Below are 72,089 nucleotides of genomic sequence, written 5' to 3' on the forward strand. Positions count from 1 at the left end.
CTTGTGCTTCCATAGAACTGTGAGTGCATGGAATCGAAATGTTTCTTCCACTTCTAATGGGGACGGTGACATACGTAACGTCCAGGGCCTGACTGCTTGGGATTAAATCTTACACTTGCTCAATCATCTTGCGAATGTCACCCGAATGCGTGCCTCAGTTTCCTAATAAAATGGGGCTGAAGATAAGGACTATGTCATAGGTTGTTGTAAAGATTAAATTGGTTAATACATGTGATATATTTAGAAGCGCTTACATGCCTGGCCCACACTCAATAAATGTCACCTGTACCTTCATGTGAAATGTATTTCACATAATCTTTTTTTTTCAGGATAATTGGAACAAATAAAAGAAGTTCTTCCAATATCTCTTCTTGTGTAATGGTAATAAACTTTAGTTTATGGCAAATTTATGATTATCTTGGCACTAGCCTCTTTTCTAATTGGGCACACATACATAAATCGTGACTTTAGCTGCTTGACTGTTGTGTAACTTAGGGAGTATGTATATTGCCAGTCTGTGCCACTTGGCAGCTTAAAAAATTTAATTTAATTTAATTTAAAAAGGGAGAAATGCAGTACATGTGAGATTAGTACTATGTAAATATGCTTAAATCTATCCCCATATGTTTTGTTCAAAATGTTTTACACTGTTCAGTTGAAAAAAGAAAACAGATCTGATCATGTATCACCTCCCTTTTCTATAGGTCCCAGAATAGGGGAGAAAAATGGAAATTACTCAACAGCCACTCAAAAGAAATAAAATGAACCAAGGTAATGAAATAATAACTGGTAAACACATATAAAGGACAAAAATCATATAAAAATCAAGGTTATTAGTAATCAAAGAATATCAAATCAGAATCCAAGATCTTTTGACTATCAAATAACAGATTTTAAAAGATAAAAGATTAAAAAGATAATCTTGCTATCAAATAGCAAGATTTAAAAAGAAAAAACGTTGTGTTGGCAAGATTTCACGAAATACACCCTCCTACACAGGACTGCTGGCAGGGCAATTCAGTTCAAGATCTCAGGAAAAAAAAAAAAAAAATTGGAAATAGGTACCAAGAGCCCTTTAAAATTTCATACCCTGTGGACTTAAGGTCTCTTTCCCAGAAACAGTATGAGGAAATAATCAAATGTCTTGACAAAGATTTAATACAGATTTTCATTCTGTTATTACTTACAATAATGAAACATTGGAAATAACCTAATGTCCAGCTAAATTGATTTATGTTACCATTACACAATGAATTATGTAAGTATGTAAACAGTGCTTTTGAAGCATATATGGCAACATAAAATATTTGTTTTATACTGATTATAGAAAAGGTGATATACAAATAATAAGTACAACAATGCCAATTACATAATGTGTGTGCACATTTGGGTGTGTGTGCTGTGTGTGAAAGGAAACACATTCAAATGTTTGTGATGGATAACGCATAGGTATTAGGGTAAAAAAGCTGATTTTTGATTGTTGTTGTTGTTAGAGCTTTTCTTCCAGGTTTATATATATATATATATATATTTTTTTTTTTTTTTAACCAGGGCATATGTTATGGTTTTCTAATCAGAAAGATAATTCAATTAAAGTTAATGAAATTTTCATGTTGGCCTTAAAAGCTCTCTGCAATTCAACACAATCCACCTTACTGTAAAACTAAATTTCAGCCATAACATGGAAATGATTCAAATTACAGGATAGGGAGACAAGTGACCAGAGTGCTTTTTAAGTTCTGCTCTGACTTTGGAGAAAATCACTTAGCCACTATGAGTCTTGGTTTTCTCAACTGTTAAGAATGTGAACAATTTCTGCATATTCCACAAAAGTTATTGTGATTCCTAAGTGAAATAGCATATTATACTTAATTTAACTGTTTAATCAATACCTTTTAGGTAAATAAGGTGTTTTAATATGTTAGAAGGATATAGAAATATGAGCACTTACTACAAGTGTTAATTAAAATAATAATAAATAGATACTAAAAAGTAAGCAAAAAGATGATACAACTAGGTGGTTCATACTTAGGTCACCAAAACTAAATCTATGATTTTTACCTTCCCACCCTTTTCTGTCCATTCTATAATAAATGACTACTTCTGGTAAACTCAGCAGAACAAAAAGTTACAATTACTTTCAAGAAATTTGAAAAGACCTAATGTATTTTTCAGTAGATAAGGGAAATTCTAGGTATCAAATTTTCTCTGTATGTATGGAGTGAGTAGAATTCAAATTTTTGTTTCAATTTGATCCATGCTTCTTTTCCTGAAGAGCCAAAACCAAATATTTACTTCTTAACATACTTGAATTGGGCCATTTGATAATTATTCTCAGTAAGAATATATTGCATTTATTTAGCACCTTTCTATGTGTCAAAATATTTTCATTTAAAATATCTTTACTGATTCTCACAACCACCCGGGGAGGTGCCATTAGCAGTTTTCCTTTAATTCAGTGGTATCCCCAGTAGTCTACTAGAACCAGCTTATCTAGCTAGAGCCAACAGCGAATTTTTTTTTTTCGGAATTTTGCAAGCTCGCTTTTTAAGCACAGACAATATTAAAAACTAAATTATATAAGTTGTATGTATAACTTAGAAATAAATAAATTATATTAAGATGGTTATAAATACTCAAAAATCATCACTTCCTAATTATTTTGTTGCATTTTACCATTGTCTCTGCTCTTGAGTTTACGTACGCCTACTGAATGTCTGTAGTGGAAATGCGACGTCATAGTGTGCTGCCAGCTCTGCATTCGGTGGCAGCACTTTCGTAGCTTGAAATCAACCATGATGAGAGTGTTCATACCACTAAAATTGGCAAATGCTACAAATCATGGCTTGATTGCTGTGTCGATTAACTAGACCGAAGACAATGGTGGAGAACACGTTAATAATGAAGATTAATCTTAAATGTGTGCCACGTCTACAGCCATTATGCTCTGAATAGCACAAAAAAGGGAGGACATATTCTTCCAGTACTTGAAAGCTCTTATCCCATTCAGGGAAGAAGTCGCCCGTCATTGATAAATGAATGACATTCCAACATACGTCTTCGTTGTTTCATTTTTGTCTTACTCGTTGACATAAATGAAAATATCAATGAACATTACGTGTCAGAACTACACTCATTCATCAAGTGCGACCATAGGTTGGCTATTCTGTGAGAGGTGGCAAAAATCAAAGAAAGCATTCTGTGGGAATCAACTGGCTATATGGAGTTCATAGAAAAGAGTATATGTAATTATTATTTGTAAATTACATACGATGCATTCCTTATATCAGCAAAATTTATGATGAAGTCGTATACATAGAGATAAAATATTTTGGAAAAGAGCTAGTTGCTAAACGTTTGTCATCACACCACTATCATTTAATGACAATAACCAGATAGAAAAATAAATGCAAAAACAATGCATGTTGAGTGATGACCTCTATCAATTAGTGATCTTATTTTTATTTAAAGCTTTATCATATGGAAAGCATCCTAAGACACACCTTTCTCAGACCTCCACCTAAGTGGCATATGTATCATGTGTGTCTATCACTTTCCCTAATGATCATGAGTCCCAGCAGTTTGCCCCAGGTGTCAGAGAGAGTGCCAGGCGCAAACCTTTTGTCCTCCTCAGATTTCTTCCTCTGCCTCTCAGACCTAGGCCACCACAGTCATCTGTCACCCAGATGGGCACCATTTCTCCAATTTAGAGCCCCAGCCTGAATGGCCTTTGTGTGCCACATGCCAAGCTTGTACATACTCCTGGACGTGCGTGACATAGCACACTGTGTACCGTACACTGGTTCCCTAAGCAACCACAGAGGGGCTCGATCACCCAACTCAGAGCTGAGTATTATCAGTGAGCCTTGACCTTAAGAGACAGGAGAGGAGATAGAGCCTGGCAGACAAATGTTCATTCCTTTCACCTTTCCATGAACTACTACAAGGTTCCTCCTTGCAGCTTTTCAGAGAAGTCCAAAGGAGGAGCTGATTCACCCACTGAGCAAAATATTCTCTCTCAGCGGTGACTAACTAGCAGCAGCCAGTATGGTAACAGATCCCATTACATGGCTTCACTTTCCTCCATGCTTCACTTTCTTTGTTCTCTTCCCGGCTTGTATGCTTTACATGGTAAGCCTCCACACTTGAAACCTTATCCACCATTTTCTACAGAATCCAGACTAAGACAAAAACTTCAGCTAACTAGTAACAGTATTTTCAGGAATCCAAACATATTAGTCTCCTGTGGCTACTTCAATAAAGTATGATACACTAGTGTCTTAAAACAACAGAAATTAATTCCGTAACAGCTCTGAAGACCAGAAATCCAAAATTGATGAGTTAGCAGGTTTGTATTCTTCCTGGACATCCTAGCGGAGCATCTCTTCCTTGCGTCTTCCAGCTTTTGGTGGCTTCAGGCGTTCCTTGGTTTATAGCCACATCACTCTAATCTTTGCCTCTGTGGTCACATTTCCTCCTTCCCTTCAAAAATCCCTGTGCCTCTTTCTTATAAAGATGCATATGATGGTGCTGAGAGCCCACTGGCACAATCCAGGACAAGCACTTCCTCTCAAAACAATCCCATGCCTTGCCAATACAGTAATGATACATATTCACAAAGCCACGATGAGGACCTGTACGTATCTCTCTGAAGGACATTGTTCACCTCATTACACCACGGGAAAAAGTAATGTTGCTCATAGTCACAAATCAATTATCTATTAAGAAGCGGAAGTGTTTTTTTTTTTATTTTTAGAGTAGATACTTCTGTAAATTTTGCAGAGCCTGATGGTCCTGTGACAGCATAACTACATATACATTTATTCAAACAAAACGCAAAAATCAAGCACAAGAGAGTGGAGATTAAACAATGCAAAAGTTTTTATCTCGTTGTTCTTCCCCTAGAACAGGAGGGTCATATCACCTGCTCCCAAATGCAGGGAAGACAAGGGCTGTCTTTGAAATGCAGAGTAAGTGTTTTGAAGTGATACTGGTTTGGAGGGAAAGAACTCCTAATTATTAAAGAAAAACCTTTTTTTTTTTTTTTAATAACTGCTTAGGTTTTGGCCTTCTGCTTTATCGTGTTTTTTCTTTACACAAAAGGTTTTAGCTTCATTTCTGCCTTTTAAAGAAAATGAGGAAAGCTAGTGTGAAGGGTTACTGGAGGGGACAGGAAAGGAAAAGGAGGAGGCAAGCTCTGTAAAGTGAACAGCTGGGGTGTGCCCTATCCGAAGGTGGCTGCTAATATTACATTGTATAGATCCCAGCGTGAATTCCCGCCATGATCATGTACTCTGTTCTTCCATCTACAGCCTGTACAAAAGGAATAGTTATCATTTGCATATTTGAATTCCACATGCATTTTTTTTTCTTCATTTGTTAGTATCTTCAATTTTTCTTCTTCAATTTGCTTTATAAGAATAGGCTCCCTTCTCTGGGCTGGGAAAAAAAAATCCTGGCACAAAATAATATGATGTGTTTATATTTGAGTTTCTAAATATAATTCATACCATACTCATCTATCATTGTCTCATTTATCATTTATTCTTTGTACTGTAGTTACAATTACGACATCCAGGAGAAAGGCAGGTTTTCTGACTCCTAAACGCCCCTGGGTCTTTCCTTGCTCACTGAGCAGTTATAAATGAAATACATTTAACTCACTGGGTTGTAGGTTTCTGCAATGCAATTTTCAGCTTACAGGTAAAGCTAGTTATCATTAGAAGCTGATAAACTGTATGAGCAAAACCATTTAGGAAAGAAATGCTTCTACATAGGCAATCTTTATATTAATTAATAATTCAATAAATAGATTTTATGGATTGAGTTTCTTAAATTACTTAAGATCACTGTGATTATAGATATCTTAGCCTTTCTTAATTCCTAGAACTCAAGCATCCACAAGTTTGACTTTATAAAACTTTGCCTTTGTCTGCCTTTGTCTCTTCTTTCATTATTGGTAGGTAAAAGTGTTATTGGGCATTTACTGGGAATGAGTCTCAGTGCCCTGGACTAATCTCACACAGGCCCTTATGATCAGACTTCTGGAAACTTCCTTGTGAATTTTTGGAGCACATGCTTTCCAGGGGAGTGTAATACGCTGCATGACAATTTTACAGACCCTTACATCTTTGATAAGGGGTGATATTTTGATTATTACAATAGTTCTACATTCAAAGAGAGTTCTGGGTAACTTTGGTGGTACACCTTGATATATATATATAGGTATATATACTGTATGATATGTATATATATATGTGTGTGTGTGTGTATATGTATATACACACATATCTATATACACAGTGCACAATATATACATATAACAGTATGATATACAGTATGATGTATAAATGGTCAACAGGTACATGAAAAAGTGCTCAACATTACTCATTATCAGAGAAATACAAATCAAAACTAAACTATAATGCATTAGGATAGCTATGATAAAACACAAGAGATAATGAGTGTTGGCAAAGATGTGGAGAAAAGGGAACCTTTATACACTATCAATGGGAATGTAAATTGTTATAGCCACTGTGAAAAACAGCATAGAGCTTCCTCAAAAAAAATTTTAAAAAGAACTACCATAGGATCCAGAAATCCCACTTCTAAGAACATATTCAAAGGAATGAAGTCAGTATTTCAAAGAGATATTTATGCCACCATGTTCATTACTGCAGTATTATTCACAACAGCCAGTATGTAGAAACAACCTGTGTTTGTCAATGGATGAATAGATAAAAAATATGTGACACATATATATGTCATATAATTGATATATAATGTGATGATATAAATATAAATATAAAATATAAAATAATAAATATATTTTACAAGTAAATATAAAAAGGAAGGAAATCCAGAAATCCTGTCATTTGCAACAACATGGATGAATCTGGAGGACATTATGCTGAGTGAAATAAACCAGACACAAAAGGACAGATACTGAGTGATCTCACTTACATGTGGAATCTAAAAAAAATTGAACTCTTAGGAACCAGAGAATAGAATGGTAGTTTCTAGGAGTAAAACCAAGGTGGGGGGCAGTGGATGGGGAGATATAGATTAAAGGGTACAAACTTTCAGTTATAAGATAAATAAGTTCTGGAGATTTAATGTAGACCATGTGATTATAGTTAATAATATTGTGTTTTATACTTGAAATTTGCTGAGAGAGTAAATCTCAAGTGTTCTCACCAGAAAACAATGGTAATTATGTAAGGTAATGGATGTAATTTGTTAATTTGATTATGAAAATCATTTCACCAAGTATATGCATATTAAGTCATCACATTGTAGACTTTTAAAAATCACACTGTACAACCTAAATATGTATGATTTTTGTCATTCATATCTCAATAAGGTTGGAAAAAATATGTGGGGAGATATAAAAATGCCAGGAATCAGATCCATTAGTGGCTGGGCATGGGGTGGGTATAGACTACAAATTATTTTAAGAAAACTTTGGGGCAAATAGATATGTTTATTGTCTTAATTGTGGTTCCACAGGTGTATATATATATAGGTATATGTCAAAACCTGTCACCTCATATACTCTTTCTATATATACACAGTTTTTTTCATACTTATACCACATAAAGCTGTAACAAAAGAAAATGAGACAATTTACAATGAAACAGTTATCCCTGAGGAAATATGTTCTTCCCACGCACAACTGGAAAAACTCTATTCCTAAAGTATATCGCCACCACATTCTAATATCATGGAAACCTGGCAGTGGCAATATAGGGCTATTTAATCATAACACATGGTTTTCAAGATGTGAAGCAATCACTGTCACATGGGAATTTCTACTGCATATTGCTGAGTTCAGTAGTCAGTTCTCCATTCTTACCTTCCATGAGCTCTTGGCAGCACTCGGCAAGTGGATCACTCCCTCTTCCTGGAAAACTGACTTCACGTGGCTTCCATGTTTCCCTCTCCTTCACTGGCCACTTCGCCTTAGCCTCTTTTGCTTTTGTCAAACAAATATCTAAATGGTGCAGTGCCCTCATCCTTGGCCCTCCTCTCTCGTCTAAATCCACATCTTTGATTGTCTCATCCAGTATTATTACTCAAAATATCATCCAGATATTAATAACGTGCAATGTACATGTCCAGCCTGAATCTCAGTCTTGAATCCCAAGGGCATATATCCAAACAAGTGTGCCACATCTCTATTTTTGTTTCATAGAGATTTTATTTTATTTTTTTGTTTCATAGAGATTTTAAATTTAACACGCCCCAAAATAGAATCCCTGCTGTCTCTCACCTTTCCAAACTGCTCCATTCACAGTTTTCCTCATGTTAATGAGGGGTAACTTCATTCTGCCAGTTCTCATGCAAAAGACCTTACTTTATTCCACATCTACTCTGTCAGGAAATCCTGTTGGCTCTACTGTCAAAGAAATTTTTTATCCAACAACTTCTCACCACCTCTCTTGCTAGCACCACCATCATCTGTCATCCGGATTGTTACAATAGCCTCCTAACTAGCTTTTCTTCTTTCACTACTATTCCTCCAATCCATTATTAATGCATTCGGAGTAAAAATGGACATGGGCTGTCTTACTTCTCTGACCTGCTCTCTTATTCTTCCAAAACCTCCATTCCAGTCATGCTGCCTAACTAACTACTTTTCACACACATCAGGAACACGTACGTCAGATTTGCTCTTCCCCCAGATACCTGCGTGGTTTGCTTCCTTACCATCTTCTTGAACCAAATCTTCTCAGGCCTTTCCTGAAGTATTTTTAAAATTGGAGCAGGATTGCCTGGGTAGCTCAGTTGCTAAGCAATTGCCTTTGACTAGGTCAGGATCCCAGGGCCCTGGGATCTAGCCTCGCATCAGACTCTCTGCTCCGAGGGAAGCCAGTTTCTCCCTCTCCTACTCCCCCTGTTTGTGTTCCCTCTCTCGCTGTGTCTCTGTGAAATAAATAAATAAAATCTTAAAAAAAAAAAACTGGAGCCAGACTCCAGACCCTCACAATTCCTAAATGTTCTCCCTTCCACCCCATTTTAATTCTTTCCAAATCACTTATCACCTTCTAACACATTTTTCAAATGACTTATTTTATTTATTATTTCTCTCTCCCACTAAAATGTAAACTTATTGCAGGAATTTTTTTTAAAAGATTTTATTTATTTATTTGACACAGAGAGAGAGATCACAAGTAGTCAGAGAGGCAGGCAGAGAAAGCAGGGAAAGCAGGCTCCCCGCTGAGCAGAGAGCCTGATGCGGGGCTTGATTCCAGGACCCTGAGATCATGACCTGAGCCGAAAGGCAGAGGCTTTAACCCACTGAGCCACCCAGGCACCCCAGGAATATTTTTTTTCTTTTCTGTTTTGTTCACTGCTGTGTCCTTAGCACCTTGAAGAGTAGTTCATTGTAGGGAAGGAAGGAAGGAAAGAAGGAAGGAAGGAAGGAAGGAAGGAAGGAAGGAAGGAAGGAAGGAAGGAAAAGAGAGAGAGAGGGAGGGAGGGAGAAAGAGGAGGAGGGAGGGAAAGAGGGAAAAAGGAAGGAAGGAAGAATGAGAAAGAAATTAAGTGATGATATTGCCAAAAATATAGGATGATACTGCATTTTTAATTCTTATTATAGTACCATAAATGGACAGATTTATGTTTTAATTCTCATACCACTGCAAAATTACTTAAATGTTACATTTCAAGATTTAAGGATGTCACTTGTGTGGTTGTTAGGTGTTAAATTCTGAATAAAGGTGAGGCAAAGTACCACTGCTGAACTCAACACTTAACAAAAAATATAGAACTTTCTACTGGAGGCACCATTGGCATTCAAACCTTTAGGACCCAAGTGAGCTTTCCTACAATAAAATGATATGGTTCTTCCTTATCTGGCCAGATGCTGATAACTTTTTTCTCTCATTGTGAACCTGGCATACAATGTAAAATGTGGCTGGAATGATTTTTTTTTTTCCATGAGTACATAGCAGACATGAGTATAAGAGGACAGAAAGCAGACAGACAAATAACAGTCAAGGGAGGTATCTTTGATTCACAGACTTTGTTTTTTTTTTACCTCAGAAACTATATTTATAGGCGCACTTTCAATTCTATAAAATAAAAGAGTCTTTACAAACAAAAGCGTATGTCAACACTCCACAAATTTTCATATTTCCATCATCCTAGCTCTCGGTGTATCTTCTCTTGTACCATTTGTTTGGCTCATTTTGGAAGTCAAAGAGCCAACAAATTCAGGGAGGCGGGGCTAGATTCTTTTTTGGAATTTTAATAAACATTCATAGTTTTCTTAGTCCACCTAAGAGACTTGATGACAATATTTATATTAGCTGGGGTTGTAGCAGATTGGATAAAATCAGCAATCTTCCTCTTCTCTTCTAGGGCAAACTTGATCAACACTTCTTCTGATGTAAACAGGTTGGCTTCAAAATGTTCTCTTTGTACCTGACAGGCTCCTGTTCAAAGAGTAAACTCTTATTTATCTGGCTTTTTAAAAAGGTCTTTTCCTCCCCATGCCAATTTATCCAACTTTAATCTCAAATATTTTTAATCAGAGTGGTTTGCCTTAAACTAACATATCTATTCTACTTGAATATATTCAGATAGTTTGCATTTTCTTCTCTCTCTCTCTCTTTTAACAATTTCATGTTTTTACTAGGACTAGAGCCTTTTTTCCCTCTGAGTATAAACTGAGTGAGTGTCTCTAAGGATAATTAAGGGAATTATGCCTAAAAAAGGGACCATGCGTGACTTTTTGCCTACATGGATCCAATAATTTTATTTGAGGCCTCCAGCTTATTTCCTTTACATGTGTTTCTTTTAAAGAAGGTCGTTTTTGAGCTAATGGAGGAGTGTAAACATCATACATCTGCAAAGTTGGTAGTAGTAAAGCACTGTATTACCAATATAATTCCCGGATTACATTAAATTCATCTTTTTTTAAAGCTTACTGGTATAGTTTACATTAAACAAATGTTCATGGTGTCCACTGAGCATCCAAAGAATAAAATGTTAGTCTTCCTTTTCCCATGGATCCCTGGTTATTAGACTGGGCCTCAGACCCAGTCTCAGGTTTCTTAATGCTAGTCAGTTGCCCTGTGATATTCTTTGCTCTCTTCTCCATATTGACTCCTTTTCAGGATCCCTACTTCATTGGCCGATGTGCTGGGTTCCTACCTACTTACTTTTCACCAAGTCCTCCAGAGACATAACCTGTTCCTGTGGCCCTGGTTCTCTGCTAGGGTTTTGCCACATATGGATAAAATTTTTTAGGATAGTTACTGGGTCACTTGTCTTCCAAATATAGGCTGATGTCAGGATGTTGTTCAGTCCTAGCGACTGCCACAGGTTAAACACCATTTCCAGGATTAGCCTAGAGAATATTAGATTCTTCATATACTATGTTTAATGCACATGCTGCCATCCTTCCAGAATTGTCTTTGATAGCTGAGTCACTTTCCCAGTTTTCTTCTTGCCTTGGTGAGGCGAACTTTGGCCTCCACTTTTCTCTTTTTGTTGGTAGGGTATAGCATTCCAGATGTGCCATGCCATAGAATAATAGCCATCTTCCCAGTTCTCCCCAGGGATGTACCAAATTTGAGCCTCTTCCTGCAACCATCGTTTGGCTGGCTTCTCTTCCCTTTTTCACCCAGTATTGGTGGTTTTCAAGCTTCTGTCTTTGCCCTCTTCTCTTTTCATTCTCCTTTGGTGATTGTATCTACTCCCTTGATTTTAATGACATGTCTTAAATGCCAAGTCTTCATCTTGAGTCTGGATCTCTCTCACGTGCTTTAGATGTATTTATCCAATTGGTTACAGAGCTCTCTGCCTGAATCTCCACCCTACCAATGTGGTTCCCCAAATTCAGTGCAGTATCACCTTTCTGAGCCTTGTACATGCTGATTTCTCTGCTACAGATGCTGCCTTCCATTGTTTCAAAACATGATCCAGAGGCCATCTTTTTTGTGAAAACTTTCTCGAAGCTAATCATTACACCTTTTACGTTCAGGGTGAAGAAGGACTGGTGTCATGGAGGAAAAGTTTTAGCTTCACTGGATGGGCAAGAATTCTTACCTAACAAATAGACATTGAGTGTGGGCAGCCTTGTGAAACTATGTTTTGCTGAGACAGTGAGAGTTTTGTTCATATTTCACCATTGCTTTTGGTAATAATAATTACAGCCTCCTGATAAAGTAGGTAAGTTATAAGAATTTATCAAATTGACTTATAGGAAACTGAAGGGCTAAGAACCCAATCAAATGCTAATATTTTTTAAATGCAATTAATTTTTATACTGTAACTTACTGGAATTATAAAGGTGTCTGCTATCATTTTTGAAAATACACATATTAAAAGGAAGAACAAAAACTTATTTTAAATATATACTATAAAAACAGCATTAGCAAAACAGTGATGTATTAAAAAAAATTCAGACACTTTTTTAAAGTGTAAAAAGATCCAACCATATTCTTTATAATATTTAGGACAGCAGCAGAATTAATTTGGCCAGCTGGCCCCACTTTAGCGAAATTATATTTCATATTCAGCTCTAGTAGCAATGAACATTGTTTTCTCAGCTGGTGAGACACAACATATCATTTTACTACCAATAGAAACCTAGAATTCAATAAAAATCATGGCCAAAAGTAATGGCACAATGACATGACAAAGAGACATGGGTCTAGGTTTCATATCTTCTTTGGAAATGACAGCAAATGGCAGCAGGGCACATAATCAGAATGCGGTTTTTGTGATTTCATGGTAATGACTAAGGTCAATGATAAATGTACTGATAACAAACATGCATGAAATCACTTATCCTAGCTGGCAGTGTGGTACAGTAGAACAAGCCAGACCCTAAGAATGAAGAATCACAGAAGCCAAAATTAACTTTGCTACCAAATATATTCTTGGACAAGTCACTTGCTTAGTCCTCAGTTTTCTGTCTGTAAAAATGTCTGGTCCAGAACTCTAGGTCATTTCTAGTTCTGAACCTCTTTTATTTTAAGACACGTCGACGTTGAGCCATGGCGCAAAGCTTCGGGAAAGTGGAAGGCCAACTTAAGGTGGCTTTGTAAATTCATGTCTGTCTCCTCTTGCATTTTCTCCAGCCTTCTGAGAGATTCAGAATACAAGGACATCAGAGACTAAGATGAAGGGAAAAGTCAGGGGAAGGGACTTAACATGTTCTTTAAAATATTTGGAGCTGTAAGGCTGAATCACATTTGGTTGGGCACATTGTGTGGAAAGTTGTCACCACCGCCACACTAAGGAAAAGATGAGAAGGCTCTAGTCACTCTGCCATTTTCCCATCTTCCCCCTCAGGGACACAGTATTTACGACCATAGGCCTGAGACTAGGCAAAAGCTACCTTTCCGTGCAACCATGCAGACTAGCGATTAAGCCACTGTGACTCAACTCGAGATCGTCCCTTGCAGACTCCCATGATGCTGGGATTTGGGACTCTGAAAGCTACATTTTCCTTTTGCCTATAGTTTCCCTAGGGTTCCACGAATAGGGGGCACTGAACAGAGAATGGAAGGCTGGAAGAGAAGTACAAGGATTTCTTCTTCCCTGCTATCTTGCGATTCCTATCAGTATTCCCTCAGCAATATACTTTATTCCAGAAGCAGCAGTTGTTTCAACCTCTAGGTGCTTTTGATGATCTCAGAGCTGATCCTGTATTGCTGCTTCCCAGGTACTGCCAGCAGCTAGGCACATGCCCTCCTCAGAAGTCTGAGCTCCAGTTCTTCAAAGCTGCCCGCTCTGGCAAGTCTGTCCTTTTCCCTTTGTTCCTTCATCCCCAGGGGTGATACTTTCCGCAGCTGCCCTTGTATTTCCTCAGTGTTTCATCCTATTCCTTTATTCCTTCCACACCTGTGCAGCCACCTCCCTGTATTAAATCCCCACTCTTGAAATACCTACTGTGGTTTCAGTTTTCAAGATCTGGCTCTTGCTGACACAACACGTGTGATTTCTCTTCACTTGTCAGCTGTTTTTCACCACAAACAGCGCTTTCCATAGAGAAGAATGAATGGGTATCCCTACAACTAATTCCAGAAGATTCCTAAAGGATGATGATCAGACTCCCTTTCATTTGCACCCACGCCATCCATTATTCGAAACTATTAACTTTCATGACTAACAGATTCAGATTTCTTCAAATGTCATCTTCCAAAACCTAATATAGTCACCATAGTTAAGCAGGGCACAAAGAAAGGACTAAGTTGTTTCCTTCTCTTTATAAAAAAATAAAGCATCCATCAACAGGAACCACCAGAAAAGGATTATATTCTCCATTGAGTTATTTCATAATCAATACTATTTTAACTTACCCAAGGCAGAAAAGCATCGAGTTAAAATTACCATAATGGACAGTAAGGGAAAAAGTTACTGTTATTGTTAAGAAATCATTATTAAGCAAAATAAATAATGAAAGCAAACCAAGTCTTACCAAATCCTTTTAGAGAATGACTTTCCTTTGCCTGGACAGTATGTTATTAGCATCTGAAAGAAAACCAGGATTTTGCTCTAAGCAGCAGATTCAAAGTTAATGTGCAAAGGATACTGCCTCTTTGTAATTCATTCAATAATAGAATACGTTATTGAATAAAGAGAGCCATTTAAACTTTACATATTGAGCAATTGTTCATCTGCAAAAATGTCAGAATGCCAAAAAAGCAAAGGAGCAAGTTACAAAGGATTTCCAATTTCTTAGATAAGATCTTAAAGCAATATATGATATCATTCATAAATATATATGTATACACAGGTGTGTGTGTGTGTATGTGTGTGTGTGTGTGTATTATTAGCAATGGCAAAGTCATGCTGTTCCCAATTCAATAGTGAAAACTAAATCTGGAAGGCATCTCCGTTTGTATTTTCAGGAATTCAGTATGACTGTTTGAAAGTAGATTAAGGTCAAGTAGCAGCCGTGATATTTTATTTCAAACCGTTGTCTATGATAACAAAAAGCATTAGGAGGGGAAAAAAATCTTATTATTTTAAACCATGTTGATAATTTACATTAATGAAAGTAAGAGTAAATGTCTGTGGTGCACTCAAGGGTTTGAATTAGGGGTATTGGGGTGGCTCAGTTGGTTAAGCATCTGCCTTCAGCTCAGATCATGATCCCAGGACCCTGGAATCAAGCCACATGGGGCTCCCTGCTCAGCGGGGAGTCTGCTTCTCCCCCCACTCGCCCCCCCCACCAACCCCATGCACATGTTTGTTCTCTCTCTCTCTCTCTTCCACACACACCCATGCTTTCTCTCTTTCAAATAAATAAATAAAATCTTTTAAAAAAGAGTTTGAATGAATATTGTATATTTTGTCTACTGCAATTGATCCATGATTCAAAGAAATTGCAGACTACGCATGAGACTTCCAGCCCTCCATGAATCCAGGGCCCAAAGTGGCCCAGAGCCTTGAATTTGGAGCCTTTGGTAGTGCAAGACTCCACTGCTGTACACTCTGCCTTTCCATGCCCCCAGCCCATTGCACATATGCTGGTGTCCAACCCATGATTGAAGGGTCCCCTCACAACACTCAACTCTGAAATGTGACTGTGATAAACCTACCTCTTCCTCCCCTATAAATGCCTTGCCAGATTTTAAAACCTCTGCTAACTGGAAAATCAGAAGTTGCTCCTCCCCTCCAAATTTTGTGGAAGGGAAACACTGCTGGGGAAACCCTGGAAATCACCCATAGATTGTAACAAATCTACTTGGTGTGGGCTTTGGATATGACTGTAAGTATGGTAAGTGTTAGGTTTGCACTTACTTACAAGACTAAGACAGTGGGGTAATAGCTATCAGTGGAGAGCAGGGAATGAAGGGTTGTCCTGGGTCTCCTAGGCTGAATCAAGAGAATTACACAGAATGGACCTAGAAAAGCCATAGTTTACCAGTTTGTGTGTCTTTGTGTGTCTTTGCCCTCATTCAGAAACCCCAGGGGACAGAAGACAGCTTTGCTGATGTATTTTCTTAGAGAATTCCCCTTAAATCCTGAGGGGGCTTCAAAAGCTTAGCTATTAGGAAGCAGGGAGAATAATGCCCCTCTCTCAACACACTCTCAAAAAGAGGAGCATTAAAAAAAAAAAAAAAAAGACAACATATTGACCCTATTAGAGTTAACAAGAAAAGAAAGTGAAAGTGAGACTAGGAGATTTACAAAGAAATTAGGGAAAGGGTGCTGCCATTTTTTTATTTGTTTACTTCACACCTAAACTACAGGAGAGGTCTTTCCCAGCCTCATTCCCAGGATCCCGCCCTCTGATGTTGGAACCAGGCTATCCTCCAGGATGGACCCAGTGCTCAGGTCCCATGTCTGAAAATAAGACCCACGGTGCCAAATTCTCAGTGTGGCAGTGTAACTGTCAGATGGGGAGAGTGGGGGACCATTTCTCAGTCACTTCTGTACTGAGTAAAGCATTCAGAGATAGGCAAGCCAGCCACAACCCTGGAATGTCTACCCACACCAGGGATGCAAGATTTGTTGCCCCAAGATTCAGCGACCTGACATTTACCTCTCTGACTTGGTCGGTCCTTAGGGTTTTCCTTCTGAAGGTGGATTTTTACCAAATCAGTAGCTTCAAGATGGCTCTGAACTATTTCCCTGTTGCCAGGCTGAGATATTGTAGGGGCCATGGATTTAGAGGCTCTGTGATGAGGTCACAGTAGCTAGACTCAGGTGGAACTAGGCAAAAGATATGAAAAAGAAAGTCTTGGACCTCAGGTGGTCTATGATAATAGCAAGAGCAATGAAAATATCTAATCTTATGACTCTTTGTCAATTTCTTATTCTTTTCAGGCATAGGGTCAAGTATTTTGTGCCTTTATTGTATCATTTAATTTTCACAATCCTTTGGGAAGATTTTTTAACTTCCATTTTGTAGAAGAGGAAACAGTGGCACAGACTCTTCGAAGTCAAATAAATAGCAAGTTGCAAGGCTGGGAACTGAACCCAGTTCCTTCCAACCGGTACCCTTTACCTGTAATTCTACTTTGGTACTTGTCACCTCTGGGAAAGTATCAAGACTGAATGGTGGGACTGGGGGATGCTGCTAACCAGAAAGTTGTGATCATAAATCAGGGCAGCCAAAATCTGTACATCGGTAGTTGAACCAGTAGTAAGGGTAATAATCATGGATTGAAATAAATGAAAGAGAGCCAAATATAAAATGCATGTGGTGGGAAGAATATATTAACTTGTCAAGGCTTGGTCTTGAGAGAGGCACTAGCTCCAAGATGCCTTCTACGCAAAGCCCAGCATGTGCACCCATGTTGGGCTCTCAGAAGCTGCCACAGTAAACCAGATATTAGGAAGCAATCTCCACAATTACTCCAAATTACCAACAAAACTGCAGCTTCCAGAAAGACCCAAACCAGAAAGCAATATTTCTATGTCCTTCACAAAGTGATTTGCAATAATTGTCCTGAGATACTTCATGAAGGAGAGAGAGCCTAATTTGTTCCCATTTGTATTTTGCAAATATGCAGGTTGTTAAAATATGTGCGGCACTTTCTGCTCTAGTTTTTTGACTTCTACTTCCAAGGAAAAATTAAGCTACATTACCTCCCTTGTTGTATGGGGTATTCTGTTCTTACTATTAATGGTAGGAACTTTCCACTTAGAAGAAATCTTATGATTTATATGCCATTCAAGGATAAAGTCACTGATTATTTGGGGGGGGGTTGAGATATTTAAATCTTACAGAAGTCTAATAAGTTTTTAATATATTACTTATTTCAGCTTTATTTATCATAGCTTTTGGACTTATTTCTCATTCATCCTATGACTTCAGTTTTTGAAATGAATTGCCATGTTTCTTATTTCAATTGTCCATCTAAGTCAAGTACATTTTGGGTATGTATTCAGTAAGACTGCAACTACTAACACCTGAACTTTTCAGATATTAAAAACATCTGTATCAGAAGCCATAAGTATTTCAAGATTAATTGTATTCTTTTTTCTCTGCTGACCTCTTGACCTGAGGCCCTGGGGCTATGCATTGTTATGAAGAAGTTCAAGGGACAGCTACAAGTACCACCTTCAGAATGTGATTGACTCAGGGCATAAGGTAATATTTACTCCAGGTATTAATGGTCACAATCCACAGAAGTAAAAAATTGTTCCATTTTATTTCTCCTTAGATATAACACACAAAAATGACTGGCAAAACTAGCCAGTTTCTAATAACAGCTTCTAGAGGTCATGGGGAGGTGAAATTGTCACTGTGATGTGCATACAGTGGGGATAAGGCCACTCTCAAAGACACTTGTGATTTTTTTTAGTGCTATGATGGAAAAACTGCTAGTCACCTACATCCCAGTTGAAAACTTCTCCAAAAAAAAAGCCAAAGCAAAAAAAAAAAAAAAAAAAGCCAAAGCAGAATAAATTTCTTTGTGACTCTGAGTGAATGCATGAAAATGATATTTTTTTTAAAGATTTTATTTATTTATTTGACAGACAGAGATCACAAGTAGGCAGAGAGGCAGGCAGAGAGAGGAAGGAAAGCAGGCTCCCTGCTGAGCAGAAAGCCCGATGTGGGGCTCGATCCCAGGACTCTGGGATCCTGACCTGAGCTGAAGGCAGTGGCTTAACCCACTGAGCCACCCAGGTGCCCGAAAATGATATTATACATTCCTGAACACCTGTTAGAAGTAACTTATTTGGACCACGGTACATTGCTAAAAGTCTAATATACACAGTTAACTAGGGTATAACTAAGGTGATTATCTATTTGTGCTCTTTCTCTAGAATTGCTCTCAAGAATATTGGGAAAAAATGAGTCAGCAAGCTTGTCCAAGGAGCTCTAGCCCTGGTCTTCCGAACACAGTTGTGTGCAGGAAACAACTTGGTGAACCCACCCTAGAAAGTAGGATCCTGTCTAAGAAACTGTGACATCGGCCCATGATGGAAGTTCCATTTGGACAAGTCTGGACCCCATCCCATGCAGCCAGCTTCATAGCATGGAAGAGCAACATGGCTCACTGCAAAACTTCTTTGTTATGTGCAGCTATAAGAATGATACTCAAGTTGCCATTTGCCTTTGCCACTTAAGCTGAAAGAGAAGGGGGCTGAAATAAATGAAGTCTAAGGCATAAGGTTCAGGGCTCTCAAACTCTGGAGTGAAAGAAATTCTAGAGACTAATGTGGTTAAGGTAATAAGCGAATCATTCCAGAATATGGATCCTATGCTGGGAATGAAAAGTAAAAGATGCAAAGGAAGATTTTTTCTGAACCTTCAGTCGTCTAAGAGAAGATCCTGAGAATAGAGAAGGGTAGAATGCATAGGATATAGGAATCCCCAAGCCAATTTCCGCAGAAGAGTTCCATACTCTTCTTCACCAGCTCTTCCCTACAAATGGCAGATAACTTTGCTCTCTTTCCTGTTTTTAAATCTAATCCTTTGAGCAAGGAGTTGGATCTCATTCACAATTAAAAATCATATAACAACCTAAGGAGTCCCTCCTTCTCTCGTTCATATACACATACACTCAAATATACAGCATTTGCACAGGTAAAGCTATAAACCAAAGCAATAAAGCTCTTATGGTAGAAGCTACAGCTGTAAAACTTTTATGGTAGAATCAGGTATTGAAAAGAAATAACAGAATTGTCATGTATATAGTGGTGAAGGTAAGAGAAAGAGGGAGGGATATTGAGATCTGATTATATTATACTTTATCTTTTGGAAAATAATTATAGAAAAAGCTTATTATAGTCTTGAATCGTCTTTCTTCACCAAGCACCTGTCTCTATGTCTACTTTTACTCCTGACCCATAAAACCTGTGAGGATAAGGCAATGGACCTCTCACACTCTCTGTATCCCCAGTGATCAAAATAATGTAGGCTACAGTGGAATTCTGCTGAGTGAATGAGTAAATGACCAAATTAAGTTTCTAATCAGTACCTAATTATCATCAGAAATAATAAGTAGGAAATTATTCTCAAACCCAGTGGGTATTAAATGGTATCATCTTTCCATACTTTCTTTGTATATTTATTGTGTCTTTTTTTTTAATTGTGTCTTGTTTTTACTACAATGTGTCCAGTTTTAGCAGCTGACCACTCACCATCACGTAACTTGACCACAACCATAGAAGAGAAGAGGGCAAAAGGCATTGGAGGGAAGATCCATTGCACATCACAGATTAAACCAAAAGGTAAAGAGATCTCACTTGCTTCATTCATATGTGAATCATCTGGTCTCCCTTCATCTGGTCAAATATCACAGTGCTTGTTCATCCAGCGGGAGATGAAATTCTACAGGACAGTTCATGTGTGTGTATACATGTAGACATCCAGTTTGTACTCACAGCAATGTCTGTACCACAGTGGTGAGCTGTCTGCATAAATCTATTTCTAAAAAAACAAAACCATGGTTCAACATGACATCAAATAAGAGTGTCTGGGAGAAAAAAAGAAAAATAATTTAGAAGCAATTAAGAAGCTAATGCTATTGACTCACATTTGAAGAACTTGTTTTATCTGATTAAAATTGAATAAGGCACTGAGAATCAGGAACATAAGCCTGCTTGCTTCAGGAGTCCCAGTTGCCTGCCCTCTTTATTTTAATTTCCACTTTCTCTTTGCAGAGACAAGCTACTGGAAACTTCCATTTTTATTCCCTATGGCTTGAAACACTTCAAAAACTGTGGGTTTTTGAACCTTCAGTGTAAAGTATTGACATTATCACCACAACAGAATTCATTTTTTTTTATAGCCTCATCACTGAGTAACACTGACATAAAATCATGTGTTGGATATTGCACTTCATTTATATCTGAGCTCATTATCATGTTGCTCTTTTGGAAAGGATTTTAGCATCTACTCTGATGCAAACAGTAGCTCTCTCTATGGAGGCAGATGTAATACAGCCCTAGAGATGAGCACTGGCCGGCACTCAGCAGTTGACTCTGGGCTGGAAGGCAGGCAGAGGAGGAATTGGCTCCTCTGTGGGAAGCAGAGGAGCTTTTCCTGGGGTTCTCCCAGAGAAGTTACAGCCTCTTGAGACCTTGAGCCCGTAAAGGAAATACTGGAGCTACCAGATACCTGGATTCTTGACTCAGCAAACCAATTCCATTCCCAGAGATTCGTGGTTGGGTTTGGTCAAAGAAGCTAAAATAGAACAAAGAAAAGTCAGTCTCTCTGCACATTATTGTGCTTGGGGAAAATGAACTTCAGCCATGAAAGACAATGTGATCTGTCACACCCAAGAATAAGTCCAAAGATACCTGAACGATTGAAGTAGCATCCTCCTTATTTATCATGTGGAGCTTTATGGATTTAGTATCAGTGTAGAAGTTTTGTGATTATGCCACTGCCCAAACCCAAAGAATGGTGGCTCTATTGAACTGTGTAAAATATATAAAGAGGTCTCTGTTTCCCTAGATTACAGATACTCTTTCCAGCCATTGTGCACAGATTGGAGGAAGCCCCCAGAATTGTTCATGGGAGGAGGGCCCAGCATGTTGGAGTGACATGACCATAGCTGCTTCCAGAGACCCTGGTCACAGCTATAAATCTGCCATGAGATAGAAAACAAAAAAAATATTAAAATAAAACTGTATAGATTACATATAACTTGAAGGATATTGTTATTTTTTAATAAAATAGAAAATGAGAGCACCATTATTAATAAGAATGAAGATGATGATGATGGCTGTCTTGGTGCATCTTTAAGAGGTTCTTGGACTGCACTGTACTCTTTACATGGCTTATCTTAGTAAATCTAACCAACAAGCCTATGAAGTCCTTTCTTTTATTATCCTTCCTCTTCTACCCTTGCAGGAACAGAGACCCAGAAAGGTTAAGTGATTTGTTCAAGGTCACTCCACTGATAAATAGTGGAGCTGTATTTCTAACTTAGAGCTTGAAATGATCTTAGAGAATCAAATTCAGGGCTCAGCAAACTTTTTCTGTAAAGGACCAGATCCCCAAAATTTCAGGCTCTGTGTCATAACTACTCAGCTCTGCTGATGCCTCAGGAAAGGAGCCACGGAAACTGCCTACACAAATGAGCCCTGTGGCAATCTGTACAGAACAGGTGTGGTCTGGATTTGACCCAAGGCTGTTGTTGGCTGATCCCTAATCCTATCCATGTCACTCATTCTGTATACGAGAAGAATAAAGCCCAGAAACGTGAGGGTATTTCTACTGCTGTTCAGTATTAGAAATAAGATGAAACGTCTTCTGGGTCTCAGTCCCATAATCTTTTAATGACACGAAATTCAGGAGGGTTCACCAATTAGTAAGATAACAGATTTTAATATCTTGCATTAAAACAAAGGTTAAATTCAGCTGAGACTATGATAGTCGCTTATTGATAGATATGTTTAGTAGAGGCTGTTTTTGAACAGACTTTTCTACTTATCTGGTTTGTATTGATGTGGTACACACAGCTCCAAGACCAAGCAGAAAAATTCCAAACCTGTTTCATTAAGTCAAATAAAGAATTAGGGGAGGCCAGTGCTCAAATTGTTACAGACAAGATGATGAAGACCGCTGAATAGTTCCACCAACACGTATGCAAAAATTCAATTGTGAAGGAAGCCAGACATGGGCCTTTACTCGGTTCCTTAGCCCTGCAGCTGCTGTCTAGATTTTTCTCCAAGGCTTTGTGTAAACCTGTTAATACATTCCTAATTGAAAAAGGCATATTTCTCTCCCACCACCTCAATTGTCAAAATTCATGGCCTCTGAAATTTCATTTGAAAAACAATTCATCACAAAATCGAGTAATGATTGTTGCAAATTCTGATTCCTTGAAACATTTTTCATAAAATTTGACTCAAAAATTTCTTAAATAATAAAGATGCCAAAAAAATATTGTGCTATATCAAAGAAAGAAGAAAAGATTTGATCTTTGATAAAATGAGACCTTTAGCAATAATAATAATAACTAATAAGAAGGATATAAATGCTAACCTTTATTATTTACTCTACATCAGACTCTGCCCTAAGGATTTTATATTGAGTCCTCAAAACCACAAATGAGGACAAAAAGGATCAGAGAGGTGAAGTCACTTACCCAGAGTTGTATGAATCGTAAAAGGCAGGACTGGAATCCAGGCAGCGAACCTGAGAGGCTGGATGATTAACCCACCTCCAGAGCCTATAGCCCGGGGTTCACGCCCTATGCACCCACCCTCTGCTACTGGGGTGGCTTTGACCTGGTCAAATTTTCTGAGCCTCAGTCTCCTTCTCTGGGAGACAAGCCTAATTATGGCACCTCCTCTCTGGTGTTTGTGTGTATATCCATGCCAAGGGCTTAGCATCACACTGACTTAAATTTTCAAATTATCAATATGATGAAAAAAATGTAAATATATAAATAAACATTTCCCCAACAAACCCATAGGGCCAAGCAGACCTGATTTAAATTCTAGTTTCACAATTGACCAGCTACGTCACCTCAAACTAGAAAGTTAAACCTTCTGATCCTCAGTTTCTTCTTCTCTAAGATGGGGATAAAATAATAACTTCGCAGAGTTCACAGAAAGATAGGAAGAGGTGATGGCTTTAGGGTTCCCATCACAGGGCTAAGTAGGGTGCTGGGAAAATGACAGTCATTCCCAGCCTTGTTCCAGCACTTGCCTGCTCCTTTTGGGCTGTGAGAACCCTATGGTGACTTCAAAGCTCTGCCGGACCTCAGTCCCTGTCCTCGGATGGACTGTGATGCAGCTGATAGGCTTCTCACCTCTCAGTGACCAGAGCCTCGTGGGGGAGTAACACAAGGAAGAAGCTACGGTCATTGCAGTTAAACTAATAGGAAAAGAGAGCACCTAACCCAGATATGGAACCCAGGGCATATCTCAGAAATGCTCTAAGAATTTGTAAGAATTAGCAAGACAAGAGAAATTTTTTAAACACCCCAGGCAGAAGGAAAGCCTAAGTAAAAGTTCTGAGGTGTACAAACTAGAATGCTCGAGAAACAGGTCAATTTTCAGCATGGCAGGAGCCTCAAATTCTAGACAGAGAGCCCAAGAGATGCGGCTGCAGAAGCAGAGCTGGAAAAATCCCTGATTCTCAGGATGAATTTTTAATGGGGTGGGACAGGCTGATACCATCAGACTGGCGTTTTGGAAAGATTATTCCAGATGTGCCTTCTTGGGTCATCTTCCATCCTACAATATTCTCTCCTCACTCAGAATAACCACGTCTCTGATCCTTTGTACCATTCACTGAATATGCAATCATGTACAGTTTCATTTTAACTATAAATATTTCTTGTATATTTTTGTGTTTTGCTTCTTTATCTCTTTCACAGTGCTCTGCAGACAGTAAATGCTCAAAATTGTTGACCTCTGTTTTCACTCCCTAAGCCTGGTTTTTATATCCCTTGCAGTATCTAGCAGAGTTGAACATAGCTGAGTAATAAATCTTTTTAAACTTAACTGGGGGAAAAAACAGTGCTCTTGTTTCTTCATTCAAAGGGGCCCTCGACCCACATTGTTTCAGATAGTTCCAAATATACCAAATAAAAGGGAAACCAACATAAGTACACAGAACACATTCCTCACACATGAGCTACCTTTATTGCCAGCTGAGTTCATATTCAACATTTTGTCATCACTATGATTTAAGATTCTCATGCTCTACTGACTGAGTTAGCCAGGCGCTGACATCACTATGATTTAAGAAATTCACAAGAACATGGAGCCAACTAGTGCAGAAAGTCATGAAAGAAAGAGGAGAAGGTGTGTTAGCAGGAAATCAGGATGCAGGTGGTCACGCTTTCAAACCCAAATGAAGACTGTGACAGATCCCAGCCTGTCAGCAGACGACTTGGTCACACCTGGGCAGAGTTAGCCCTGCCCCGAGCCAAGCCGGCACCTTGGACAGCTCGGTGAACAAAATGGCCCATTTTATCACCATTAGAAGAATACTTTCCAGGAAGGTGTGTGAAAGGGCTGGTCGTCTCCCAATGAAGGGGTTAATTAAACCTGGTCCAGAGATGGTGAGAGCCATTGACATTTGGCTGCTTGCTTGAAACCGTATAGAAACAATGTTGAAGAAAGGAGTTGGGTACCGCATGGGAGCCAAGAACTGCCCAATGCCAGCACCCTCATGCCATTTCCTAAAGCAGTTCAATGTTGGAAACATAACTGATGCTTTTGTGAGTCAGCTATTCAATGAGGTATACGATCCCTATTTTCACCTAAATCATCCTCTGATTTAATAGGTAACTTGAATTTCTCTTCAATGACTTCAAAACTGTGCTAATGGTCAGTCACAGCAAACAAGCAGGAGCAGTGGAAGCATTAGCCCTAAGATCTGAACACAAGACACTCCAGCTACAGATGGTGAGAAGACAGTCAGAGAAGAAAGTTATTTCAGGTTTTATATTAAGAAAGAGAGAAAGTCATTAAGCTGCCTCAAACTAACATCATTGAGGGTATAAGGAAATGAGTCTTTAAGAAAAGTTGGGGCCACAAAATATTCCATGCAGGTCTTTAACTATGATTCTCCCTCTTAAGAAACACATTCCTAGGAGCAATCAGTAGTCAGCGAGAAACCCCGTGACCATAAATCAAAAACTGCCATTAAAATAATATTAGCCTCAAAGTATTGTCCTGGAATGGTAAACCCTGCCAGGGGTGGGGGGCACTCTGTTGGCGTCAGCTTGGACATCTTGGAGCCCAGGAATGACTTCTGGGAGAACTAACCACGTGAAGAATCTTTGTGGATTTAGGGTAATCAGAATACAGGATTCCATCTTCAGGAACTCAGTAAATCAGAGGGAAAGAAAGCTTTGCCTGCTGCCAGAAGGCTCTAGTACTTGCGTGCACTTTTGAGTGTGCACCTGTAGCCTAGGCATTGTGCCATTGAATGCAAGCTGGCTGCAGAAAACTTCAACTTAACGATAATGATACAGACAAGAGTGATCATCGTCATAGCATCAATCACCCACTGGTTATCTGTTATGTGCTGAGCCTTTTACTCCTCATATACATGACCCTATATTATCACAGAAACCCTCAGTGTAAAGGACATCACCTTCATGGATAGCCACAGACCCCAGGATCAATCAATTCCTCTTTCCGACAAATTTCTTCCTAAAAGCATATGCTCTAAAAAGGGCAAGGGAATTTGACAGGACGGGTCGTGACCTAAACAGCTTTATGCGACACCAAGAAGATCTCAGTGACATCTCGTGGGCATTGGCTCATTCTACCTAGACACAGAGCCAGTAGAACTCCCATTTGCATATTAAAAGTCAACCTCATAAATTGTTTCCATTCCTCATATGCCGACAACTTAGACACCGGTACTTTGTAATACTTTGTCCACAGCTCAAGACAGAAGTAAGGCAAGAACCTATGTGTCCCAGTGGGGTTTTGGCTATAACATAAATCTAGTTCTCTTCCCTTTAAAACTGTGAAGTCTGGGTATCACTAAATTTCTGAATGAGCTTAATCTATCAGATACTCTCTCATTTGAAGCTGTTCTACTCTAAATCCCACCAGCTTTTTTTGTAAATTGTATCCAGCCTTCACTGTCAAGCTGCCATTTCCTTTGCTACGATCACTGATTTTCCTTTGTCCTGTCTGTAGTCCCACGCACACATTCTATCTCTCCTGTCCAGTCTGCAGCCACCAGCCACATGTGCTACTGGCACTTGAGACACAGCTAGTTTGAACTGAGATGTTCTGTAAGTGTCATACAAACACTGGATTTTGAAGACTTAAAGTGAAAAATGAAAGTAAGATGTATCAACCACTATATACAAATATATTAATAATTTAGATTACCTGTTGAAATGATACTTTTATTTATTTTGGATTAAATCAAAAAGTATTAAAATTAATTTCACCTATCTTTTTATTTTTTTCATAGGACCACTAGAGGATTTAAAATTACATATGTGGCTCACATTTCTAGCTTAAATTATATTTCTGTTGGATAGTGCTGATCTATATCCTTCCAACTCAAAATGTGGTCCACAGGCCAGAATCATTTGACCTGGCAGCTCATTAAAAATGCAGAATGTCAGGCCTTCTCCATGATCAACTAGCAGTATATACAACTAATTTCAATACCTTTAGCATCTGTAGCCATAGGTCATCTGGTTCATGTATACATGTTACTTCTCAACAAGATGCATTTTGGAGTAAATGTCACAATTTGCGTTTCTTGTATAATTTTCATTCGTAACTTAAATCTTCTAATAAAAATAAATGGAAGGGGAATGTATGTGCTATGAAGTGTGTAAACCTGGCAATTCACAGACCTGTACCCCTGGGGCTAATAAAACATTATATGTTAATAAAAAATAAAAAATTATTTAAAAAAATAAATATATTTAAAATAGCATGCCTTAATCATGACATTAAGCTCATCCATATACTTTGTAGCTCTCTATCCCAAAACCAGCTTTGGAGAACTGAAGGAATTTACTCAAACTTCATAATGTCATAATTGATTTTTCTATATGAGAGATCACACGAAGTTACATTAATAAGTATAAATGTATTATATTCTTCCTTTCTTAGAGTTTCATCTGAGGCTAAATCTGCTCTCTTCTTATCAATATGAAAATCATTACAGACATGTACACCAAAAGCTGGAGTAATTGTAAGCAGCTGTCGATGCTCATGTGCTTGCGGTATATGATGAGAAAATAAGTTGATACCAATGGTTTTTAAAAAGAGAGGGATGGTAGAAAGGAAGCTAGAGATGGGGCCATATTCAGGACAATTTCCTATGGAGTTTATATCTACTCTTGGACTCTAAAGAGCTGTCCTAACCTCAGTGACAATCATGTGACATAGAAGATATGAATGCTCTTTGGAAGGCTTAGAAACTACACCTCTATAGTGAAGAACTACATCTTCAGTGAAGAATGATGTTCAGCCTGATGACTCTGAGATCTCGGCTACAATTAATCATTAAGTAAAGATTCTGTTGTAGACACTAAAGTCACTGAGGAATGAGGGTTAACTATTGTATGTGTGAAATGGTAATGAGTCAGTACTCATTTCAGTTTAATTGAGTGGAATACCCTTATTCCCTGAGCATTCTATTTATTAGAGGTTTTCCAACAAAAGGTCCCCCAAGTTGGGTTTCAGATCCTTCCAGAGATTAGGTAGTCCGTGATTTTTATATTTAAAAACTTCATGTTAGTCTTTTTCTGAAAGTGAGCTCTTGCAACTAACCTTAAAAAGTAGTTTTGGTGTATGGTTATTATTGTTGTTCAATCTCAAGACAACTAAAATTTCCATTAGCCTATAATGTTTTACCATAACTTCTACATTTGCTACTGTAATTTCCCTATGATGTCAGGATAATGTAATGAACACACCCAAACTTGTTTGTTGAATGGAGACCAAAGTGGTTCAAGAATCTTTTACTACCTCACATTTCCACTGAAACCATTAGGGCAAACAGGATAACATTTTGAGCCCTGCTTACAAAAGGAAACTTTCTTGAGCTACAGAAAAGCAAAGACCCTTACCTCCCAGCATAATACTACTTCAATTCCCTCACCAATGCAAGAAAGAGAAAGTGAAGAATGGGAGGAGGGAGAATTTAGTACTTCTCTTCATGGGGACTCCTGTATTCTTTTTGTGGGCTACTGGCATCATAGTATTTCACTATAAATATTTCCAAGTGGATACAAGTTCTCTCAAGTCTTTGAGACAAGAATACCATTTATACCCATATGCACTTATACCTGGTAGAATAAGATGAGCAAAAAAAGTTTATATACCCATTTAGTAAGAGCTGAAAGTCAAAGAAACCTCATCTCTAACACCCAACTATACTCTAATCACAGTGGAGCCCATAAAAGCACAGAGATAAGAGGAAGTACAGACCACCACCAGCTGGCTTTACCTATGTAAATGCTGAATGTGACAGGTATTATTGGTACCCAGGGGCACCAGGAAGTCTCACTGCAAAATCATCAGTGGGTCAAGTTTAGGCTATCTGGTGCTTCACATCAGGCTATCTAATTTCCGCCTTACAATTGACCTCAACTTCACTTTCACAGTCCCCATTTAGAACTTCTCAATCAAAACAAATCATTAAAATAGGAAGAAAGAGCTTTAGGGAAATTACAATCTCATGGAATTTGGAAAAAAGAGTTGGGCATACTCTAGTTAAAGGACAGATGAGAGACGGAGGACGTGTGGACGCTGGAGTAGGAAGACAGAAACCAGGCGTAGGACAATCAGAATCCTGGACTATAGAGGATGAGAAGGGGCAAGGGGGGAGTCTGGTTTATTCGAGCATTTTACTTTCTTCAAGGTTCTTGGCACATTAAAGCCAATAATTTGGGGCCATGTTATGCAGTTTATAAATACCAATTGCCACTGTGGTAGTAACAGAGGCAGGGGAAGAGCTGTGGGCCAACATTATCTGTTTTAATGTTGACTGTAATTCTGGTCCTTGGTAATTATTGTTTCCTTCCCACTCCGACCCCCCAAACTGGCTTGTTTTTAGCAGCACTGTGCATAATTTATTCCCTTTGGCATATCAATTGGAAGAAAGCTAAAACTTTAAGTACTGACTGACCAAATGAGAGGCATTTTGTTACACAAAGAAATTAACAAAATAAACAAATACAATTTACAAGGCTAGTCTTTCCTTTTGTTTGTGTTTTTAAACTACCTTCAACCACTAAGGAAACCCCTAGGTTTATAAGACCCATTGCTCCACAATTTCTGTTTCTTACCTTGATAATAATAAGTAATCTACAAGCTTTAGTTTTCTACCCTACTAACACCTCCCAAATATATAAGCCTATAAAGTCACAGCCCAGCATGCAGATTGCTTTCCCTACTTTTGATCTATCAAAGCCAATTAAGTAGTTAAAGATCATTTGCACAGTCAAAATCTTAGCTACATAAACATCATTTCCATGGCCCATTTCAGCTGGAATGTGTAAGAAGAAAATGTCCCAAGGATAAATATTCTCTTGCAGCTAGTATTATGGATACAAACAAAATAGCAGTTGAAAGAAATAATTTGGGGGGATGATAGCTTTCTAAATGCATAGGTTGTGCTGGCTTTTCTCCCTGGAGACTATAAGAAAGGTCACTAGGAAGTCCAGTTAGTAATCAGAAGTTATTCTCTGGGCATTCCTTTCATATTCTTGCTCTACTGGAATCTGTCCCCCCTGCCCAACCCTTGGCAGAACAGGAACACTGCTTCCCCTGCCTCCCTCTCAAATTGTGTCAGTGGTTTTCTCACACAGCTCTTGTCCCACTGGGTCATACACGTATAAATGTTCTCTTTGTTCCTCCTTGATGCTCTCAGACCATTCCCTCTCCTTCTGAGAAAACCTCTCAGATTTGAACCTCAGCAGACTGTCACCTACCCTTCGTTATTGCTGTCACCCAGTGAAAACTCCCCCAGCCCCACCACACACACCCACATGTCACTTCCCTTCATTTCTTTTTCCAGGTTCATAGTCACTCACTCTTGTACTTACTCACCTTTCTCCTGGGTGATCCCAGGAAATGATCCCTGTAACAACTTGCCCTTTTAGTGCTTCAGGTTTCTCTCCTCCACTCACCTGCTACTCCCCACTAACTCTCCCCTGTCCCTACGGTCACACCTTAGACCCTGTCATTGCCAACAGTGAAAGCTTCCCATTAGCCCCGCTTCATGCTCCTCATTCTGCTGACCATCTCCAATGTTTCTAGTTCATTCCTTTTAGTATACCAACCCAAAGTTTTTTTACTCCATTTCAACCCCTAATGGTGATGATCTTATAACCTTTCAATGACTTTCACCTCTTAATGTCTTCACTTCCCTCCTTATTGACTTTAAACTCCCTTACCGACCACCCCCTTGTAAATTGCCTATACTCCTTTGCCTTCTCACTTCTTGCTTTGATATGCTCCTCTAACAAAACTGCACCACCCACTCCGCCCCTGTACTCATGCCATGGAACGTGGCTGGAACAAAACACGTAACAACCTTGCCAGGTCTCACTACTAATTTGAGTTTCAAGTGGCTGCTTAATGCTGCTAGGCAATCATATGGTTATAAATGATTATATTATATATCAGGATATATACCTTATCACACCATAGAATATATTTTAAAAAGCATGTGCCTCAATCATCTTACAGAACCCTAGTGCATTCACTCATCCACTCTTCTAGAAGACTATTTCACACTTCCTCTTTTATCTGGAAACCCCAATGTGTCCTTCATTATCCTCATTCTTGACTGTTGACTCCTGCTTTCTAATTTACTAAAAAACAAAAGCAGTGAGAAAGGAGGCTCTACAGAGTCCCACCATCACATTTTCCCACCTACCAGAATCTGCCTTCCCGCCTTGATGAGCTCCCACGTTCCTGACTTAAGCCAGTACTTCCATTCGTGTATTACATTCCATCCACCTTCACAACCCAAAAACAACGCTGCCGTAATTCTCCCCGTGATCTCCTACACCATCCTACTTCCTTCTCAACAGGATTATTTCTATCAGCCTACAAATATGCCAGTTTTTTCCACATTGAAAAAAAAAAAACAAAACAAAAAACTTTCTTACTCCACTTCCCCTAATAGTTCCTGCTCCATAAGCAAAGTTCCTTGGGACGACTATGTGTCCTTTTCTCTAATTCTTTCCCCCATTCTTTGTTAAAGTCTTTCCAATTGGCCACCAAAATTGTTTTTGTAATGGTCACCAATGCCATCCATGTTCTTGCATCAAGTGGTTAATTCTGGTTCATATTTACTGGACCTGCTGAGCAACACTTAAAAGACATGGCCACTCCTTCCTCCCCACAGTGTCTTCACTTGGTGGGAAATCAGGGTCTCTTTTGTTTTCCTCCTACCCCACCAGTCATCACTTCTGTTTCCTTCCTCTCCTCCTTGACCTCTTAAATATTACACTGTCCCAGGGTGCAGACTCTGTACCTCTTACTCTTTTTGTATATTCATTGCCCTGGTGATTTCATCGCTTTAAGTAAAGTTTCCTTGCCATCAAGTTCCAGAAGTATGTCTTCTAGCCCAAAGCTCTCTTGATTTCCAGACTTGTATACCCAACTAACAACTCAACTCAGATGTCATTAGGCATCTCAGATTCAATATATCCAGAGGTAAACGCTAACCGTCCTCCTGCCCCCTAACCTGCTCCAAACGTAGTTTTTCTTAATCCAGTTGCTGGCAACTCTGTCTTTCAGATCTCTTAGTCCGGAAACCTTGACTTTACTTTTTTCTTCCTACTCAACATCAGGAAATGCTTTGGTCCTCCATCCACATGCACCCTGAATGTGACCACTCCTCTTTCACTTCTTCCACCCCAGTCTGAATCACCATTATTTCTTATAACAAGTCTTCCTTAAAAAGCCATAAGGTCAACAGATTAGAGATTCTGATGTGGTTAAGACATGATTGGAAGTCAAGACACTAAAAGCAAGATACTAAAAGTGTGGTATTAACCTAAAGAACTTGAGTCTCAGCCTGGTGTATTGTCAGCTGTGGTTGCTGGGATCCTCTCTGAGGCTCATGTGGTCATTGGCAGAATTTACTGACTTTCAGCTGTAAAATTTGTCAGCTTGCCTCTTCAAGTCTAGTAGGAGGGGTCTCTAGCCTCTAGACCCTCTTTTAAGGGCATACCTTGTTCTGTCAGGCCCATTCAGGATAATCTCCCTTTGATTAACTCAAAGTCAACTGAGGGACCTCATTTACAACTGCAAAATCCCTTCACTTCTGCCCTATAACATAGCCTCATCACAGGAATGAAATCCCATCCTGTTCCCAGGTCCTGCCCACATTCAGGGGAGGTGCATACACAAGACGAGTACACCGGGGAGCAGGAACATTGGGGGTCATCTCAGAATTCTGCTTACCTCACTAAAAAACTCAGTTGATTGGAATAATGAACTCTCAGTGTCCTGAGCATATAAGAGGGACGAAAAACAATAGTGTAATATAATAAAATACATATTTGGTCTACAATGGGTACAACTGTACCATTCCTGCACAAGAACTTCCAAACACCTTGGAATTTTCTGAAGGACAAGGATGTCTTTGTTATGCCAATGAGGTGCTCTTCAGTGAGGCCCCCAGATAGCCTCTGGGGAGGGGAGGGGCTAGAGTCTAGATTCACTTACCAGTGGCCAATGATTTAATCAAACTTATATCAGTAATAAAACCGCCATAGAAGCTCTTGAACAATGAGCATGGGGAGTTTCTGGGTTAGAGGACACACTGATGTGCTAAGAGAGGGGGCATGCCCTGAGAAGGCACAGAAGTTCTGAGCAACCGCCCTCTATTCTTTGACCTATGCATCTCTTGCATTTGGCTAGTCTTGAGTTGTATCCTTTCTAATAACACAGTAATTTGTAAGTATAGCAGGTTCCTGAGTTCTGTGAGTCATTCCAGTGAATTTCCAAACCTGAGAGGAGACTATGGGAACCCCCAAATTCATAGCTGACTGCACAGAAGTATGGGTGCATAGAAGTATTGGGGACAGCTGGGACTTACAGATGGCAGCTGAAATGAGGGCAGTCTTTTGATACTGAGCCCCTTGACCTGTGGGGTCTGTGCTAACTTCATTCAGGTGGTTACCGTCAGTTAATTGGACTGTAGGACTTCCTGTTGGTATCACAATTGATGTTGGAAAACAACAGAAATAGATTGAGTTCTCTAATTAACTCCTAACAGTCACCTCATGTAGAATCTGAGATTAATCCAGAAATAGTAATAAAGACACTGACACAAAGAGGTAACAAATTTAGCAATGTATATAAAGGCACATACAGAAAGGATCCTCAAAATCTAAAATAATAATCACAAACAAAACCAGAACAAACACCACTTACTCCCTTAGTCACAAAAGATAGTTTCTTCACAGATTCCCACTGAGAAGGGACTGAAAGTTGAAACCAGAACTCTACAACGCACTCTTTGCATTTTGTTGTTTGGATTCTGCCTGATTTAACTTGATAGCAGCATGGCATGAAGCTTTGATTTCAGGATGTGAGTCCTGTTGTCCTCAGCAGCAGCTGGTAATTTTCACAGAGCCCTAAATTTGAAGAATCCCCTCCACATCTGGGGAGGAAGGGTATCAAACAGAAGTGAACAAAGGACAGGAGTGGCTATTGTAGAAGTCAGCCTATTGTCCCTGAGCCAAAAAGGGGGAGAGAGAGAGAGAATTTGCAGGAAGGCCTAATCAACAGTGCCAAAACCTTGGGGAAGCAAAAGAAGGTGATGACTGATTAATTATTACAAATCCTTTTCAGGAGGCATCCTTTCATCAATCTCTTTTTTCAAATGGAGACCTAACCACGAACACAGTATTTCAGAAGCTGTGGGCTGGCGGCAGAGCATGGGGAACCGGTCCTGTCTTCAGTGGCCAGGCTGACCGCTTCTGCTATTTAGTCTTGGAACAGGTTTCGCCAGCGCTCACCACCAGAAGCCCCTGGACTCTTCTCAAGAGATCACCAGGCCTTTTCCCAACAAAGGAAACACAGATTGAGCAAAAGGGATTCTGATTAGATGCCACTATTGAACGGCCTAGAGAGCCGGAGAGCTGAAATCCAGTCAGTCAGAGGTACTGACTTTTCATACAGTGTCTGGTTCAGGTTCAGGTTTCCCAGGGTGGGGGAAGTTGCTGCAGCTGCAGTCATCAAGCAGCTCCCCAGTGAGGGGACAAAAGAACAGGAGCGATGCGTGTAGCACCTCATAACTACTGTGTGACATAAAACTGATAGCTTTGACCTTCCTAGTCGGATTCTATAACCTCAGGTTCACTAGATTAGAAAACAGAAGTTAATAATTCCGGGGCTCGACTCTCCTATTCTGTGTCACTTTGAACAAGCTACTTGACCTTTTGGCTACTCCTCTATAAAATGATAATAATAACATTTGGCTACCTACCTCTTAGTGATTTTGTTATTTCTGATTTTTTTTTTCTTGTATTCCCATAATGTGCTGATGAGTGCACAAGACTGCTCTCCAGAGCTTAAATTCCTAGGGGAGCCAATGTGCACAGAGCATATACATCATAGTTTTTGTGTGGCTATGTACATCTACAGAGTTCACATTCCACAGCTACTTCCTAACTCAACCTTGGGCACGCCAGCAAGACGGGCAAACACACCCACAGCAGTGGTGGTTCAAAGTTAGTTACACAACGCATTTCGTTTTCGTTTCAGTTCCTCATATTGAACTCATTGCTCTAGGGAAAAACCTATGCCTAGGAAGTGATTTAAAGAGAAACTTCTGTCCCTCATGTGGCAGAGGTTAGCATTCTGTCTTCTTTGGCACGGCCGCCATCACAAAATACTATAGACTGGGGGGGGGGGAGCTTAAGCCGCAAAAGCTTATTTTTTCACAGTTCTGGAGGCTAGAAGTTCAAGATCCATGTGGTTCCATTTCTGGTGAGAACACTTTTCCTGCCTTGTCGACAGCTGCCTCATGCTATATCCCCACGTAGCCTTTTGAAGTGTGTACTCCTGGGGAAAGAGAGAAGCTCTCTGGTATTGCTCCTAATCAGGACACTCATCCTATTAAATCAGGGCCTTATGCTTATGATTTCATTTCATCTTACTTACCTCATAAAAACTCTATCTCCACATTCAGTGACATTGGGTAAGCGAGCATTGGGCTTCAACATGTGGATTGTGGGAGAACACAGTTCAGTCCGTGGCAGTTCTACAAGAAGCATGCCTTAAGGGAGCTTTCCAAGGAAGGGAGGAAAGATCTTGATGAAGTGGAAGGTGAGACGCTAGTTAAGGTTTATTTAATACCACAAGAAATTGGATGGACTAGACCAAAGGCTCTCAAACTTTTTAGAGAAGTAGACTCTTCCCTTCAAATCAGATTTGACAAGGAAGGCCAGACATTAAAGGGGTGAAAATGAAGTAGTCCTCCTCCCAGCTGAGGTGAGAGGCTCTTCACTCGACTCCAGGACTTCAACCTCTTCTGAGAGAGTCCCAAGAGGGCCATCAGTGCTCTTTATGGAAAACAGCCCTAAATATTTGTAATCCTATATCAAGTTATCCAGCACCAACCAAGGACTCCACCCCTTCTCAATTTCTTCTGGGAAAATACCTAAGTTGACCAAAAAGTGTACTGTTACATGGCTCTTCACACATCTATCCCTTTCTGTCAAAGATGTGGTTTCTTGCCAAGAGATGACACACCTCACATCTCTTTTATCTTTAAAACCATTTCCAATGTCTTATACCTGAAGTATGGAGTATGAATTTTAAGATGGATAATGAACATATATTAACATAGAATCACAGAATCTTAGAATAAGACAGGATCTTGGAGATCACCTGGCTAAATCCACTCATTTTACAGATGAAACTAAGGCCAAGAGACTCTCTCAACCCATCAGTATCTGAGGAGTAAAGAGAATTCACATCTCTGCATTCCCAGACCAGCTGCCCATTTGGTAAAACCCGTGTCTTCTCAGAATTCATTTCATGCAACCCCCGGTTTTGATCACAAAGACTTGTATTTGGAAAATTTTTTGAGCTAAATTTTACTGGAAGTCCAGAACCTCAGCAAATTCAAAGTAAACCTGAAATGCTCATCCAGTGATTTTCATTAAATATCTGACATTTATCTTATAGAGGTGAGTTTATCTTACCACAATTCTTCATTGCAGTCATGGGAAAATAGCACTTTCTGTGTGAAGGTAAATATTATGGCAAGATAAATATTAACTTTTGAAAGAAACCATTCTAGCTGGTTAAAAATCACAAATGGCATCAGTTGTTTAAGGTTTATGCTTTCACAGTGTCTCCATGGACAGTAGAGTTTCTTGAACTAAGTCGGATTTTCCCACAGATTTAATATTGGGGTAAAGGTAGCAGATACTCTACTCAATACAGAAGAATTTCTTAGTAACAACCAACAGTGTGTGGTAGAGAAGGGCTTCATCCAGGGATATTTGACCTCTCTCTACATGGCTACACTTCTCTTCTCGCTAGGCTTATCCCTTCTGTGCCTACAAGTACTGAATCTGAGACACAGAAATCCCTCCTGACTTAATCCCTGGCTCAGCAGTGTTTAAGACATCCAGATATTTTCAAACAGTTTTAGCGAGAAGATGACTTGGCAATGCCCTCAGATAATCTATACACACTGTTTGCTCCTCCTTGTTGCCTGGGGAAACCGCCATACTAGAATGGATAATTAACCTGCCCCTCTCCCTCACCAGGCCCTGGAGGAAAAAAATGGAAGAAGGTCATGTTATACTCCATGCAGCAGCTGGAACATCCTATTAGAACTATTTGGAGAATGCTTTGTAAACCATTGCCTCACATGATGAAGGGTATCCCATCCTGCTCTTCTCCAATGAAGAGTATCTTGTTCTGTCTTCAAGTTATGATGTTTTCAAGGGCCCCATGGAATGACTTAAAGAATAGGGAATCGTTATGCAAATGCTTACACCAAGCTCCTGGAACAAAAGAAATTCTCTAATGATAAACATCCCCTGGTGGATTTTCTGCTTTCTGTGCAAGCATACAGGTGGCCTCCCACAATTTAGTGATGAGGGAGCTACAGGGAAAGAACCACGTTAAATGGAAGCCACAAGGTGTCAGCCATGTGAATATACAGAAATTGGCTTAAAAGCCCATTAAAGAATTTACTGATGAAAGGATGTTTAGTATATTCATGCACACGTGTGCACACATGTGTATGTGTGCTTTCATCTGGACCTACGTGGGGAATAACTGGTTCGTGGAAAATATTTGCAACGGAACTGAGAAAACTAGGTCACCTGTTAAGGCCCAACTGCTCTGAGTGTTCACTGTCAGGTGAAACATAAAAATGATTAACAGGAGCACCTGGGTGGCTCAGTGGGTTAAGCCGCTGCCTTGGGCTCAGGTCATGATCTCAGGGTCCTGGGATCAAGTCCCGCATCGGGCTCTCTGCTCATCGGGGAGCCTGCTTCCCTCTCTCTCTCTCTCTCTGTCTGCCTCTCTGCCTACTTGTGATCTCTGTCAAATAAATAAAATCTTAAAAAAAAATGATTAACAAAGGAAAAAATGTTATATTGAAAATAAAGTGTAGTTATATTATTGAATGAATATGCAAAGTTTACCTAAATAACTTACAGAATTTTAAACCCACAAAGGATCATGAGTGGTAATTCACTTATTCCTTTGATGATATCATCAATCAAAATAATTTGGGATCTCCTTTTTCAAAATTGTGTTTAGAGACAGGGATTCATTCTTTTAACTGTCTCCCACAATATGGTTACAATGCCTCTGGTGGCAGGGTTTATTGTTTTGAAATGGTCAGTCAATGGTGCAGTCAATTCTTGTAACCATATAATTAATAAGATAATAAGATAATAGTGTTATTGGCAAACAATGGTAAAAAAAAACCCATAAATTATGATTGGATCATTTAAACAACAGTGAAGCATTTTCTTAGAAATTATACACTGGCTCCAAAGGAAATTCAAATAGAGACGTTTCTGGAAAAGTTTGAACAATGGCAGATTTCCTGGAATGGTCTGTAACCTCTGAAAGAGATCATTTTTGAAAGACAACATTCAGTTGTAGGAAAAATGTTTGCTGTTTAAAAGTAAAAAGGACCATAGATTTATGGTTTTAGCTTATACAAGTTGCATGAATACAGATCAAAGCAATGACAATTTCAGACTCGTGGAAGAGATCTGTTCATAGAAAGATCTTGTGGCAATGATGTTGTAAAATCTATTGTTTATGTAGAGTACTGCGAAGAAATCCAACTACACAGAAAAAATGCAAAAAGAAGGCAAGTGCTTGTCCCTGAGGCAAAGCTGCTGAGAAATGGGAACAATATGAGACACGAGTCTCCTGAGATTAATGAGTCCAGGAGGGTTCACTTTTGCTACAAGTTGCAAATCGGGTCTCCTGTTAGGTAGTTTCAGGTTTGGAATTTAGGGTTCCCTAAGGCTTCTATTTCAAAGAATGAACCATCTATGATGACAAATTGTTGAGGGTTCTACATCAAATCATATCTTTATGTGCATGGTTGGGTTTTAAATCACTCTTTTTCGAGGAGAAAAATAAAATGACAAATTTTAATTCAATGCCACAGGAAATGTTTAAGAAGTAATACTAATAGAAATAAAGCAGGCACAAAAAGGGAAAAGAGAAGCATACACTTGCAATCTCATTCGGGGTATAAGAAATACAAGATGCTCTTGAGTACCGGGAAGTCTGTTCAGGAAAGAGAGAATTTTGTCAGTTTAAGATTGTGAACGTGTTCAGATGTTGACTTTGATGCTGAAGTTTCTGGTCCAAAGATAAAACAAACTCTTGACTTCTGTGGAAGTAGTTCAATCTAAACTTAAAGTGACAAAATGTTACGCAGGCCATAAAATTGCTCTTAGCAACAAAATGGGGTGGCATTAGCCACAGCTTGGCTGGGTGCATGTTAACGTGGTCAAGCTGAGGGAAGCTGGAATATGTTTGCCAGACAGAGGACCATGAATTAGGCAGAGACTGATCCAGAACGTGTACAAAGTAACTTTTAAAACACACCTGCATTTTCCCTTCTCATTCAGTGAGTCAGCACATCTGAATGACCTTATAAACCTTCAGCTTCATTGATTTCCAACACTTTTCTCATCAGATTCAGTTATGCAAACACTATTGTTTAATTATAGACGTCTTTGAAAGTATGGCTTCTTGGTCTTTGTGTTAACAACAAAAAAAAATGCTGGTCAGTTGGATTTCCTTGAGATATTGTGGGAAATATTGGCAAGGAAAAAATAAAATGACAAAAGAGGCTCTGTTTTTAAAAAAAAAAAAATCATCTCATCTCCCAAAGAAATCAGACTTCTCTTCTGAAATCTTCCCAGTAGGAACCATGGAAAAATGACAGGGAGCTGCTGGTTGGTTTTTCTTGATGCTAAAACATATGTTGTTGTGTCATGTCCTAAACAGAAAACTGAAGCATCCCTTTCAAATTCTCAGCACCACTGACACTTCCAACAAGTGCTTTCGTATTGGTTTTGGTCTTATCTGTTTCTAACAGACAGCCTCATGCCTTGGAAATTTGACCTGAAATAAAAATTCAGCCCCAAGTATCTGCTGTCAATTGCGCAGAAAATAGGAGATGACAGCAAAGTCACTTCTGCATGCTGAATTAGATCTCTTTCCAACATCTTCTAATGTCATTATTAGCACTCAAATACACTGTGTCAAAATGTGTCTGTGTAGGGAGATGGACTGGGCAAACATTGAGTTTCCCTCTTAGTCAATTTGACAAGCTGTTTTTAATACATACTCTCTGCATCAGGAATTATTTAGGAAAGGCGCCTAGCCCGTCACAGAGATTTGTAGATGAAGGCATTCGAATGGACATACACTGTCAATCCAGTTATAATTAGCAACTTCCCAATTTAGGGCAGGGCAATTGTAAATCTGGCCTTATGGAATCTATAACCCAAAGAAGTCAACTCAACTTGGAAATTCTCTGAATTCAGTAGCTCAGAAATGATAGTTGATTTTGATTCAAGATCTTTCATGATAGTTTCATCAAAGAGCTAGCTGTCATTTCCCATGTGAATTTGTCCTACGTATATAGAATTCTGCTGAAATAATGAGACTAATTTTATAATTAGTCAGTGTCCTTCATTTTATTATAGGCATATTGCATATGTTGTGATAGGTGAATGATCTTTGAGTTTTCATCAAATTTCCCCAAAATTTCCCCCCAAACTCTACTTGAAATATGTTGATAAAGTAAACATAATGAAGTTATCTGACATATAATGTATTACATAGTTTCCGTACAAGATAATAAGATTTGTTCTCATGACTTATAGAGGAAACCTAGGATAAATGGACGGAAACATGAAGTCATTGGAATTAAATGAAATGTGAGATGGGATAGTCTCACATTCCCTCAGAGTCACAGGAAGGTATAAGAGTTTATTTCAAGAAGGAGCAAGTTTCCTGTTGTACAAATTAGTCAATTGTTTGGATGCTCAAGAATGGATTGAACATCAGCAGTAGTTCTGTTAATTGAATTCAAATGCCCCTTCTCCAGACCCTGGAGATCTATGATTCAATTATTCTTTGATTCAAAATAAATCAAGGTCATTTATATTCAAGCAAAGTACTTGTGCCATTTCCAAAATCCCAGGGAAAACATTCTAAAACTCTAGTTAATTAAGAACCATATGCTTTCCTAGGTGTCCAACACTTTCTTGAAATAATAAAACCATACCTGATGACTACTTTCCAAAGTGTCTCTGGTGTCCTCAGCTCTTGGCTTCTTGCCTTTTGTCCATTCTTTACTGTTTCATGAATGCCATTGAATCTGACACTAATACTTGTTCCTTGATATTAACCTTTGCTTCCCCTCCTGATTACAGCATGAGCTCACTCCTTGAACTATGTCTTCTTCTGCCTGCCTTGGGTAAAATACCAATGAATCCATTCTAGTGGCCAGGAATTGACCTCACTACAGTCCATACAGGGCCGTGCTTCTCTTAGGTCCATGAACTGGACATCAGCATAAGAACTTACATATACTCTAGTTTATGCAAAATGCATTTTAGCAAAAATGTGTTTAATAGATATAAAAAAATTTAAAATAAAAGTAATGTTCAAATATCATATATTCTATTTAGCACTGACCTACACCATACAGAAATTCCGAGGGTTGTCAGCATCATTCCTTGTCTTCTTCCTTCTTTCTGGCTTCCTTTTACCCAAATATTCTACCTATACACACACACACATGTGCACACACGCATGCACACTCATGTACACACATTCACACACATGCACGTACACACAGACACAGGCACACACACATGATTTAGTAAGAATTCTCAGTCCCAAAGATTTGATTAGCCAGAGAATACAACAGCTCTCCGCCTAAGAGAAGATACTCAAAACAAGCCTCATGATTGATCTTTGCCCAGGCATACATTAGGAGAGGTAGGAGTGGGCAGTTGAGTCAGATACTTATAAAATCATTTCAGTTACCATTGGTCCAGTTATCCTGATAACATTTTGGAGGCCAGATCTGGACAAACCTGTAGAAGGAATCTTCTGTGGTTTCTACTGGAGACAACAGAACTTCTCTGACAAAAGCTGCCTATGCATAGGCTTAGGAAGAAAAGATACATTTGTTGAAAATTTATTACGTGTTATCAATGCCCTGGGCACACTTATATACTCTCCTTCACTTATTTCCATCTCACTATGCCTTACAAGTTAGGTAAAACCATCCTTACTCTTGCAGATCATGGAAAGTATAAAATCCTGCAACTCTTCGCTTTGCTCCTCTGTTTGCTTAGAATTCTCTCCTCCCCTCCCTTCTCCACCCATCCTCCCAAACTGAAGGGTTTCAGATTTTCTACTACCCACCCCGCTGCCCCCGCAATCACAAGAGAGGAGAGCGGTCCTGGGTCACTCAGCATAAGGCAGAAAGCATGTGCAGCTTTAACATGTGGACATGAGAAATGAAGTTAGAGAATAAATGCAGCTAAGGGGAAGAGCTGGATTTGGAGCAAGAATCTATGATTCCTAGGTGGTGTCTGAGAAAAATCTGAGATGAACGATGAGAGCTGAAATCACAGACAGAGGTCTTGGACACAAGGGAAAAGACCTGCGGGTCAGAATGATCCAGATGATCATTGTCCAGCCAGATGCTGGAAATGGAGGCATCACACTTGCCTTCCACAGCACCGTTGTGCTCCTAGTCCATTTGGCATCCCTCTGAATGTGTGAAGGCATGACACACAGACCCCGGTAGTCACTTCCTCCCCGAAGATTCCCAAACCCCTCCCCGGTCCTGTGGCCCAGGCACTTAACTACCTCATCCTTGGTGTCAGGACCTTTGTATCTATCTGTACCAACACTTGCCTCACTACATTGCGATCGCACACACCTGTCTACAAGCAGAGCTCCTGTTTGCATAAACTACGTCTTAACCAACCTCCTTTACCATCCTAAAGAGCACATAGCAAATGCTCAGTGAGCAGTTACTGAATGACTGGATGTGTGAATGAAGGAACTTTAGAGTTACTCTGTACTTAGGCATAGTGAGTTCTACTGGCTTCTCCAGAACATGACACTTCTTCAATTCTTAGAGGCATATTTATGTTATACATCTTAACATTTAAAAAATTAGGATGTTCTTGACAAAGGGATATACACTTTCAAGTAATAGGTTCTTCAGCTCCCCCATTGCCACACACACAAACTGCTATTAAAACAGTGGTATGCCTTCTGTATGTTAGAATCAAGGAAATAGAGAGTGTATTTTTATGAGTGGAAGAAAGATCCTTAGAGATACAAAGTTTTATTCCAAAGAGCTATCTCTCTCTTTTTTTTAAGATTTTATTTATTTATTTGACAGACAGAGATCACAAGTAGGCAGAGAGGCAGGCAGAGAGAGAGGGAGGAAGCAGGCTCCCTGCTGAGCAGAGGACTCGATGCGGGGCTCGATCCCAGGACCCTGGGATCATGACCTGAGCCGAAGGCAGAGGCTTAACCCACTGAGCCACCCAGGTACCCCGAGCTATCTCTTTTAATGGTCCTTGGACCTTGTGGTGGTTGGGAGGATGTAATCTGAGATCTTCTGAATCCCTTGCCCTACCTACCACCTTCCTACAGCAGCATGACCCCACCAGAGAAGTTACTGGCAAGAGCTGCTTTGGCACCCAGCCCTCAAGCATGCTCTGGGGAGAAGCCTCTTCTGTGCATCTTGTGAATAAGAAGTCAGAAACAATATAAAGCTGTATCAATATAAAGCCTCCTGTATCAGGAGGCTATCCAACCACGGGCTATAGGTACAAAGAAGAGACCCCAAATTGCTCTGGAAATGTTGATAAACAAAATTGGGGGATCACATTTCCTGATTTCAAGTTTTACTACAAAGCTTGTGATCACCAAGACAGCATGGTACTGGCACAAAAACAGACACATAGACCAGTGGAACAGAGTAGAGGGCCCATATATGGACCCTCAACTCTATGGTCAAATAATCTTCAACAAAGCAGGAAAAAATATACAGTGCTAAAAAGACTGTCTCTTCAATAAACGGTACCAGGAAAATTGGACAGCTATGTATGGAAGAATGAAACTCAACCATTCTCTTACACCATATACAAAGATAAACTCGAAATAGATAAAAGACCTCAACGTGAGGCAGGAATCTATCAAAATCCAGGAGAACACAGGCAGTAACCTCTTCGACATCGGCTACAGTAACTTCTTTAAAGACATGGCCCCAAAGGCAAAGGAAACAAAAGCGAAAATGAACTTTTAGGACTTCATCAAGATCAAAGGTTTCTGCACAGCAAAGGAAACAGTCAACAAAACAAAGAGGCAACCCACGGAATGGGAGAAGATATTCACAAATGACACTACAGACAAAGGGCTGATATCCAAGATCTATAAAGAATTCCTCAAACTCAACACTCAAAAAACAGATAATCACATCAAAAAATGGGCAGAAGACATGAACAGACACTGCTCCAAAAAACACATACAAGTGGCTAACAGACACGTGAAAAAATGTTCATCATCATTAGCCATCAGGGAGATTCAAATCAAAACCACATTGAGACACCACCTTACACCAGTTAGAATGGCCAAAATCAACAAGACAGTAAACAACAAGTGTTGGAGAGGTTGTAGAGAAAGGGGAGCCCTCTTACACTGTTGGTGGGAATGCAAGTTGGTGGAGCCACTTTGGACAACAGTGTGGAGATTCCTAGAAATTAAAAATAGAGCTACCCTATGACCCTGCAATTGCACTACCAGGTTTTTACCCCAAAGATACAAACATAGTGAAAAGAAGGGTCATCTGTACCCCAATATTCATAGCAGCAATGGCCACAGTTGCCAAACTGTGAAAGAACCAAGATGCCCTTCAACAGACAAATGGATAAAAAAACTATGGTCCATATAGACAATGGAGTATTATGCCTCCATCAGAACGGATGAATACCCAACTTTTGTATCAACATGGACGGGACTGGAGGAGATTATGCTGAGTGAAATAAATCAAGCAGAGAGAATCAATTATCATATGGTTTCACTTACTTGTGGAGATAAGGAATATCACAGAGGACACTGGGAGATGGAGAGGAGAAGTGAGTTGGGGGAAATTGGAGGGGGAGACAAACCATGAGAGACTGTGGACTCTGAGAAACAAACTGAGGGTTTGGGAGGGGTGGGGGAGGGGGTTGGGTGACCCTGGTGGTGGGTATTATGGAGGGCACGTATTGCATGGAGCACTGGGTGTGGAGCATAAACAATGAATCTTGGAACACTGAAAAAAATAAAATAAAATAAAATTACCAAAAAAAAAAAAAAAACAAAACAAAACCCAAAAAACCAAACACTAAATAGGAAACATGCAGATACCATGGCCGAATTCCTGGTCTTTTATCTGTGCTGTTATCATGACAAAAGCACTTTTCTTTCCTATAGAACAGCATTCTTAGCATGCCTCATCTCCCTGTCCAGGTTTGTTTTCTTAAGGGCTGAGACCCTACCTAATTTGTTTTTATAGCTTTGTCAGTTAATTATTGGAATAGCAGGTAATATTAGAGGGCTTATTACATATGAAAACACTGTGCTATGACTTTGCATATTTTATTTCAATTAACTTAATAGATCTTTGCACAACCCATTTATTACCTCCATTTTATACATGAAAAAAACTGTGATTTAGGGAGCTTGAATATCTTTCTCCAGGGTTGCAAAACTAGTAGGGGACAGGTTAGAGACAAAAACTCACGTCTGGCTGATTCAACAGCCTCCCATTTTATTATAAGGAGTTATAATTCAAGTTTATGTTGCAAAGGTATACCCTGAATATTCCTCTGTCTTAAAATACAAGGTGCTATGCCGTCATGTTTTGTAAACATCTTTCGATATAGTTAATACAAGACTTAACTCACAAATATTATATGAAGGAAAAACATATGTGGTATTGTCTCTAGGAAGAAAAGTTGAATTCCAAACCTTGAGGGTCTTTATGTTAGTTATACATTTTAGGGTACATGAGGCCGTAGAGAGAGCAGAAAGACTAATTCTTGTCACGTCTGCAGATTAAAAAAAAAAAACAAACCAGAACAAAACAGACAAAAAAACCCAACCAAACATGTCCTAGTCAAATAGCAGGTTAGTGGAAGAGACATCCAGGCATAATGTCATCTTCCCAACTTTATCTGAAAGAAAACTTGGTTTTCACTCTGACATCTCGCTTTCCTAAAGAAGTTTCCATGTATAGAAACCTTTTGGTTCAATGCAAAAATATCTCTGCGCTCTGATTTTGCAATGCTAAAAATAAACAGTGGTTCCAGATGACTACGTAGTCCTCACAAACTATTAGTGGTTGCAAATCATTTAGAAAGTGTAAAATGCAATTAAAAGATGGGCTAATACAATAAACTCTTTCACACTTTTAGGAGTGCTAGGAAGAAATGTAGAAAATAATGGAAAAGTTTAAGTTGAGAGGACCTAATAAATTACCTTGAAAAATGCTTGACATATTTTAATTCTAAGAACAATAATCATTAGGGTGAGCTAGGAGCTAGGGTGAACTGGTACCCTGCCATTGTTCTAGGAGCATGGCCATCATGCTGTGACCTTGCCAATATGGAGGTTTCAACATTTTTCCATCCCCTGACTACAATGGACACTCTGTCATGATCACTCATCTGTGTTATCCCATCTGACATCTTTTCAGTTTGGTGCCCTGAAATTTCGGAATATTCCTTCACTTGCCCCACAAAGAGGTTACTATGCCCTTTCTTGGCTCTGGGATGCAATGTCTTCCTTGGTGGACCTTTCAATGACCTTTGCAGGTGTGTTTTCCAAAGCACTTTGCTTCTTTCCTGAGCTCTGGCTTTTGTTCTGGCTATTTTCTCTATCTGACACACGTTTTCAAGAAATGTTAGCCATCGGTAGTTAGCTATATTTTATGCTCACTTAAAACCTACCCTGGGTATTAAGTCATCCAAACTTCCTCAGCTGGAATTAATTTCTGACTTTACAACTATGCCTTTATACTTTCATTAGTGTACTTTATATTATCATTTTTGTTGATAGATGCTACTCTGCAATGCTAGTGAATATTTTTTCTTTTTTTGACCCTCTGTGCCCAAAATTGAGTATGTGTGTGTATGTGTGTGTGTATTTTAAGTAGGTGCCCTTTATACGTCTGTTTTATTGAATAAAATGATCTTTGTGAAATTTTACATCCTAGGCAACCAAAAAAAGCTTTTTCAACACTCAGATTGTTTGAGTTTCACCTCTTGACTCTACCCTTTTAAGCAAGCCTCAGCCCAGAAGGATCTCTAAATTTATTATCATTTTATAGCAAGCTCTCACCAGCTCAGATGGTCTACAATTGGAAGTGAATATGGTATTTTCTAACTGTCTCTTTGCCATGTCCCTTTATTGAGCAGATAAGACGTTTCTGCCCCCAACAAATCTCCACTTGGTAACCCAGAGGCCACTGCACCTTCTGGAGAACAGTCGCCTCCTGTGCTCCCATAGAGAGGGCTTATTTGATGTTTGGACCAAGATATTATGAAGACAAGGCTAAATTCTTTTTTTCAACAAATATTTCCCAAGTGCCAATAAGTTTTAGTCACTCAGAGGACTACAGAGAGATAATACAGACTCTGGCTGCCTACAAATATGGTGAAGAGGAAGTCGGACTTTGTGGTGAGGTGGACACAGTTCAAGTCCTAGCTCTGCTGCCTGCCGTGTGTCCGTAGGTAGTACTAAAATGATAACCATGTAGAGAGGACTCTCAGTGCACCAGCTCTGTAGGGACGTGCACTCTTTGCCCCTGTTATACGGCCACCATCTGTTACTATTGTCAGCTATGTAAATATTGTAAGTGGCTCAAAGTAAGAAATTGTGTATTTTACAATGTTATATATCCATGGAAAATAGCAAAGTCTCTGGCAAGAAGTGAGTGCCTTAAAAAAAAAAGTTTGTTGACTGAATGGACCAATTGTCAAAATATGAGATAAGAACAGTAAATGCTGAGGAAATTCAAAGAAATGTTCTTTTGCTGTAAGCTGGAGGGAAGGAAGGCAGTGAGGGCCTTGGATAGGTAAGTAGTATGAACAGGATTGAGACTAGCAGAGGGAAGAGACTGGATAACAAGCTTTTTGGGGTTAGAAGTTGGATCTGTCTGGCTCACTGTATGTCCCCAGCTTCTAGCATACTTCCTAAATGTAGTAAGCATTTAATAAATATTGGTTGTATGAGTGCTTTATGGGTAGGAAAGATTATGAATGACAATAAATCAGGACTGAGCACAGTATGTATTAAGATGACCAGATGGACGGGCAACAGGGAGATATGGCCAGCAAGGGAAAAGTGATGTAGATGTTGGGGATTCTTGAATGTCAAATTGAGTATGGGGGATGAGGGTCCATCTCCGGTGTGTGTGCAGGGGTATTGAATGCAGACCTGGAAAAGGGTGAGAAACCAGGACATAAGGCCAGGAGGTGATGAGGCATGGGCTGAGTAGTAGTGGAGAGAATAGAGAGGAGTGATCAATAGGCTGATGACAGGAAGGATGGAGGAAAGTCCAGCAAGACTTTGACGTGTGACCCTTCGGCCCTGAGAGAGTGACGGTGCCCTAGAGACCCAGGAAGTGAGAGGTTGTGCTGATGTGCGTGGAGGTATAATATGTTCTTTTCTGCATGTCTCCTCTGCACTGATGCAGAAGCATCTAGAATATCTGTCATCTTATTCAACCACTATTTTCCAAGCATCAGTACGTTTGGGGGTCTCATGGAGATACACCTTTAATGTTCACCGGAAAAAAAAAATTATTTTTGATCACTGAAAACAGTCTCCAAAAACAAAGGCAAAGAAAGAAAGAAAAAATAAAAATCTTATTTCCAAAGTCATTATCCTAACTTCTCTGCCACCATTCTATGACCCCAATCCATAACCCCTTACTGCAAATATAAGTCAAAATCCCAAATATTAAAAAAATCAGGAAGGAAGTTTCCCTTACTATTGCTGGTTCCTTCCCTAGAATTGCCAGGTAGGCCCATCACATGACCACAATGTTGAGATGATAAAATAAACGTCATTGTTCAGGAAAACGTAGACAAAGGGTCCAGCAAGAGTCAGGCAGTACTTGTTCTCAAGGGGCAGGCTCTCATGTAGACTCTCTGGCCTGCACTCTAGAAGATCAGTTCTGCTTATCAAATAGAGCCAGGATTCCCAACCAGTTTGGAAGGACCAGAGCTAATGCATTATATGTGTGCCGAGCTTGCAGGAGTCTCTAGGGCAGCCAGGGCAGGATTTAGGGTAGCTGAAAGTGGGGGGCAGTGAGGGGTGTAGGTAACCACAAAGAGAATCATTTGCTCTGTGAATCTTTGCTCTGAAAGTCTGAAGCATGCTCAATTTGACGAAAAGGAAAAAAAAAAGTTTTTGTAAAGTGTCCATATCCAAGGTCTTAAACATCATGACCTTCCTTGGATATCTTTAAGCAAATTGACTATTTCTCACATAGTCTAACATCACCAGTATTTCAGGACCTACTGAAAAGAATGAGCCAAATGCCTTTTTCCCTCAGTAAAAACATAGTTATTGAAAAACTTTTCATTCAGACAGAAAAGATCAGGAAGAGAATACGACTCAGATATGAAATGCAGTTTAGTTAACATTTCCCTTATTCACATGTGTGTATTTAGGATAGCTTCTCTAATCTTATATAAATGATCTTTTAAGATTTAATTTCCTTTTTCTTGTTTAAATATGTATCAAACCCTACAATGGACTTACCATAAAAATAAATCAAGCTACATAATGTCAGAAAATAACACTTTATGCATATGAAGTCCTAACGCCATGGAAATCATAATATAAACCCTCAGTGTAATGCCTGTTTTATCAGCCCAGTGAGATTTAAAATCATGACCTTCTTTTACCTGAAGCATTCAGAATTATTTTGAATAAATACTGAGCCAGTGGGCTGGCATTGTTATCTGTCCTGACTCTGGGTGAGCCACCAAAAATCCCTGATCCTTCGTTTCTACATCAATATGAAACAGGGCAACACACATTTGAGTGGCTCCTTAAGAGGGTGCTATGCAACAGTGTTAATTTCTCCATACAAGGGCTGAGAGCACAGTGGAAACACTCAAAAATAGTAGCACTTGCAAATGAATTTGAAAAGTCCTTTTCATCTACTAAAACCTGTTGTATTTGATTAGGTGGGGTGGTCACATTTTAATTTTAAAAACTCGGTCACATTTTTAAAAATTTAGCAAAACACATCGGTGTGAAAATTCCATCTTTCTTTGGCATTCAGAGAATGAGAAGCAAATCTGTCACCATGAAGTTGTCCGTAAAACTACCTTTCAGTGGTTACTAAAGCATCCACACATGTCACGACAAAGCTTATTTCCATTGGGAAATAAACTGCCATGGGAAGTACTTGAACTTCGGCCTTCATAGGAACTGGGTTGTTTGTTTTGGTTTGGTTTGGTCTGGATTTGTAGAGTTCTGTCTATAACAGTAGATATGAGTTTGCTGCAAAAGAAGTCAAAATAGACCACATTACAAGAACCTTAATGGGAAGTGTAAGTGTTGGTAACACTATGTGATCTATATCTCAAAAAACAAATTAACACCACACACTTTCAGGACATATAGACAGAGATCAATGAAAAGATGTTCTTGCAAATGGAATATTGAAAGGCAAGCAATTGTACACTTCTGCCTTCAGCATCTTTCCAATGAAAAGCAAGTTTCAATAGAGCAGAGGCTGCTTTTTCTTTTTTTCCTCTTAACGTAGGTAACTTGCAGGTACCACAACCCATCCTCTCTGGAAAAACTCACTATTAGGAATTACACCTGTGAATACTGTAATGAAGAGTGGGAATTTGTCCACACTGTCCATTCCAAACTTCTCTTTGTGTGTGTGTGTGTGTGTGTGTGTGTGTGAGAGAGAGAGAGAGCACGCGTGCATGTGTGCTCACACGCATCTCGAGCTCCTGATGTGAGGAAAACGGTTTCAACACCTGAGTGTATTTATACAGTCCCACATGTATATACACACATACATGCATCCATACACCACACACAGGGGCTCCTGGGAGGCGGCTGCCGTTCAGTCCGCAGACACATGGGTTGTGCTGTTGAGCTTAGGTGGGCGGGGTGGGGGAAAGAGAGCTGAGAGGAGGACAGAGGCTTGGGCTTCACATACTTTTTTTTTCACGCTACGAAGGGGGCTAATTTATGCCTCAATCAGTTCATTATATGTATTTGTATCCTTTTCCTGTCACTTGAAGCAACATTATACAATTTAGAAAATTCATAGAGATGTTATTTTTTCATCAGAACGCAGTGCTGCACCCCACGCCTGCTCTGTGGTTGGAAACAGGTCTCCTCACAGCAGTTTCCGGTGACACTGCAGGTGCAGCAGCTGAATATTAGTGAGTCTGGTAAGTGGCAAGGGTCGGGAAATGGATGGGTCTGGTGACGGGGCTGGTCTCTCCCTCACTGAGATCTGTCTCAGGTCTGGCTTCTCAGGCTACTCTGTTAGTAAAAATCTGTGTTCTTGTGAAATGATTTTTTTTTTTTAAACACCATCCAATTAGCTGGAAAAGAAAAAAAAAAGAAACGAAAAACTCTATTGGATAAATTGATAAGTCACACTTTTCTAAAAATCCAATTGCCTTTTGATTGGTTTTCTGGTAATTGCTATTATGGTAATCGGAGGCTTCCAGCACGTTTTTCCCCCCTCTTTTCAAACACAAAACAAAACTAGAGAATGAAAGCAGCCATTACAAGAAGATTCAGGTTTTTTCTTGGTTTTTTTTTTGTTTGTTTTTTTGTTTTTTGTTTTAAGTCAGTTATAACTGATGGGTTTGTAGCTGCTATTATTTTGCTCGGGTCATTACCAATGTGATCAATTCTGTGGGTCCCCCAGATGTTTGCCCTGATCATCAGGATAAAAGTTCATTTGTGGTGCCTCTAAGTGATATATCTTCAGAAGATAAAAAGTTTATGAATCAAATGAAGCTCAATCTGTATAGTGCTCAGCATGAAAACTGTCCCTTTTCTTATCACATTTCTCCTTGAACACATTGTCCCTAGGGCATTGTCCTATTTTTCTCTCACTCTCCACATCAGGCAACATCAAAAGTATCTTTAATTACAGAAGATAATTATAGAAACTATTTTTTTTTCTAGACACCATTCACATTTTCCAACTTACAAGACCTCTTATTTGAAAGTCCCCTGGTGATGCCTTATTCTTTGAGGCAAGAGTTGGTCCCTTTGATATATTCTCTGACTACAGAAGGATGACTCATCTTTCCATTTTACTGAGGCATGCACTTTGGACTCATTGATATCAACCTAGATGGGGTCTGTAAATGTACGGTTAGGGTTTTTTGTTGTTGTTGTTGTTCCCAGGAAAATAGTAAGCATGAGCAGAGAAATTAGTTAATTGCTTCCATCCCCCAGCAGGATGTTAGACATGAGGCAATGGCGTTTCCAACTTCTGAGTTAAGTTCTGCACTTTCCAATGATGAGTTTGAAGTGATAATGGAAGATGAAAAGAGGATTTGTGATTACCGGGATAAAGTGCTAATCTTCACCACAGAACCTGCTGCAGCCATCTCTAACATTTACTCGGAAATGCTTTCAGCTTTTAAATCCACCCTCCAAAATTAGTAGGGGGTTAAAGTAGAACCCATTGGGAGGTTACATTTATTTAATATTCTGTTCCTTCTTGGATGAAATATTGCAGTCTATCCTCATAGGTATTTGTCAAACCATTAGAGTAATGGTTTATAGCTATTAAACGAAATTGCAGTTCTGTTTGTAAGTTCCATTTACACAGGATAAGCAAAGTGCCTTCATTTAGATTTAAAATACCTGAAATCTTAGCTGCAACACGTGAAGATTATGTAGACTGTTAACTAATTCATCACCGAGGTGTGGACACAGCCGGGATAAACCTGCTCAAGGTGCTCACAGCTGGCACCCAGGGTCTCCTCGTTGTATCTGTTCTGTTCACTGCCTCCGGGTTGGGGGGCCTGGCATTGGGGTTGATTTTTTTTTTTCTTTTTCTTTTGGGAACAGCTTACATTCTTTTGTTTTTCAGAATCAAATGAAAAGGGTGCTTTTAATCATTGTTTCCAGCTCGGGAATATTTGATGTAGTTCCCTCTGATAATAAATGGAGAAAATGCCTAGAGTTAAAACAAAGCTTTCCTCAGAAGCCTTCCGTGTGCCTTTTCCCCCATGCCTTTCACTTTATAAGCAATTTGCACAGACACTGCTGAGTACAAAGGAGCTGAGATAAATGAAGTCTTTGGAATTTGACCCCTTTCACTAGGTGATGAGTTTGATGGCTTTCAATAGAAGAGACTCTCGTATATTCAAATGATTAATTACCAAAACTCACATTTTGGGTTGTAAGGGATCCTCCAGACCCTGCCCCTTCCTCCAGAGAGTAAGTTAAGGCGAGGCTGATGGCTTCCTGGTTTACCTTGCCAGGTCCCCATGGAGTCGTGTCCAAGTGCCCCACTCCTGTACTTGATGCACATGTATGCACACATATATGCTAGTATCCTTAAAGGTCCTCTGATGCAAAGTGGCACAAAGCGCCCTGGCCAGACCCTCCTGCCCAGATATGCCTGTGTGGGCATTTGACGAAGGTGCTCCCTCCAAGAGTATCTGTCTCACAGGTACACAGCTTAGCGACTGGAGCAGGGATTGGCCTGCAGCCCTCTCTTCACCCCAGGACCCCTTCTCTCATGCAGGGCCCAGAACGCATGGTTGTCTGAGGCCGTTCTCACCTCTCCTAAGTAACAACCAAAACAACTGTGGCAGCCAGGAGAATGTTAGTTAGGCTCTCATCCTTCAGAAAAAGTAGTTGATTGATAGCCCCAGGTACCACCCTTTTAGATCCACTATCACATTTGTGCCTAAGCCATGCTTCCCCTGGCCAATTTCATGACCCTGACGAAGCATGGCAGGGTACTAGGCTTGACCTATTCCTTTATGAGGCAGCACCCCTCCAAAGGAGAAGCATGGTTTGAAGACTTTCCCTTAGCCTGGCCTGAGCTCCCTTTGAACTGAGCTGTAGTCTGAGATTCTCCTGCCTAGTCCTTCCTTTGCTTCCTTCCTCAGGTGTCAGATGAGCTCCCTCTTCCTCCTCTTTATCCCTCACAGCTATATCTCCCAATTAATCTCTATTTCATTAAATCCTATCTCGATGTCTGCTTCTCAGAAGACCCAGCGCAACAACTAAAACCATGAGAGTCTATCCACGTGCCAGACATCAAGCTACACGCTTTACTTATGGTTTCTCATATAACCCTCCCGACGACAATGAAGAAGATGCCCTTCCTGCTCTCCCCACTTTGTCAATGATGTCTGCAGGGGAAGTCTGCAGACGGTGAACAACTTTCCCACACCCAACAAGTTGCATGAGGCAGAGCTAGGATTTGATGACAGGTGTTTTCAACCCATTGTTCTGAATTACTCTACTAGCTTGTTATCTTTCTTAACTTTGATGGGACTGATAGAAACTAGAAAGACTCCTTTTCAAGTCGGAGGCAATTTTTTTCTCACACAGAAAAGCTGAATACTTTCTTTGTCCTGAGAAAATCACCGAAATGGCCCATTTAGTATCCCAAATACAACGCAATTTATACTTCTTACTCTAGGAGGAAACTCTGTAATAATTAACTAGAATGCAGATGCTTTTAGACAGAGAAATTAAGTGTTTTGTTTGGTAATACTTATTATTAGAAAATAAGCTAATTTGGGGATGGCCTGTCCCCAAAGTCTAGCAGGGGATTGTGTCTCTCTAACATTCACGGCTGCTGAGAAGGGCAAGAAACTGCTCAGTTTCTATTTTCAGACTTCTCACTGAGGTTGGCTTCTGCTCAGCCTCTGTCTCCCTCTGTCTTTGTCTCTCGCTCTCTCTCTCTCTCTCTCTCTCACACACACACACACACATTACAGAAGAAAATTGGGTCAACCTCCAAGTGAAGATCCTCGTGAGTTCTGGAAAACTCTGGGACGGTTTTGGCCTTGGAGAGGAATAAACTATGGGACTTCTGGACCTCTTGGATAGTGGTGGGTCTGTAGCAAGCCTTCTTTCCTGGAGATAGACTGGGACACCTGAGGTACAGCCCAAGCTGTGTGGAGGACATCCCAGTTACAGTACTAACTACTGCCATCTATTGAAAGCCTATTTGCGATCAGGTACTGAATTCAGTGCTTTGCTCACGTTAAATATACAGAAGAGCATTTCATCCTTTCAACCATCATTATAAGGTTAGTCCTTTCATTGGCAATCCAGTGTCAACAGTTATGAAACCAAGGCTTAAAATGTTTGAATAATTTACTCAAGGTCATCCAACTAGGAGGAAGCAAATAACGGGACTCAAAACCAGGTCTTGCTGACCCTGGGCTCCAGCTGAATCACTGGGAGACACTTGGGCTAGAATTCAGAGTTCCAGAGTCTCACCTCTGCCCAAGCAGTGTGGTTCAGAAATTCTGTACTCAAGGAACCCAAGTGGTATTTTAATAACATTATACAAAATGAGAAAGGAATCACATGCAGTAGTTTTCCCAAATGGTTTCTACTGTGCCAAAAAAATATCCCTCAGTTCTTAAAAGTGTAAAACAATTTTAGAAATACTGACATTATAATACAGATTAATAAAATAAGGTTCTGTTGAGCATCTATGGCATTCAGACTTTAGTGTGTTAGGAGAACCACCTAATGGGCTTGTTAGAATAAGGATTGTTGGATCTCAGGCATAGCTTTTCTTATTAAGTCGATCACAGAACTTGCATTTATAAAATGTTCCCAGGTAATGTTGTTGCTACCAGCCCAGGGAGCTTACTTTAAAAACCACTGAAGGTCCCCTTTTCCTTCCCTCTAGGGTTTAATGTTAGAAAAATGACAAATTATTTCAGGTTTCTGAACTAATGAGAATGACAAAGCACCAGGTAACAGAAGAAAAATTCAGAGCTGTGACAACAGAACATGGTGGGACTAGGACCCCAGATTATCATGCCCTCAACTGTGTCTAAGAAAATTTCACCACAGGGAGATTAGAGGGCTCACAGCAGAGTGAGCTAACTCTGGGGGCAGGGCAGGGTCTGCTTCTGTCATCTGTGGGTAATAGTACTGCTTTGAACAAGTAAGACATTCAGATAACAAGAAAGACGCACTCATAAAGCAACCCATGGTTCTTTAATTCTCTTTGCCTTGAGGAAACTTCAAGTTTCCCGAAGTCCCAAAGATTCTCTGGACTCTCTTGGCTATGAAGATGTCCTCTGGACACATGAATCTCCAGGATCTACTGATAAGTAAATTACCAAGTACCATGTGATATTCCAAGTTCTGCACTGCATTTAGATTTCAAGCTTCTCCCATTCCCCCAGTTTACATCTGTTTCACGTTGGAAACCTATAGTGGAGGAAAGGAGCACAAGTGACTTTGCTTGTGGAATTCTATTACACTTGCCTCACTCGGTGGGCGGCCAGTGGCATCCCCAGGAATAAAGGGGTCATGGAGGAAGGAGAAAAGATGCTGTGCAGAAATCTCACTTTATTGGCACCAGTGTAATCTGTGTTGGTTTCCTCAGACCTTTGATTTAAAGTCCGGTGTGCCTGGGTGGCTCAGTTGGTTGAACATCTGACTCTTGGTTTCGGCTCATGTCATGAGATGGATCCCCACGTCGGGCTCCATGTTCCGTGAAGAGTCTGCTTGAGATTCCCCCTCCCCCTTTGTCCCTCCCCTGTTCACACACTCTCTCTCTTTCTCTAAAATAAATAAATCAATCTTAAAAGAAGAAGAAGAAGAAGTAGTAGTAGTAGTAGTAGTCCTCTCTCCTGCAGGCTCGGGTGGCACACATGATGTGGGCAGCCTCCCCCCTTAGGCTTGTAGATCATGGCTCCCCTCGGCTTCTCCACCTGAACAGAACATGGCAGCCAGTGTTGGCTTAGGTTCCTTCGGTCCTTGCAGAAGCCCTCTTGGGCTTAGTTTTTAAATGACCCAAAACAGACATTGTTACTACAGATTGCTTATCTGGTCCCTAGGAAATAGAAACTCGTGAACTGTTGTCAGGAGAAAGCGGTCCCTTCTCAAATGCAGCCCCCCGCTCTGCTGCCATAGGTCACTTCAGCTAGTCTCCAGTCTATAGATTTTTTTTTTCAGGTTTGAATCAAATACACCAGCCTCCCTGATTCCAAGAAGCACTTCTAAAGCTCTCTAAATAATGTCTTTGAATTTTTTTCTTCCTCTGGACTTGGACAGAAAAAAAGATATTTAAACGTCGTGTTACACAGTCATACAAATCGAAGTTGTCTCATAGGCTACTACAAAAGCCCTCCCTTTGCTAAACTGACAAAATTACCTTTAAGTCACGGTCAGTGAGCTATCCTTGAAGGAGCTCACTAAGACGGCAGGTGTGGGAGGACATAGCAGTTTAGCAGATGGAATCTCTAAGACAAAGGGACACAGTGATATTCTAGAGTTTACTCCTGAGGGATCAGTGCTATCCTGAAATATCAAGAAACTGTAGAGAAAACAACAGTTCCCTATTCTCCAGTACTTAAAGCAATTTTACTTTTCTTCAGTGACTGGGGAGCAACCTTAATAAATAATATAGTTTCCTTGGGTTTTAAAGAATCAGAACTAGGAAATAAAGAATAAGATAAAGAATAAATAAAGAATAAGAACTAGGAAACAGGGAGAACAGAGAGAGTTGTCTTCCTCATGAAAGCCAGCCAAACACCCAGTTCACCCTACCCACCTTGCAAAACTCCAGTGAAATTAGAGAATAAATATGAAAATAAATCCAAGACTGCACTGGAAAGCTAAGAAGTGAGTGGAGTGAAGTGAGTGAAATTGCCAGAAAAACAAATAGTGAGAAATTTGTAGAAGACGTAAGAAACCAAATGAGTGGGAACAAACCTACAATAGAAGCAACACAAAGAGAGGATGCTAAGAGTCTGCCAGAGAACTGTGTGACTATTTCAAAGAATCCAATAGAACTGGCAATGGGTCATAGTATCCAGTGGCTATCTCGAGAGGGTACAAAAGCCCTGCCCCCACCCCACCCCACCCATTCTCAGAACATCAGGGACTGTTCTGTTTTCTAGAGTAAGACCTCTGACACTGAAGACTGTCAGAGAACATTCTGTGACTGGAAACCACAGTCGCCATTATGGCAACCACGAGGAAGAAATAGGGTGTCCCTGCCCCCAGGAAACATATTCCCATCACACCTCACAGGAGATCCCACCAAGGAGGATGGCAGCTCTTTTCCTAAACAAATTGTGGATTAAGGCAGAAACCAAAATCAAGCATACAGATAATTTAGAAAGCCATGGCAATAATAATACTATGTAGCAACATCTAGGGGTGCTGCTATGCCTTATCCCAACATCAGTACTTGGAATTTCTCCTGACTTTACGCTGGAGCCCAGTGTGTGTGCTTCTCTCTTTGACATAGAAATGACTTACATCCCACCTTCAGCCTTTCAGACAAGCCACCTTTACAGATCACAGCACATCAAGATGCCTTCACCACTGTGGGGTCCGTTTTCACCCCTGGCACTAGAGATTTCCTTTCTCGATATGGTGCTCCAAAAGGTACTTTTACAAACACTCATATATTTTAGGTTGGACTGGGAGCTTCCCAGACAGCAGCTCATTCTGCCCTCTTGAAGAGAATCTCTGAATTTATTCCTATTCTCAAAAATGTGCCTAAATGTGCTTTGATTATTTACTCCTCCATGCCTTATTTATCACTGCAAGGTCTCTAGCTCTACTAAGTTATCTGCTGGTTCCCAAAGTATGTTTTTATTTATTTATTTATTTATTTTTTGTTACTTCTCTATCATTTTCTTATGGGAAACATATATTCACCTTTCACAATACTGTTGGAGTATCATCTTTCCTGTGAAGCCTTTCTGGGATCCCTCAGAAGGAGTTAGTAACTCCCTCCCCTGTGTTCCCAAGACTTTGTTCATCACAAACGTATAGCAGCATTTTTGTCTTTGTCATCACTCATGTGCCTATATTCTTTTTAGGCTATGGGTTCTTCTCTGAGATTGACAGAATCCAAATCAGTATTTTGATAACCCCAGCACCCAAGCAGGCATGGTACAAAAAGCCACAAACACAAGTAGCCACAAACTTGTGTAGAATGAATGAATGACTCGCCAGGTAGAAAGGGTCAGTGGCTATGTAAAGGAAAGACATGCCCTGTCTACCTGAAAGGAGTGGAAATTAATAGCAAGTAATGAAAATTGGTTGGAAAAAACTCAGATGCCTAGGGTCAAATCCGCAGTGTACTGGGAAGTCATTTCAATGTTTTAGTCAAAGTAGAAGCTGGGTAATATGATTTCTTGTAGAAACACTTAAAATTAATTGGAAGAAAGAAAAGGCTAAAGGTTAAAGAGGTCACTGAAAAGTGAAAGACAAAATTCAGAGTCCTTAAGGAAGGCATGTAGGACATCCCTTAGGATAGTTAATAAACTCTAATATCTTTCCTACCTCCTCTCACAAGCTCCACAGGATACAATTACCTTTCTGCTGGTTTTACCTGGAGTCTTTGAAATACCCACAGTTTGCCCAGGGGCTGTCAGGTTTTGAAGAGAAGCAATGGCTAATAAAATAGACCAAGAATGGTTACTAAGTGGGAGCCTCCTCGTTTTCAAGGTGTGTTTGCTTTCTCCATGATCTGTCCTGGACTGCTCTTGATTCACCATCAGAATGACATTTATTGGAACTCCCAATAAACAGAGATGTTTCCCCCATCAACACAAATAATATTGCATTACTTTTCTAGAGAGATAATTACCTACCTGCCGCTCAATTTGTAGCAATGAGTTCATTGTTCTTTACCTAATTTCTAGATGCTGACATTTGCAAAATACCTCCGGCTAACATAGTTATTAAAAAACCTTGTAGGTGCTCAATAAATGTCTGTTGAATGAGTGATTCATTAATATGTTTTAATGGTGTTGGGTGGTCTCAAATTTCAATTTAAGTATTCTGAATTACATACCCTATTTATTCTTAATATAATTCCTATACAATAAATACCCAATCTCGAAGAAACAACAGCTATAACCAACCATTTCAAGCAATGATTTCAAATTCTATTTTTTAAATACTCAAAAATCATTTATCTTACTCCATATTCAAGAGAATCAGCAAGATCAGAAGTATCATATATAGAGTCTCTGAGTGGCTAAAATAGATTATAAAAACATATATATTAAATGATTTTATGAGAAAAATAATTCAGTAAACTTCATCATCACCTATATATATATATATTATTAATACATATTATAAATAATATGTATTAACCTATAAAATACTCCTACACTAAAAGCTTGCATTTCCAGACACTTTGAAAACCAGAATTTATGAAATATGAGAATTTCTAGTTCACTAATTAGTGAAAAAAATTATACTCACACCATAACCAATGGTCATGACCATAACCAGATCACCAATTTCCAAAGAAAGAGAATAAAATACACTTATGCTTGGTTTAAAATAATTTGATTTCTGGATTCAGATTTTGCTTGACGATATCATGGTACCTCAAATCTGTCAATGGGAACTTTAGTTATTGAAGCACTGTATTAAAGAAAAACCTTGTTCTTTTAGCATTTCAGGATAAATGAAATTTTACCAACCAATTATTAGACCAAGTAAAACATCTCCCCAAATATGATCTGAGCAGCCAATCTAAAATTTGAAGCCAGAAACATGCATATTTGGGAACTTAAAAGAAAATGAAGTGACTGGGGATTTTTTTTTTTTCACATAACAATCTAAAATGGCGGTGCATGTTCGCAAACACAGAGTAATTTTAGAAGATGTACCACATCTCTAACAATCTACACAATAAAGTGATTTAACATGTGCATTCAGCAGGCTTCCCAGGGTCACCATCTAGCTAAAGTCAACTCCACTTGAGTCTGGTATTTCTATCTTATTTTCTTGGTATTTTCTGCCTGGTTCTGTCTTTCTACTTCCCTGATTGGCTTTTATCTTCTTGACTCCTTCCCTACCAGGTGGTAAACAATTCCCTGCTGAGTGGTAAACAAACCTCAGGGCTAGGCAGGACCTCTGGGAGTTGCAGCGGCCACAGTTATAAAAAGAAGCCTAAACTCTTAAAGGGATGAAGAACCTTTAAAGGAAGTAGAGAGCAAAGCCTTGAAGTTTTTCTACCGTTTCACCATTTGTACTAAAGGTGGCTGAAAAGAAGTCAATAAGAGAGAAAGATAGCTCCAGGCAATGGAACATGGAGAAGAGCCATTCAAAGCGTGATCTTCAAAAATATTTTCTTTGAAAGAAATAACAAAGCCCTAAGTCAAATATTATTTTACTGGCAACCACCACATGTTCTGCTATTGTAATAATACTTTCACATATTTCTATGGTGCCTTGAAGTTTACAAAGCCCGTTCCCATATAGTATTTCATTTGATGATCCCAACATGCCCCAAACTGCCTTTGCAGCCTTCTCTCCATTTTTTCCTCGACCCAGCTCAGGGTCCCTACCAGACACTACATACTACTGGCTTTGAAAATTTTGCTATGCTCCTTCTCTTCATACACTTCAAATTTCCTCCTCAGGTTGGCATATCCCAATCCTGTGTGGCATCTAAGACCAAACTCAAAATACTGCTTCCCCTGAAAAGCTTTCCCTGGCTACCCATCTGGAGAAATGTTACCTTCCTTTGTACACTATGACAATCAATGTCCATGCATGTCACTCAGTAATAGCCATGTTCTGTGTCTCATTAGAACCATTCTGTTATTATAGTTTTGAAGTCCCCTATTATTTTTTTTTCACTTGATCTTGACTCTTTAACTAAACTATAAATCTCATGAAATCAGGTGTGAGAAACTGAGCAAGTAATTTTGAACAAACTGGGCCTGATGGGTTATGTTTGATCAACTGTATAGTCAGTCAAGATTTCTCCCTTCATGCCTAAGGAATGGAAAATGGAGTGGATTCATGGACAGCTGGTCTCTACAGGGATCAGGGATCAAATGAGAGTTTGTGCATTCCTCTGTCACATCTGGTACTCTACTTAATTATAACTTTCTTAGAGGTAGAGACCTTGTCCTATTAATAGAATGCATTCCAATAAATTAAAGCAGAAATAGGAGAACTAAAGAAAGAAGGAGGTCAACCAGTAATTAAGAAACCAAATAGATGGTGGAGTATGCCAAGAGTAAATACTAGGAAGATAGGACTACGTGGCCAAGGGTGAGAAATTTTGGAAACAAAAAAATGTAGTCCTATGGCAGGACAACTCATAAGTGCTTACATCAAATCCCCAAACAGATAGCTTAAGACCTAAGTGGAGAACTCCAAGATCTAAGAGTAAATTCAATGATAGAGGGTTAGGATAGGAGGGTTTATAGGGCTTCCATCCAAGATTACTTGTGACAATCTTAAAGGTCAGAGATCTAAGAGTAAATTCAATGACAGAGGGTTAGGATAGGAGGGTTTATAGGGTTTCCATCCAAGATTACTTGTGATAATGTTAAAGGTCATGAAACAGAATGGACCAGGAATCAGGTTCTATATCTTCTATTAACTGGAATTCACAGCAAAGTGAACTGCATACAGCAAGGGCTCAATAAATACACATTCAATTGGGCTATGGAGACACACACGCTATTTGTGTGTGTGTGTGTGTGTGTGTGTGTGTAATATATACATATATATACATATATACATATATATACATATATATATATATATATATATATATACACACACATATTTTGTTTTGTTTTGTTTTTTGTAGATTTTCTGTTTATTCTAAGATTGACAGGTCAACCTGATCCAGTCAGGAAAAGCTCTTGTCAATGTGAGGAGAGTTGAATTTGGGAAGCAGACAATATTCACCACATCCTACCCTCCCTATATCATAATTCTTGGGAGTCTATCATTTATAGTTCCTCCTTCCCTTACTCACAACTCAGGAGGAATTCACCACACCATTCAACACTTATTTGTCTTTTTAATGACTTCTGGAGCCCCTATCACACTCTGATGGTTATTAAAATGTTGAGGCAAATATACTTGCATAAACTAAGTGCAGGTACATGTCAGTCAACCCATGGAGGATTTTGACCTTAGCAATTAATGTACTAAAAGCAATGATTACATTTGTAAATTACCCCCAACAATTAGCAGTTTGGAACAACAGCATATATATATGTGTTTTGTTTTGTTTTTTTCTTTAATCTCTCGAGGTTTCTATGGGACAGGAATCTGAGTGTGGCTTGGCTGAGTGGTCCTGGGTCCAGGTCCCCCAGGAGCTTACACTCCTGGGGGCAGTTACGACAGGATTTGACTGGAGCTGGAGGATCCACTTCTAAGATGCCTCACTCTTGTGCCTGGCGTGTTGGTGCTGGTTGTTGTAAGAGGCCTCACTGAGTTCGTTGTCACACCAAGCTTTCCACTGAGATTCAGAGTGTCCTCATGACATGGTAAGTGAGCCAAGAAAACAAGGCAGACTAGGCAATGTCTTACATGTTCTAGCCTCAGAAGACACACACTGCCACTTCTGCTGCCTATTACCCATCTCAAAGGCCAACTCTGACACAGTATGGGTGGGGACCACACAAAGACATCAGTGCCAGGACAGGAAGATCACTAGGGTCCATCTTGGAGGCTGGTTACCACAAGTGTGATATAAACTGACAACACAAACAACCTCACCCTTTGGCATGATACAATGTTCAGAAACATTGAACAAAAACTAGCACCACTTATATCCATAAATAACCAATATAGTACCGTTATTATCTAAGATTTGGGAGTAAAGAATTTAAAACAAGTAATTTCTTAAAAAGAATTTATTTATTTGAGAGAGAGAGAGCAAGTGGGGGTGGGGTTTGCAGAGGGAGATGGAAAGAGAACCTTAGGCAGACTCCCTGCTGAGCATAGAACCTGAGGCAGGGCTTGATCCCAGGACCCTGAGATCACCACCTGAGACCTGAGCCAACACCAAGAGTCAGACACTTAACTGACTTTGCCACCCAGGCACCCCCAAACAAGTAATTTTTAAGCCAAACACTTCCTCAAAAAATTGTTTGAGAACAAGTAGAGTGGGACAATGAGGTTTCGCCATGAAGTGTGGTGGGAAAATGCCAGCCTCATTCATTTCCTCATGGAAGCACCAAGCCCTACAGAGACCATCACAAATGATGGTTAAAACCAACACCAGTTCATCACTAAGTAGAGCAAAACAGTAATCTGTGTTTCATGTGTTCTCACTGGAAGAAAAGCATCTTCCTCCTTTCCTTCCTTTCTAAAAATGGTAATTTGATATTCTTTAAGATAAATCCATATGCATTCACAGAAAAAGACAATTAATTCAAATTGACTAAACCTTCAGCCAAAAGCTCCTCCATTATAAGGAGCATTATAACCAGGACAAATTGAACCCAGAGTAAACTGGAATCTCGAGGGTTAAAAATATTTAGCATTCAATTGCTAGTTCACTTCTTGCCCTCTGATAACCAGGAACAAAATTGCTTTTCTGTTGCATAAAGTATCTTTCAAATTCAATTGCTTATCTCCTCATTCATTCAAGAAAGAGAGACCTCAGATTTACAGGAACCAGAGCCCATAATACAAATATAGTATATTAAACATACAGCAGACATCTTCTGAAAAATAACCAAAACACAGTCTATTGATTTTAACCTTCTATATCAAGGTATTCTCCAGTGGTCTCAACTGGATGCTGGCTATGAGAAATTCCAATTATTTGAATTTCTATATATAGGATAAGCATTTAGTTATCAACACACACCATAAAACATATTTTCATCTGTTATTAAAGCACTATTACTATGTGGAATTGAATGTATTTCCACTGTGAACTCAACTGGCAGTGAAGCGGGCCAGGCAGCATTTTTTGTAGGAGATTCTCTCTGCAGACCTGTTTTATGAGCACTGTCCTGTAGCAACCTTTGGATTTGCTTTTGGATAAATAAAACCTCGTGGAGAGATTTTTGAAACTCCTTCCTCTTCCCTCCATACCTTTTCACCTCCTCTTACAGGCAATTATTCATCACCTTGGTTTTAATGAACTGATCTGTTGTTGAAAATTGTTTTTTTCTAGTAATCACCATGCCCAACGTCTGCAAGCTTGTACAAAGGCTTCTAGGGCAGGACGATCTCTTACAGAATCCCGAGCTTACTTAATTTCAGCAAAATACCAAACAGGGGGGCTGAGATGTACATGACTTCTTATCACACTGATTCCAATTTTGATTAAAACAAGTTTGCAGACTAGGAAATCGAGCCAAATTAAATGTATTTCTAGAACGGCATGGAAGTTGGTGATATCAGTGTTTGCTAGAATCTCCTAAAGAGCATCACTGCTCTTCATGGTTCAGAGACTAGCAGAATTGGAGCCGAATGGAGAGGAGATGAGGGAGAGAGCCAGAGGAGAGCTGGTTGCATCAGGAGGGTTTAAAAAAATCTAATTCAGTATCCTTTTTATGCAAGAACTGAGCAGCTGGTTTCTGAGAAAGCGTGGTGGGTTTCCCATGTGCTTCTATAGATGATTTAGCCATTGCAGAAGAGCCAAGGGGGAAAAAAAGCTCTGGGCTTCATTAGGTTTTACTTTTGTTTTACTGTTCAAACTCGATAACGCTTATGATTCATTGCAGATTAGAAAAGGGTAAGTAGAAATGCAGATAATAAAGTTGAAAAAGAATAAAGTAAAAGTCCTCAACAATCCCAGAATAACCATTATTAATAATCTTGTGCATATTTGTCCAGGATTTTCCACTCACCTATTTTTTGTTTCCATGAAATCATGCTATCTATTCAGTTCTATATTCTAGATTGTTCCCTGTTAATTGACTATTACCTCCTCATTATCTAACCATCACAGGTGTCCACCACTTTCCGAAAGTGGAACATTCCTGTGAAGACTTCTGTAAGCCTAAACGGTGTAAAGCAAGACAGTAGTTACCATTAATTTATATGGAAAAATATTTGAGAGTTCCCAGACCCAAAAAATAACCTCTCTTAGGTTTTTCTAACACCTTAGGACTGTTAGCTCTGCTAACAGATGCAAAAAATAAATCCAGATAAAGCATAGATGCTCACAGACACAGTTCAAAGTTATGGCGGCTTGATGCCCTGATGCTGAGTGTAGTTCCTGGGAAGGAGCCTGGCGGGGCAGCTCTGCGGCTGGGGGGAGTGCGTGCTGCCTCCAGGACGGCTCACCTCAGAACAAACACTGAACACTCTTTTTTCTTCCCGCTGCTGCTGCTGCTGCTTTTTTTTTTTTTTGTTAAAGTTAAAAAAAAAAAAAAAAAGTCCTCTTTGGATATCTTTCGATTAGCGGAAACAGTACCAATGTAGATCTTTGGTAAGTGTGAAATGGTGGAATGTGAACTTCTGAAAAATGGAGAATACCTGTATTTAATATTTTTTAGCTCTGAAAGAATTCATCCTTCAAATATGCCATAATTTTTTGACCATTTTTGTTTCATTAAATATTTTATCTCTAAATATAATATCAAACACCTCAATAAACAACTTTACATTATACATTTTGGTCCATACTTCTCATTGTATTCCCAGAAAGGATTTCTAGGTTAGGAATTAGTGACAACAATGTATTTTTGTAAAAACATTCGCCCACATGATCACTCCCTCAACAAATAATTTAAAGGGAGAGAACATGAAACCTCAACAAGCTCAGAATAGCCTGTATCCAAAATTTTGGTAAAATCCTTAGGGTACTTGCTTTTGTTTTTTATCCCTTTCTTTTAGTCAAGTATATTTCACACACAGTGAAATGCTCTGGTTTTAAGTGTCATCATTTGATGAGTTTTGACAAATGAAGATACCCATATGCCATACTCTTATGAATATATAAAATATTGACATCACCCCAGACAGTTCCTAAGGGTCCCTTCTCAGTCAGCCACCATGCCCAGGAGAAATTACCAGTGTAATCTTTTCCACTGTAGGTTCTTTTTGCAAGTTCTGAGTGTTCATACACAATGTATTCTCGTGTGCCTTGCTTCTTTCCTTCAGCATAATGTTTTTGAGACTCATTCATGTTGCTGCATACGTTAGCATTTAGCTCCTTTTCACTGTTGAGTAGCATTATATGAATAAACTAAAATCGGGCTATCCATTCTCTTATCGGTAGAAACTTGGGTTTGACTTTTGTAAATAAAGCTGCTCTGAAATTCCAGTGAAGTCTTTTCTGACATACTATTTCCTTTTCCTTGGGTAGATACTTAGGAATATAATTGAATATAATTTCTGAGTCATAGGGTAGGTTATGTTTAACTTTACAAGAAACTGCCAAACTATATTCTAGGTCCTTGTACCACTTTATACTCCCTCTAGGAGTGTGTATGAGTTTCAGATGCTCTAGCTCCTCGTCAACATTTAGTGTTTACAGTCCTTTTAATTTTAGCCATTCTGGTGGGTGTGAAGTGGTAATTAATTCAGACTGTATTTGTATTTTCTTTGTGACTAATAATGTCAAGCAGTTTTTCTGGTACTTGTTGACCATATTTCCTTGTAAAATGTCTGAACTGTTCAAATCTTTTGCCAGTTGTTTTATTATTGAGTAGAAGGAACTTTTTTGTAGATCTATATTTGAGGACTTTATTAAAGATACTTATTTTATTAAATTAAGTGTTTAATATATAATACACACTTTAATGTGTAATGTAGATAGTATTTTACTGTAGTCTCTGGCTTGTCTAATATTTTTCTTGCTGGTGTCTTTTTATGAGCAGATGTTTTTCATTTTAATAGAGTATAATTTACCATTTTTAAAAATTATTATTCCTCTTTATCTTGCTTACAAAACCTTTGCCTACCCTGTTATTCTTCTGCATTATCTTCTAGAAGCTTTGTAGTTTGGGATTTTCATTAAAGTCTAGGATTCATATTGGGTTAATTTTTGTGTGTGTTATGAAATAGGACCAAAGAATGCGGTTATCCACCTGGAATCCAGGTGTTCCAGAAGCTGTTGTCATAACCATTTTTTTTTTTTTTTACTTGTTGCTTTGGCATCTTTGTTGAAAATCTATTGACTTATAAATGTAGGACTGTATCAGGAGTCTGTGTTCTGTTCCATTCATTAAATCAGGAATAGTTCAAAGTGACAACAATTGGACTCTACAGTCTGCAGTGACCACTTCCCCCACACCTCTCAAATCTCTGAACTATCGCATGGCCAAGGCATTCTCTTCCGGTGGTATCCCATCACAGTTCATTACCACTTACAACAACTGCACCACAATACCAAGTCAAGGGCAATCAGTGTCCCACTTCCGCTCTGTGATGGAGTCCTCATTGTCAGCTGGCCCGTGGATGCTCCAGCTCCAATATCCCATTTTAAAGTCTACTTCCAAGGACCACTCCTGGCACCAAGTAGACACTGAAACAGTAATTTGCAAGCAGGAGGTTTACTGGAAAGTGCTCTTGGGAATGACAGCTACAGTAAAGAAACAGAAGCAGGAATGGGCAGAATGAGAAGCTGAGTTGTAATGCAGTTGTAACAGGCCCTAGCCATCCCAGCTCTATGGATGGCTGGGAAGATAGGAATCGCCTTCAGAGGTGTATCAAATCGAGACAAGGGGGGACAAGCTTTGTACCCCTGCATCAATCAGTTATTTGATGTGGACTGCCCCAGGGAAAGGCACATAATCTTGGGTGAAGCAGCTTTCTTCCACTGAGCTAACAACCCTACCCATATAAAAACACCGGTTTCCATTAGCTGCAGAATTAAGGAGAAGATACTTAAAATTGATTACAAATTTATCAACATAAGTGTAGATGTCTGCCATGGTCCTTCTGGCCCATGAACAGACAGGATAAATAAAAGGAGGAAAGATGGGTTAATTCACTGTCTGAATGGGTTATCCATAAAAGCACATTCTGAGAAAGAGACTTGAGTTCAAGCAGTTTTTTGGGGATATGATCCATGGAAGTACAAGTGGCAGAGGAGGGCAGTGAGACAGGAAGGGGGGGGGGGAAAGAACCCACTAAATGGTATGCCAGTGAACAGGTTACCATTTTGGCAACTGGGGCTCAGTTCTGCTGGAATCTAGTAAAACATTACTCAAAATGTCTCACAGGAACAGGAACACTAGAGAACGAATCAGCGAACTGCCATCTGTCACAGCTTAAAGGCTGCCCCAGAGGCACTTCTTGGCTACCCAGCTACCCAAGTGCCATGACACCAGAGGAAGCTCTCAGGCTGAGAAGTTGGGATATACATGTGTCTGAGATAGAAAGCTTTCAGTGAGTATGCGACTCAGACATGGGCCTCAAGGGTGCCTGCTTTAGCCTCCGAGACATTCTTAATCTGCTCTGGAGGTAGCAGACATAGGCACAAGTACTAAGGTATTTTGTAGAATGAAGAGACCCACTACCCATCAAGGGGCTCATGTTGCCCATTATGTAAGCAAGGATTTAGGGAGTTGGGAGAGAGGTGTAACTAAGGCTAATGAGTTCAGCTCTCTCACAGTGTTAGCTTGGACTCCTTTATTGGCAGGTGTTACTCTGTTGTACCAAGGTGGTATAAGCATACTAACATATATTTACTGATGTACTTACTCGGGGGTAAGCATAGTTCACTAGATAATGTATAACAATGGAAGGTATTTCTACAATGTGACAATGTTCTAAACATGTTATGTATACATCATTTCAATGAATCTTCAAACACTAAGGAATTAAGTATAATATAACACTACATTATAGATCAGGAATTTGAGATACAGAAAAATTGTGTTAGTCAGCTATTACTATGATAATGATGCATAACAAACAGCCCAAAAATGTCCATGACTTACAAAAACGAACAATTAGTTTTCTTACCAATAAGCTTAGGGGTTAGCTAGGATGGCTCTGTGGGCTAAACTGGGATTAGCAAACTAGGCCCCAGGCTACAAGCAGCAGTTTGGGTTTAAATCTGCTCAAGTCTTCTTTCTTCTAGGACCAAGAGCTACTCAGAGCAGGCCCTTCCCATGGCTGATGGCAGAAGTGCCAGAGAGCAAACCAAAGCATTAAGCACATTTATGATACTCTGTGTTGGTAACATTCAATCAAAGCTTCTTCTTGACGCCATATCTGAACAAAGTAAATGACACAGCCCAAACTGACATCATGCTTGTGGAGAAACACAAGATACCACAGAAAAAGTGGAAGAAAGCGACGTTTTGCAGAGCACCAATGAAATCTACCATAATATTAAATAACTTGCCCTGGTTATGAATAAATGGTAGAACTAGAACAAAAACCCAGTTCTTTTTTTTACTCCTGCTCTAAATCTTTACAATATTCTGATTCATCAGAAAGGGCTAAAAGGAGCTGGTGAAAATGCGGTGAAACTTAAAAGCTAACCTTTTAGAAATACTTTCCAAAATTCATGTATATTTGAAGAGCCATGTGGCAAGTAGAATGGGAAAAATAGGATTCTACTCAGTACTGGGGAGGGCGTGGGTTTGCCAAGTAAACTATAAGGTGTTAGGAAATTAAAGACAAATGATCTAAGAATGTCCAATAAGAGTAAGTAGAGACCTGACTTTAAGTCCTGATATTGCTACTGTTTATACTGTTTTGATGTGGTTTCTGGACCATTCCATGCCTCAGCTTCCTCCACTGAATATGAGGGAGAGTACTTAGTGCCCTTGAACATTGTGTTTTAAATAAATCCTTTAAGCTGATTTGAGAGAACTTATGAAAGAGGCCTACACCCACTATGCCTCCATAGTATATAGGTAGCCCAGAAATGCAAAACTGGGGTGAAAGCCGTGTAATCCAGATCAACAATAATTTAAAAATCAGTTTGTATGTTCACAATACATAACAAATTCATACAACTCAATAGAAAAAAAACAAGACATGAAAAACAATACCAAAAAAACTAACCCAATTTAAAAATGGAAAAGGGACCTTAATAGACATTTTTCTGAAAGAAGATATTCAAATGACTAACAGGTACATGAAAAAGCACACAACAACACTAACTAATAGGGAAATGCAAATCAAAACTACAATGAGATAATGCCTCAGGCCTGTTAGGATAGCTAGCATCAAAAAGACAAGAGAAAAATACTGATGAAAATGTGCAGAAAAGGGAAACCTTATATACTAGTGGTAGGAGTGTTAATCAGTACAACTATCATAGAAAACAGTATGTAAAAAATTAAAAACAGAACTACTATATGATCCAACAATTCCATTGCTGAGTATATCTTTGAAAGAAACAAAATTGCTCTGTCAAAGAAATATCTGTACTCTCATGTTCACAGCAGCATTATCCACAACAGCCAAGACACGGAAACAACCTAAGTGTTTAATGACAGATGGATGTATAAAGAAAATGAATATAATCATATGTATGTGGAATACTATTTAGTCATGAAAAAGAAGGGTGTCCTGACATTTGCAACAACGTGGATGGACCTTAAGGGCATTAGGCTAAGTAAAATAAGTCAGACAGAAAAAGAAAAATACTGTATGATCTCACTTACATGTAAATCACAAACTCATAGGAAAAAAGATCAGATTTGTGATTGCTAGAGCAAGGGGTGAGAGGTGGGGGGAATAGGGTGAAAGTCGTCAAAAGGTACAAATTTCCAGTTATAAGATAAACAAGAATTAGGGATGTTAATGTACAACATGATGACTAGTTAACAGTGTTGTAAGGGATATTTGAAAGTTGCTAAGAGAGTAAAATGCTAAAAGTTCTCATCACAAGGGAAAAAGATTTATAACTCTAGGAGGGGATAGATGTTAGCTAAACTTACTGTGATAATCATTTCACAATACAGATGTATGTTTTCATTATGCTGCATACCTTGAACTTAATACAGTGTTGCATGCTAATTATATCTTAATAAAACTGGACAAAAATCAGTTTGCAGGATACATTTAATAAAACAAAGCTCCCGCAAGCTTGTTGACCATAATGAATTTTCTTTAATTCTTCCTTAATTTGTTGGAATTTTCTACAAATGCTCAAATTCCTTCCTGATATTGGGTGTTTAACTTGACAGAAAGTTAGTTGAGTCAAAAATTTCAAACACACTCTTTCAGGGGAGTCTGTAGTTTACACAAAGTATTAT

Source organism: Martes martes (assembly GCF_963455335.1).
Source record: "Martes martes genome assembly, chromosome: 4".
Lineage (NCBI taxonomy): Eukaryota > Metazoa > Chordata > Mammalia > Carnivora > Mustelidae > Martes > Martes martes.